The sequence below is a fragment of the Heterodontus francisci genome, chromosome 21, assembly GCF_036365525.1.
Source record: "Heterodontus francisci isolate sHetFra1 chromosome 21, sHetFra1.hap1, whole genome shotgun sequence".
NCBI lineage: Eukaryota > Metazoa > Chordata > Chondrichthyes > Heterodontiformes > Heterodontidae > Heterodontus > Heterodontus francisci.
Genome location: NC_090391.1, coordinates 60366610 through 60438698, shown reverse-complemented (window position 1 = coordinate 60438698; position 72089 = coordinate 60366610). Strand labels below are relative to the sequence as shown.

Genomic DNA, 72089 nt, shown 5'->3' with positions numbered 1-72089 from the left:
GGCAGCGAAGATGGAATGAATTGAGACGTCGTTCTTGGCTGACGTACGTTGTCCAGGCCTCGCTGCCATCGGGCAAGGTACTGAGGACACAGGCTTGAAACATTCGGACATTTGTGTTCTGTGTCATTGCGACATTTTCCCACCCTCTCTTGGCCAGTCTGGACATAGCAGTGGAAGCCTTTCCCATGCGCTTGTTGATTTATGCATCTAGAGACAGGTTACTGGTGATAGTTGAGCCGAGGTAGGTGAACTCCTGAACCACTTCCAGAGCGTGGTCGCCAATATTGATGGATGGAGCATTTCTGACGTCCTGTCCCATGATGTTCGTTTTCTTGAGGCTGATGGTTAGGCCTAAATTCGTTGCAGGCAGCCACAAACCTGTCGATGAGTCTCTGCAGACACTCTACAGTGTGAGATGATAATGCAGCATCTTCAGCAAAGAGGAGTTCCCTGATGAGGACCTTACGTACTTTGCTCTTCAATCTAAGACGGGCAAAGTTGAACAACCTGAACTTATGTTGACTTGAACGCACATGAGTGCCGCAATGAGAAGAAGACCCCAAACAGTGTAGGTGCGAGTACACAGCCCTGTTTCATGCCACTCAGGATAGGAAAGGGGTCTGATGAAGCACCACAATGCTGAATTGTGCCTTTCATATTGTTATGGAATGAGGTGATGATACTTATTAGCTTTGGTGGACATCTGATCTTTGCTAGTAGTCTGAAGAGACCACGTCTACATTCGAGGTCAAAGGTTTTGGTGAGATCAATGAAAGCAACGTCCAGGGGCATCTGTTGTTCACGTCATTTCTCCTGTAGCTGGCGAATGGTGGATCTCTCTACTCGAAAGCGGCACTGTACCTCAGGGTCCACATGCTCCGCCAGCTTCTGGAGTCTGTTTAAAACGACTCGAGCGAAGGCTTTCCCCACTATGCTGAGCAGGGAGATTCCATGGTATTTGTTGCAGTCACCGCTGTCATCCTTGTTCTTATAGAGGGTAATGATAATGGCATCGTGCATGTCCTGTGATACTGCTCCCTCATCCCAGCACAGGCAAAGCAGTTCATAGAGTGCTGAGTGTATAGCAGGCTTGGCACTCTTGATTTATTTCAGGGTCAATGCCGTCACTTCGGGGGCTTTACCACTGCCTATACAATCAATGGCATCACAGAGTTCCGATTTTGTTGGCTGTTCGTCCAGTTCATCCATGACTGACGGAGACTGGGCTGCATTGAGGGCGGTATCAGTGACAAAATTTTCCCTGGAGTACAGTTCCAGGTAATGCGACAATAAATGTGATTCTATCAATTAATATGCTTCTGAATCCACAAGATCTCGCTTAATTGTGAAATTAATTCAAATTAGACCTAAAATAATTTTAGATAATATTATTAAATTAAGTAATATAATGAAATGCAATAATCTGCCATGAGAAGCATGTACTTATAAACTCTCCGTATTGACTGCATTTTAAAATCCCTAAACTACGCCTGTCGTGGTTTTGTAAATCATTCAAAAGGTTAAATTCTGGGCTTTGAATGTTCCACATTTGTCCCGTTTCAGTTCACCTCCTTGGAGTGTATTGTGATTTATAATTAATATTTCCATATTACTGTTTGTGGTACTGCGGTACAATAGTAAGTTAAGTGGAGTATAAAATGAGAAATTAACTTGATAAATGTATTTATCTAAACATCAGGAAAGTAACTTTGTGATGGTACACCAAGAAATGCATTCAAAATGTTTCGTGAACAGCAATGAGAGCAGTTAGAATCTGTGAAGAAGGATACGAGGGAAAATAGAGGGATCTGCAGATATGAGGAGTAGGGTAGATAAATGGGAAAATAGTAATGATTGAGAAAGGGGAACGACTGAACATTTATCTGAGACAGTAAGAGATAAATTCGATGAACAGGCAAGCATTGGAGTGTCGGTTACAGATTGTTTCGATTCATTTTCGGGATATGAGCTCACTGGCCAGGCAGAATTTACTGAACAACCCTACTTAGCCAGAGAGAATGGCGGGGTGTTTTCTTCAACCACTGTCGTCATTTGGCGATATTGTTCTGCACCCATTTATTGCCCATCCCTAGTTTTCCTAAGAAGGTATTGGTGGGCTTTCTCCTTGACCCATTGGATTATATGGGGGCGGGGGGGGGGTGGTGGGGGGAGATGGTGGTGGAGGTGCGGGAAGGAAAAAGGCGTGACCTGGGTGGTTACAGGCTAAAATGATAAATGCATGAAGAGTACGGGAAATGACTGAGTGGATTGATGAAGATTCACGGACTCTACTGAAGCGCTGAGGTTGGAACCATTTTTCAGTAAATACAGAAAGATTATTCCAAGTCGTCTGTCATTTGGTCACTGGAAAAGGGGAATTTGCGGGAGTTGACTATTATCCAGGGATGTTGGTAGGAACGCTGAGGCTCCAGGACTGGGCAGAAGACACACACTATTTACATTGTGGAACTATCTGCATAAAGAGACCAGTGAGATTATAGTTGGGAAACTGTAATGCATTTAAGTTTACTCGGTAAGCACAGCTGAGGACAGGAATCGATTCCCCGTTGTCGATAGTATATCAGTAGAGTATACAAAGAGACAACGATGCATGGGACACATATCAACACCAGGGGGATTGGGAACAGGTCAACCTACTGACTGCATTCTTAAAAATGAAGAAACGCTTAACCAGTAAACCGGAGACCGATAGTTTGAACATCATTAGTGGGTAAAAGAATAGGGCAAGTCGGCGAGTATAGGTTACCAGATAATGACAACAGCAGGAACGTAGTAATACTCAGTCAGCACGGAGTTAGGACGCTGACAGACCGTTCATCTTGTTTTGTTTGCTGAAGTTATAAATTAACTAAATGGTGGAAAAACCAAAATACACCTTTACAGAAATTTGAAAGTTCCACTGGGAAGAATTTTCAGTTAACTAAAAGGCATCGAGATCGATTTAATTTAACTTATGTTCCCATCCCGGCACGAACATTGGACCAGAAAGCTGAATTCACTGAGACTGCCATCACAAGCGGGTTTAAAAGCGGATCCATCGCTAGTCTCTTCTCAGGGCACCGACACACGGGTCATCAATGGTCAGAGCATCATCAGCACAAATTTACAGGGCAATGGGGAAAGGGAGTGGGACTAATTGGACAGGTCTCACAAAGAGACAGCATAGACAACATGGGCCGAATGGCGTCTTTCTATGCTGCTTCATTGGAAGATTCTATAAGGGAGAGGACCATCACCACCGCCTTCTCAGACTAGTAATACTTTAACACTGTCAATACATGGGGCCCACCCACCGTCAGACAAGGAGTGAGAGAGGGTGTCAGTGTGTGTTTATGTGAAAACAAATCTCGATTTTTTTTGGCCCATTACCAATATTAATTTGTTGCAGAAATTGTATTTTCGGTTTTCAGGAATGAAAACAGATCCCGGTATAACTTCTTTCGTAAAGTGACCCTGTCATTAGTTGCATTTGAGTGTTTTTTTCTGACAGTTTCATTCATTTTGTGCCCCAGTGAACATTAATTCTCAACTTCTCATTTCAGGCAGACCTGGGAACAGTCAGCCTGACCCGTCAGGTAATCGGTCTTTAATTTCATACTCTCTGCTATCGCTCTGCTTCTATAAAACCCAAAAATATTTAGCCTAAGTGACAATCTCAGCGTCTTTTTGATCACGGATTAACCCGCTGCCCAGTTGCCAGTCAGACAGGGAGAGTGTCCCTCATAGTCTTAATAAAGACCTTTCATTCCAGCTGAGAGATTGCTGCTGCGTTCATGCGGTGGGACAATAACTGAGGATCAGTGAAGAGCAGAGTGTGAAGGATCAGCTCCACTCACACTGTTACCTGGCTGAGAGCCGGCTGCTGCCTTCATGTGGAGGTCCAATAACTGAGGGTCTCTGAAGAGCAGAGTGTGAAGGATCAGCTCTACTCACACTGTTACCTAGCTGACAGCTGGCTGGTGCCTTCATGCGGAGGGACAATAACTGAGGGTCTCTGAAGAGCAGAGTGTGAAGGATAAGCTCCACTCACAATGTTCCCCAGTAGAGTGCGGCTGCTGCCTTCATGTGGAGGTACAATAACAGAGGGTGTCTGAAGAGCAGAGTGTGAATGATCAGCTCCACTGGCACTCTTGATGCTCCCATAGGCCCACCTCATCAATCAGCGGTGACATCGACATCACATGACCATCCAGCCGGGTTTTATTGGCTGTGGTGGGTGAGTTTGCAAATTCTTCTTATCTTTCCAAGTGCTGGGATCTCATTGTGTTCGGACAATCAGTAAAGAGCACGGTAAACATGTGACCATTGCAGCGACGCCGATATGCCCGCTTCTACCGGTTAAATATATTCTGAACTGATTGCCAAGCGGATCATATTGGAGCCACTGTGTTGGTGGGAATTTACGGCTGTCTCCCGGTTCCCTGCTCGTTTACACCGTTTATTAGAATTTGCCTCTTCTTTGTGCAATTTTTAATATTTGCTCCCTATTTTATTCGAGTTCTGGACACAGTCTGACACTGATTCCGCTCTGGCCTGGTGAATGAGGAGGGTCGATGTGCTGGGAACCTGTGGGTTTAATAGACTGTTACCGCATGATGATATTTCTGATATTTTACAGAGACGGTGAAGCTGAGACTGGTGAATGGGGGCAATCGGTGTGCTGGGAGAGTAGAGATTCACTACAGAGGACAGTGGGGAACGGTGTATCATGATCTGTGGGACAAGCCGGACGCCGCTGTGGTGTGTCAGGAGCTGGGCTGCGGGTTTGCGGTCATGGCACTGGGCTGGGCTCTCTTTGGGGAAGGCTCCGGACCCGTTGTGACGACTAGTGTAGAGTGCAGCGGGACCGAGTCCGCTCTGTGAGATTGCAAGTCATATCAATGGGATCACTATTCTGAATCACACTCCAATGATGCCGGCGTCATCTGCTCAGGTAAAAATCTTTCTCAGTCTCTCAACTCCTGCCGCAGCTGATACAATCCATGAAGAAGCAGAAGTAAATTAATCTGGGACTGTCAGTACCCGGAAAATCAGATGATAATTCCAGTAATCTCCGGTTAAAAAATTATGTTATTTAAAATATTAGGATCGCTGTTTGTTAAAAATATATCATTGGTATTATATTTAATACACATTCTCCACCAGGGGCAGAATATACCTGATACTCAGCATATTTACAACACAGACAGAGCAGTTGCCATTGAGATTTTCCTTAAAGCCGTACTGAATGAGCGGAACCGCTGGAAAAGGTCACAATCTCAATCCAACCCTCCATTCATCAACCCGGAAGGCGCTACCGAGCATGCGCTGTCAGCCCGGCTGTGCGCCTGCACTGCTCGCTTGGTCTCAGATCTCATATCTTCAACATGTTGTGAAGCTATGACTGGGGAGCAGGGTAGGGAGGGAGGGAGGTTTCGCAGCATCGCGGGAGCTGGAGCATTGGGTCAGTGGTTACTGTGTATCACGGGAGAAAATTGCACAGTAAGATCCCACCGCTACGGAATGTCAATATGGAAACAACAAAGAACATAGAACATTACAGCGCAGTACAGGCCCTTCGGCCCTCGATGTTGCGCCGACCTGTGAAACCATCTGACCTACACTATTCCATTTTCATCCATATGTCTATCCAATGACCTCTTAAATGCCCTTAATGTTGGCGAGTCTACTACTGTTGCAGGCAGGGCGTTCCACGCCCCTACTACTCTCTGAGTAAAGAAACTACCTCTGACATCTGTCCTATATCTATCACCCCTCAAGTTAAAGCTATGTCCCCTCGTGTTTGCCATCACCATCCGAGGGAAAAAACTCTCACTATCCACCCTATCTGACCCTATGATTCAGTGACAGAATCTCAGGCTGGAAGTATCTGTAAATAGTTCTAATCAATTAAGAGAATCCTTTGGAACTGGTCGAGAAGGAACAAATCTGACCCATAGTTCTCGTCTGGTCACTATCAAAGCACATTAATTGGCTTTTACACAATTTGCTGGTTGTGTGATATTGTTCCAGGCAAAATGGCTATCCGTGAAAAATGCCCGTATTTAGTAATGTGAATTGACATTAATATCCCTGTTGACTATTTTAGAACAATTCTCCTTCCAAGTAGGTACCGGATGTACAGGTCCGGAAAATATCTGGGGATCTGCTGTTCTTGGATAACTCATTATCTCTATCCTAATTTCTTCATATCGCCATTGAATTTTCAGAATCTGATTACTTCGCAACTCATGGTTCAGTCTGAGTCATCTCATTCTTTGATATGCTGGAGACTGGTCTGTGTGTGTGAGCTAAACACCTAACCTGTCCACAAGAAATAGACGTGTCCTCTCGCTTGTGTCGTTTTGATTCAAATTCATCAACAGTTGACATTCTCGTTGCCGATTATGTTGTAGTACCTAAACTCAATTTTCAAATGAAAACCAGAAAATGGGCGAGATTATCTTTAAAAACAATTTACAATTTACATTGCCACGCGCTAAAAATTGATAACATAAGAACTTTCCCTCACATGTGACATGTGGGTACAATATCATCACAATGTTTCGGGCTCCTTTAGCTGTCTATAAATAAACAGTGAAATCTGATTATTGATCAGATTACGGAAACTCCAACCAGCTTTTAATATCAAGCACCTTAAAAAGCTCACTGCTAACATCTAGTTCCCAGGAAATGTCAAGCTCAGACCGGTGAATTGACGCAGCCCCTCATACAGGCATAGTGTTATACAGCACAGGAACAGGCCCTTCGGCCCATCGTGTCTGTTCTGGCCATCGAACACCTAACTATTCCAGTCTCATTTTCCAGCACTTGGCCCGTCGCCTTGTATGCTATGGCGTTTCAAGTGCTCATCGAAATACTTCTTAAATGTAGTTAGAGTTCCTGCCTTTACCAGCACTTCAGGCAGCGTATTCCAGATTCCAACCACCGTCTGGGTGAAAATTATTTTCCTCAAATCCCCTCTAATCCTCCTGCCCCTTACCTTAAATCTATGCCCCCTCGTTATAGACCCCTCTACTAACCTCTCAATGCCCCTCATAATTTTGTATACCTCAGTCATATCCTCGCTCATCCTTCTCTGTTCTAAGGAAAACAAGCCTAGGCTTTTCAGTCTCTGTGCAAAGAAGAAATGCTCCTGCCCAGGCAACGTCCTGGTGAAGCTCTTCTGCACCCTCGCCCACATCCTTCCTATAGTGTGGTGCACATAACTGTACTCAGTACTCCAGCTGTGGCCTAACCAGCGTTTTGTACAGCTCCATCATAACCTCCCTGCTGTTGACTTCAGTGATCTGACAGGTACACCAAGGTTCCTCTGACCATCTGTACTTCCAAGGGTCCTACCATCCATTGTATATTCCGTTGCGTTGTTAGTCCTCCCAAAATGCATCACCTCACACTTCTCAGGATTAAATTCCATTTGCCACTGCTACACATCTCACCAATCTATCTGTATCGTCCTGGAATCTAAGGCTTTCCTCCTCACTATTTATGACACAACCTATGTTCGTGTCATCTGCGAACTTACTTATCATACCTCCTATATTCACGTATAAATGATTAATATATACTACAAACAGCACCCAGTCCCAGCACCGATCCCTGCGGTACACCACTGGTCACAAGCTTCCACTGGCAAACACAACCCTCCACCATCACCCTCTGCCTCCTGTCACTAAGCCAAATTTGGATCCAATTTGCAAAATTGCCCTGGATCCCATGGGCTCTTACCTTCTTAATCAATCTCCCATGTGGGACCTTATCAAAAAGCTTTCCTGAAGTCCATGTCATATACATCAACTGTTTTACCGTCATCTACACATCTCGTCACCTCCCCGAAAAAATCAATCATGTTAGTTAGACACGATCTCCCCCTGACAAAGCCCTGTTGACTACCGCTGATTAATCCCTGCCTCTCCAAGTGGAGATTAATCCTGCCCCTCAGAATTTTTTCCAGTAGTTTCTCAACCACTGCTGTGAGACTTACCGGCCTGTAATTAAGTGGACCATCCTTGCTACCCTTTGTGAATAATGGTACCTGATTCGCCGTCCTCCAGTCCTGTGCGGGCAGACTGGAGATTTACTGGAACGGAACCTGGAGCACAGTTAGCGGTGATATGTCCTGGTGGTTACCGAATGCGGAAGCTGTCTGTGAGGAGCTCGGTTGTGGCTCTGGAGCAGCAGCACCGCTTGATGCTCACTTTAGGGAAAGGTTATCGGTCCACCTGGCTGCGCCCAGAGGGACGTTGGCGTATTCTGTTCACGTGCAGACTCCGATAGTAATGGGAATAAAGTGGTTCCCTACAAATATTGTGCGGCCGCCTCTGACAGACAGTGACAGGTTAGAAACATTCCCATCTTGATAAAGGGGAGGCTTTTAAACAGCGTTCCATGTTACATGTCTTCACTTTCACGGTGAATGGGCTGAATGTTCGGCTCAAAACTAACAAATGCGTGAGGACGACGTGGTATTTATTCAAAGGAGATAAAGAGAATATTGTGAGTGCTGACTGTCTTTGTGATGTATTTGGTTCACTAAACCCTTGGGAATTGCCAGATATCTGTGAGGCACAGTGACCTGCCTCGGATAGATTGGAATCGGAAATTGTCAGGTCAAACATCACGTTTGCAATTGGCATGTAAGAAAGAAAATGCGAAGTGAAATAGGAACTAATCTGGATACAGACTAGACACATTCCCACTCTGGGGAAAGGAAGGCCATCCAAAGCCAGATATTTCCGGATGACTAAAGAAATAGCGTTTAAAATGAAGCAGAAACAGGAAGCTTATCAGAAAGGTCACGTTCGGAATTCAGTGCAAATTCAATCTGAATACAAAAACTACAGGGAGAACTGAATTGAAAGTACAAGGGTCAAAAAGAGTTTGGAAGAATACATTAGTGTACAACATAAAAGGGAACCCACATTTCTTTTAATAAAAATGTAAACCGGAGAATAGGTACTCAAAAGAAGTAAGAGATGAGGGGTGCACCCAGCAACTACAGGGCGGTGAGTCCAACGAAACTGATGGAGAATAGTTTAGACAGAATAAACAGGCTGAAAAATACTTGTCATTTGGAAGAATATGCGTTATTAAATTAAAGTCTGTATTGATCAGTTAAAGGAAAATTGTTTTTAATAAACTTGATTGTGTTCTTTGAAGTACCGAAGAGGTCTGTTGAGAGTTTTGCAGTTGCTATTATGTATATGGACTTTCAAAAGGCGTTGGATAAAATATAACGCAATGAGTAGATTTATTAGCAATATTAAAAAAAACATTCGCATTAAAAGTTGAGTGCTTGTGTGGTACGAAATTGTCCAAGGGAATTAAAAGAGAATTTAATTGAGAATGACGTTTTTGGAGAATGGAGGGAAGTGCGTTGCGGTGTCACACTGGGTCGAAATTAGGACGGCTGTTCCTTTTTATATATACTAATGACCTGAATTTTGTTACACAATGCATTATTTCAAAGTCTGAAGATGACACGGAAGTGGGAAATGCAGTAAACACTGACGAGAATAGGAACGCTTTTCAAGACAGGGACAGACACGTAACATTGGCAGATACCTCACAGATCTAACTTTCCACAGAATAGAGTGAAGTGATTCATTTTAGTGGGCAGAATGAGGAAAGTCAATGTAAATGAAATGATAAAAATGTCCAGGTGTTGCAGGAACATCGAGAACAGAGGGTGTACAAAGAACAAAGAACAAAAAACATAGAACAGTACAGCACAGGAACAGGCCAGCAGGCCCTCCAAGCCTGCGCCAATCTTGATGCCTGCCTAAACTAACACCTTCTGCATTTCCGGGGCCCATATCCCTCTATTCCCATCCTATTCATGTATTTGCCAAGATGTGTCTTAAACGTCGCTATCGTATCTGCTTCCACCACCTCCCCTGTCACCAAGTTCCAGGCACTAACCTCCCTCTGTGCAAAAAACTTGCTTCGCACATCATCTCTAAATTTGCCCCTCGCACCTCAAACCTATGTCCCCTAGTAACTGACTCTTCCACCCGGCGAATAAGCTTCTGACTATCCACTCTGTCCATGCCGCTCATAAGTTTGTAAACCTCGATCAGGTCGACCCTCCACCTCCGTCGTTCCAGTGAAAACAATCCGAGTTTATCCAACCTCTCCTCATAGCTAATGCCCTCCAGACATGGCAAAATCCTGGAAAACCTCCTCTGTACCCTCTCCAAAGCCTCCACGTCCTTCTGGTAGTGTGGCAAACAGAATTGCACGCAATATTCTAAGTGCGGCCGAACGAAGGTTCTGTAAAGCTGCAACATGACTTGCCAATTTTTACACTCTTTGCCCTGACCGATGAAGGCAAGCATGCTGTATGACTTCTTGACTATCTTATCCACCTGCGTTGCCACTTTCAGTGACCTGTGGATCTACACGCCCAGATCTCTCTGCCTGTCAATACTCCGAAGGGTTCTGCCTTTTATTGTATATCTCCCACCTGCATCAGACCTTCCAAAATGCATTACGTCACATTTGTCCGGATTAAACTCCATCTGCCATTTCTCCACCCAAGTCTCCAACCGATCTATATCCTGCTGTATCCTTCGGCAATCCTCATCATTATCCGCAACTCCACCAACCTTTGTGTCGTCCGCAAACTTACTAATCAGACCAGCTACATTTTCCTCCAAATCATTTATATATACTACAAAGAGCAAAGGTCCCAGCACTGATCCCTGCAGAACACCACTGGTCACATTCCTCCATTCAGTAAAACACCTATTCACTGATACACTCTGTCTTCCATGACTGAGCCAGTTCTGTATCCATCTTGCCAGCTCACCTCTGATCCCGTGTGACTTCATCTTTTGTACCAGTCGGGCATGATGGACCTCCTCAAAGGCTTTACTGAAGTCCATATAAATAACATCCACTGCCCGTCCTTCATGAATCATCTTCGTCACTTCCTCACAAAACTCAATCAAATTAGTAAGACACGACCGATCCTTTACAAAACTATGCTGTCTCTCGCTAGAAAGTTCGTTTGCTTCCAAATGGGAATAAATAATGTCCCGAATAATCCTCTGCAAGAGTTTCCCTACCACTGACGGAAGGCTCACCAGTCTATAATTTCCTGGATTATCCTTGCCACCCTTCTTAAACAAAGGAACAACACTGGCTATTCTCCAGTCCTCTGGGACATCACCTGTAGCCAATGAGGATGCAAAGAATTTCATCAAGGCCCCTTCAATTTCCTCCCTCGCCTCCCTCACTATTCTCGGGTAGATCCCATCAGGCCCTGGGGACGTATCTACCTTAATGCTTTGCCAGACACCCAACACCTCCTCGTTTTTGATAATGAGATGACTGAGACTATCTGCACTCCCTTCTCTAGGCTCATCATCCACCATGTCCTCCGCTTTGGTGAATACTGATGCAAAGTACACATTTAGCACCTCGCCCATTTCCTCTGGCTCCACACATAGATTCCCATCTCTGTCCTTGAGTGAGCCAACCCTTTGCCTGGCTGCCCTCTTGCTCTTTACATATGTATAAAAAGCCTTGGGACTTTCCTCAATCCTGTTTGCCAATGACCTTTCATGATCCCTTTTAGCCCTCCTAACTCCTTGCTTAAGTTCCTTCATACTGTCTTTATATTCCTCTAGTGCTTTGTCTGTTCCTAGCCTTCCATGCCTTACAAATGCTTATTTTTTCTTTTTGACTGGGCTCACAATATCCCGCGTTATCCAAGCTTCCCGAAACTTGCCAAACTTGTCTTTCTTCCTCACAGGAATATGCTGGTATTGGATTCTAATCAGCTGACGTTTGAAAGACTCCCACATGTCAGATGTTAGTTTACCCTCAAAGAGCCGCCCCCAATCTAAATTCTTCAGTTCCTGCCTGATATTGTTATTATTAGCCTTCCCCCAATTTAGCACCTTCACCCGAGTACTACTCTTATCCTTATCCACAGGTACCTGAAAACCTATTCAATTATGTTCGCTGCACCCGAAATGCACCCCCATTGAAACGTCGACCACATGGCCGGGCACATTCCATAATACCAGGTCCAGAATGGCCCCATCTCCAGTTGGACTATCTGCATATTGTTTCAAGAAGCCCTCCTGGATGCTCCTCACCTATTCTGCCCCATTCAAACCCCTAGCACTAAGTGTGTCCCAGTCAATATAGGGGAAGTAAAAATCACCCACCACCACAAACCTGATACATTTACATCTTTCCAAAATCTGTCTACGTATCTGCTCCTCTACCTCCTGCTGGCTGTTGGGAGGCCTGTAGTAAACCCCCAACATCGCGACTGCACCCTTCCTATTCCTGAGCTCCACCCATATTGCCTCGCTGCATGACCCCTCCGAGGTGTCCTCCCGCAGTACAGCTGTGATATTCTCCTTAACCAGTAATGCAACACCCCCACCCCTTTTACATCCCTCCCTGTCCCGCCTGAACTTCGAAATCCTGGAACATTTAGCTGCCAATCCTGCCCTTCCCTCAACCAAGTCTCTGTAATAGCAACAACATCATATTTCCAAGTACTAATCCAAGCTCTAAGTTCATCTGCCTTTTCTGTTATACTTCTCGCTTTGAAACAAATGCACTTCAGACCACCAGTCCCGCTGTGCTCAGCAACAGCTCACTGTCTGCTCTTCCTCTTTGTCCTACTGGCCTTATTGACTATGTGCTCCTCATTTATTTCACTAGCTGTCCTACTGCTCTGATTCCCACCCTCCTGCCACGCTAGCTTAAACCCTCCCGGGTGACGCTAGCAAACCTTGCAGGCAGAATATTAGTGCCCCTCTAGTTTAGATGCAACCCGTCCTTCTTGTACAGGTCTCATCTGTCCCTGAAGAGATCCCAATGATCCAGATATCTGAACCCCTCCCTTCTACACCAGCTGCTCAGCCACGTGTTTAGCTGCACTATCTTCCTATTTCTAGCCTCACTGGCATGTGGCACAGGGAGTAATCCAGAGATTACAGCCTTAGATGTCCTGATTTTTAACGTACTACCTGACTCCCTAAACTCCCCCTGCAGGGCCTCATCACTCTTCCTGCCTATGTCATTGGTACCGATGTGTACCACAACATCTGGCAGTTCACCGTCCCCCATCAGAATATCCCCTGTACGTTCAGAGACATCCTTGACCCTGTCAACAAGGAGGCAACATATCATACATACGTGCACTTTTTTGACTGTGGCAAAAATAGAATGTTTTTAAAAGGCATAGCAGTTACTCGACTTTATAAAAAGAGGAATAGAGTTTAAAAGGGCAAGTTATGTTGAACACTTATAAGAGAATGGTTAGGTCCAGCTGGAGCATTGTCTCAAAATTTCCAGGTGTTGCAGGAACATCGAGAACAGAGGGTGTACAAAGAACAAAGAACAAAAAACCAGGAACAGTACTGCACAGGAACAGGCCAGCATGCCCTCCAAGCCTACGCCGGTCTTGATGCCTGCCTAAACTAACACCTTCTGCATTTCCGGGGCCCATATCCCTCTATTCCCATCCTATTCATGTATTTGCCAAGATGTCTCCTAAACGTCGCTATCGTATCTGCTTCCACCACTTCCCCTGGCACCAAGTTCCAGGCACTAACCTCCCTCTGTGCAAAAAACTTGCCTCGCACATCACCTCGAAACTTGCCCCTCGCACCTCAAACCTATGTCCCCTAGTAACTGACTCTTCCACCCGGCGAATAAGCTTCTGAATATCCACTCTGTCCATGCCGCTCATAAGCTTGTAAACCTCGATCAGGTCGCCCCTCCCCCTCCGTCGTTCCAGTGAAAACAATCCGAGTTTATCCAACCTCTCCTCATAGCTAATGCCCTCCAGACATGGCAAAATCCTGGAAAACCTCCTCTGTACCCTCTCCAAAGCCTCCAGGTCCTTCTGGTAGTGTGGCAAACAGAATTGCACGCAATATTCTAAGTGTGGCCGAACGAAGGTTCTGTAAAGCTGCAACATGACTTGCCAATTTTTACACTCTTTGCCCCGACCGATGAAGGCAAGCATGCCGTATGACTTCTTGACTATCTTATCCATCTGCGTTGCCACTTTCAGTGACCTGTGGATCTACACGCCCAGATCTCTCTGCCTGTCAATACTCCGAAGGGTTCTGCCTTTTATTGTATATCTCCCACCTGCATCAGACCTTCCAAAATGCATTACGTCACATTTGTCCAGATTAAACTCCATCTGCCATTTCTCCACCCAAGTCTCCAACCGATCTATATCCTGCTGTATTCTTAGGCAATCCTCATCATTATCCGCAACTCCACCAACCTTTGTGTCGTCCGCAAACCTACTAATCAGACCAGCTACATTTTCCTCCAAATCATTTATATATACTACAAAGAGCAAAGGTCCCAGCACTGATCTCTGCAGAACACCACTGGTCACATTCCTCCATTCAGTAAAACACCCATTCACTGATACACTCTGTCTTCCATGACTGAGCCAGTTCTGTATCCATCTTGCCAGCTCACCTCTGATCCCGTGTGACTTCACCTTTTGTACCAGTCGGGCATGATGGACCTCCTCAAAGGCTTTACTGAAGTCCATATAAATAACATCCACTGCCCGTCCTTCATGAATCATCTTCGTCACTTCCTCAAAAAACTCAATCAAATTAGTAAGACACGACCGATCCTTTACAAAACTATGCTGTCTCTCGCTAGAAAGTTCGTTTGCTTCCAAATGGGAATAAATAATGTCCCGAATAATCCTCTGCAAGAGTTTCCCTACCACTGACGGAAGGCTCACCAGTCTATAATTTCCTGGATTATCCTTGCCACCCTTCTTAAACAAAGGAACAACACTGGCTATTCTCCAGTCCTCTGGGACATCACCTGTAGCCAATGAGGATGCAAAGATTTTCATCAAGGCCCCTGCAATTTCCTCCCTTGCCTCCCTCACTATTCTCGGGTAGATCCCATCAGGCCCTGGGGACTTATCTACCTTAATGCTTTGCCAGACACCCAACACCTCCTCGTTTTTGATAATGAGATGACTGAGCCTATCTGCACTCCCTTCTCCAGGCTCATCATCCACCATGTCCTCCGCTTTGGTGAATACTGATGCAAAGTACACATTTAGCACCTCGCCCATTTCCTCTGGCTCCACACATAGATTCCCATCTCTGTCCTTGAGTGAGCCAACCCTTTGCCTGGCTGCCCTCTTGCTCTTTACATATGTATAAAAAGCCTTGGGACTTTCCTCAATCCTGTTTGCCAATGACCTTTCATGATCCCTTTTAGCCCTCCTAACTCCTTGCTTAAGTTCCTTCCTACTGTCTTTATATTCCTCTAGTGCTTCGTCTGTTCCTAGCCTTCCATGCCTTACAAATGCTTATTTTTTCTTTTTGACTAGGCTCACAATAGCCCGCGTTATCCAAGCTTCCCGAAACTTGCCAAACTTGTCTTTCTTCCTCACAGGAATATGCTGGTATTGGATTCTAATCAGCTGACGTTTGAAAGACTCCCACATGTCAGATGTTAGTTTACCCTCAAAGAGCCGCCCCAATCTAAATTCTTCAGTTCCTGCCTAATATTGTTATTATTAGCCTTCCCCCAATTTAGCACCTTCACCCGAGTACTACTCTTATCCTTATCCACAGGTACCTTAAAACTTATTCAATTATGTTCGCTGCACCCGAAATGCTCCCCCATTGAAACTTCGACCACATGGCCGGGCACATTCCATAATACCAGGTCCAGAATGGCCCCATCCCTAGTTGGACTATCTGCATATTGTTTCAAGAAGCCCTCCTGGATGCTCCTCACCCATTCTGCCCCATTCGAGCCCCTAGCACTAAGTGAGTCCCAGTCAATATAGGGGAAGTAAAAATCACCCACCACCACAAACCTGATACATTTACATCTTTCCAAAATCTGTCTACGTATCTGCTCCTCTACCTCCTGCTGGCTGTTGGGAGGCCTGTAGTAAACCCCCAACATCGCGACTGCACCCTTCCTATTCCTGAGCTCCACCCATATTGCCTCGCTGCATGACCCCTCCGAGGTGTCCTCCCGCAGTACAGCTGTGATATTCTCCTTAACCAGTAATGCAACACCCCCTCCCCTTTTACATCCCCCCCTGTCCCGCCTGAAGCTTCTAAATCCTGGAACATTTAGCTGCCAATCCTGCCCTTCCCTCAACCAAGTCTCTGTAATAGCAACAACATCATATTTCCAAGTACTAATCCAAGCTCTAAGTTCATCTGCCTTTTCTGTCATACTTCTCGCTTTGAAACAAATGCACTTCAGACCACCAGTCCCGCTGTGCTCAGCAACAGCTCACTGTCTGCTCTTCCTCTTTGTCCTACTGGCCTTATTGACTATGTGCTCCTCATTTATTTCACTAGCTGTCCTACTGCTCTGATTCCCACCCTCCTGCCACGCTAGCTTAAACCCTCCCGGGTGACGCTAGCAAATCTTGCAGGCAGAATATTAGTGCCCCTCTAGTTTAGATGCAACCCGTCCTTCTTGTACAGGTCTCATCTGTCCCTGAAGAGATCCCAATGATCCAGATATCTGAACCCCTCCCTTCTACACCAGCTGCTCAGCCACGTGTTTAGCTGCACTATCTTCCTATTTCTAGCCTCACTGGCATGTGGCACAGGGAGTAATCCAGAGATTACAGCCTTAGATGTCCTGATTTTTAACGTACTACCTGACTCCCTAAACTCCCCCTGCAGGGCCTCATCACTCTTCCTGCCTATGTCATTGGTACCGATGTGTACCACAACATCTGGCGGTTCACCCTCCCCATCAGAATGTCCCCTGTACGTTCAGAGACATCCTTGACCCTGTCAACAAGGAGGCAACATATCATACATACGTGCACTTTTTTGACTGTGGCAAAAATACAATGTTTTTAAAAGGCATACCAGTTACTCGACTTTATAAAAAGAGGAATAGAGTTTAAAAGGGCAAGTTATGTTGAACACTTATAAGAGAATGGTTAGGTCCAGCTGGAGCATTGTCTCAAAATTTCCAGGTGTTGCAGGAACATCGAGAACAGAGGGTGTACAAAGAACAAAGAACAAAAAACCAGGAACAGTACTGCACAGGAACAGGCCAGCATGCCCTCCAAGCCTGCGCCGGTCTTGATGCCTGCCTAAACTAACACCTTCTGCATTTCCGGGGCCCATATCCCTCTATTCCCATCCTATTCATGTATTTGCCAAGATGTCTCCTAAACGTCGCTATCGTATCTGCTTCCACCACTTCCCCTGGCACCAAGTTCCAGGCACTAACCTCCCTCTGTGCAAAAAACTTGCCTCGCACATCACCTCGAAACTTGCCCCTCGCACCTCAAACCTATGTCCCCTAGTAACTGACTCTTCCACCCGGCGAATAAGCTTCTGACTATCCACTCTGTCCATGCCGCTCATAAGCTTGTAAACCTCGATCAGGTCGCCCCTCCCCCTCCGTCGTTCCAGTGAAAACAATCCGAGTTTATCCAACCTCTCCTCATAGCTAATGCCCTCCAGACATGGCAAAATCCTGGAAAACCTCCTCTGTACCCTCTCCAAAGCCTCCAGGTCCTTCTGGTAGTGTGGCAAACAGAATTGCACGCAATATTCTAAGTGTGGCCGAACGAAGGTTCTGTAAAGCTGCAACATGACTTGCCAATTTTTACACTCTTTGCCCCGACCGATGAAGGCAAGCATACCGTATGACTTCTTGACTATCTTATCCATCTGCGTTGCCACTTTCAGTGACCTGTGGATCTACACGCCCAGATCTCTCTGCCTGTCAATACTCCGAAGGGTTCTGCCTTTTATTGTATATCTCCCACCTGCATCAGACCTTCCAAAATGCATTACGTCACATTTGTCCAGATTAAACTCCATCTGCCATTTCTCCACCCAAGTCTCCAACCGATCTATATCCTGCTGTATTCTTAGGCAATCCTCATCATTATCCGCAACTCCACCAACCTTTGTGTCGTCCGCAAACCTACTAATCAGACCAGCTACATTTTCCTCCAAATCATTTATATATACTACAAAGAGCAAAGGTCCCAGCACTGATCTCTGCAGAACACCACTGGTCACATTCCTCCATTCAGTAAAACACCCATTCACTGATACACTCTGTCTTCCATGACTGAGCTAGTTCTGTATCCATCTTGCCAGCTCACCTCTGATCCCGTGTGACTTCACCTTTTGTACCAGTCGGGCATGATGGACCTCCTCAAAGGCTTTACTGAAGTCCATATAAATAACATCCACTGCCCGTCCTTCATGAATCATCTTCGTCACTTCCTCAAAAAACTCAATCAAATTAGTAAGACACGACCGATCCTTTACAAAACTATGCTGTCTCTCGCTAGAAAGTTCGTTTGCTTCCAAATGGGAATAAATAATGTCCCGAATAATCCTCTGCAAGAGTTTCCCTACCACTGACGGAAGGCTCACCAGTCTATAATTTCCTGGATTATCCTTGCCACCCTTCTTAAACAAAGGAACAACACTGGCTATTCTCCAGTCCTCTGGGACATCACCTGTAGCCAATGAGGATGCAAAGATTTTCATCAAGGCCCCTGCAATTTCCTCCCTTGCCTCCCTCACTATTCTCGGGTAGATCCCATCAGGCCCTGGGGACTTATCTACCTTAATGCTTTGCCAGACACCCAACACCTCCTCGTTTTTGATAATGAGATGACTGAGACTATCTGCACTCCCTTCTCTAGGCTCATCATCCACCATGTGTCCTCCGCTTTGGTGAATACTGATGCAAAGTACACATTTAGCACCTCGCCCATTTCCTCTGGCTCCACACATAGATTCCCATCTCTGTCCTTGAGTGAGCCAACCCTTTGCCTAGCTGCCCTCTTGCTCTTTACATATGTATAAAAAGCCTTGGGACTTTCCTCAATCCTGTTTGCCAATGACCTTTCATGATCCCTTTTAGCCCTCCTAACTCCTTGCTTAAGTTCCTTCCTACTGTCTTTATATTCCTCTAGTGCTTCGTCTGTTCCTAGCCTTCCATGCCTTACAAATGCTTATTTTTTCTTTTTGACTAGGCTCACAATAGCCCGCGTTATCCAAGCTTCCCGAAACTTGCCAAACTTGTCTTTCTTCCTCACAGGAATATGCTGGTATTGGATTCTAATCAGCTGACGTTTGAAAGACTCCCACATGTCAGATGTTAGTTTACCCTCAAAGAGCCGCCCCCAATCTAAATTCTTCAGTTCCTGCCTAATATTGTTATTATTAGCCTTCCCCCAATTTAGCACCTTCACCCGAGTACTACTCTTATCCTTATCCACAGGTACCTTAAAACTTATTCAATTATGTTCGCTGCACCCGAAATGCTCCCCCATTGAAACGTCGACCACATGGCCGGGCACATTCCATAATACCAGGTCCAGAATGGCCCCATCTCCAGTTGGACTATCTGCATATTGTTTCAAGAAGCCCTCCTGGATGCTCCTCACCCATTCTGCCCCATTCGAGCCCCTAGCACTAAGTGAGTCCCAGTCAATATAGGGGAAGTAAAAATCACCCACCACCACAAACCTGATACATTTACATCTTTCCAAAATCTGTCTACGTATCTGCTCCTCTACCTCCTGCTGGCTGTTGGGAGGCCTGTACTAAACCCCCAACATCGCGACTGCACCCTTCCTATTCCTGAGCTCCACCCATATTGCCTCGCTGCATGACCCCTCCGAGGTGTCCTCCCGCAGTACAGCTGTGATATTCTCCTTAACCAGTAATGCAACACCCCCTCCCCTTTTACATCCCCGGCTGTCCCGCCTGAAGCTTCTAAATCCTGGAACATTTAGCTGCCAATCCTGCCCTTCCCTCAACCAAGTATCTGTAATAGCAACAACATCATATTTCCAAGTACTAATCCAAGCTCTAAGTTCATCTGCCTTTTCTGTTATACTTCTCGCTTTGAAACAAATGCACTTCAGACCACCAGTCCCGCTGCGCCCAGCAACAGCTCACTGTCTGCTCTTCCTCTTTGTCCTACTGGCCTTATTGACTATGTGCTCCTCATTTATTTCACTAGCTGTCCTACTGCTCTGATTCCCACCCTCCTGCCACGCTAGCTTAAACCCTCCCGGGTGACGCTAGCAAACCTTGCAGGCAGAATATTAGTGCCCCTCTAGTTTAGATGCAACCCGTCCTTCTTGTACAGGTCTCATCTGTCCCTGAAGAGATCCCAATGATCCAGATATCTGAACCCCTCCCTTCTACACCAGCTGCTCAGCCACGTGTTTAGCTGCACTATCTTCCTATTTCTAGCCTCACTGGCATGTGGCACAGGGAGTAATCCAGAGATTACAGCCTTAGATGTCCTGATTTTTAACGTACTACCTGACTCCCTAAACTCCCCCTGCAGGGCCTCATCACTCTTCCTGCCTATGTCATTGGTACCGATGTGTACCACAACATCTGGCGGTTCACCCTCCCCCATCAGAATGTCCCCTGTACGTTCAGAGACATCCTTGACCCTGTCAACAAGGAGGCAACATATCATACATACGTGCACTTTTTTGACTGTGGCAAAAATACAATGTTTTTAAAAGGCATACCAGTTACTCGACTTTATAAAAAGAGGAATAGAGTTTAAAAGGGCAAGTTATGTTGAACACTTATAAGAGAATGGTTAGGTCCAGCTGGAGCATTGTCTCAAAATTTCCAGGTGTTGCAGGAACATCGAGAACAGAGGGTGTACAAAGAACAAAGAACAAAAAACCAGGAACAGTACTACACAGGAACAGGCCAGCATGCCCTCCAAGCCTGCGCCGGTCTTGATGCCTGCCTAAACTAACACCTTCTGCATTTCCGGGGCCCATATCCCTCTATTCCCATCCTATTCATGTATTTGCCAAGATGTCTCCTAAACGTCGCTATCGTATCTGCTTCCACCACTTCCCCTGGCACCAAGTTCCAGGCACTAACCTCCCTCTGTGCAAAAAACTTGCCTCGCACATCACCTCGAAATTTGCCCCTCGCACCTCAAACCTATGTCCCCTAGTAACTGACTCTTCCACCCGGCGAATAAGCTTCTGACTATCCACTCTGTCCATGCCGCTCATAAGTTTGTAAACCTCGATCAGGTCGCCCCTCCCCCTCCGTCGTTCCAGTGAAAACAATCCGAGTTTATCCAACCTCTCCTCATAGCTAATGCCCTCCAGACATGGCAAAATCCTGGAAAACCTCCTCTGTACCCTCTCCAAAGCCTCCAGGTCCTTCTGGTAGTGTGGCAAACAGAATTGCACGCAATATTCTAAGTGTGGCCGAACGAAGGTTCTGTAAAGCTGCAACATGACTTGCCAATTTTTACACTCTTTGCCCCGACCGATGAAGGCAAGCATGCCGTATGACTTCTTGACTATCTTATCCATCTGCGTTGCCACTTTCAGTGACCTGTGGATCTACACGCCCAGATCTCTCTGCCTGTCAATACTCCGAAGGGTTCTGCCTTTTATTGTATATCTCCCACCTGCATCAGACCTTCCAAAATGCATTACATCACATTTGTCCAGATTAAACTCCATCTGCCATTTCTCCACCCAGTCTCCAACCGATCTATATCCTGCTGTATTCTTAGGCAATCCTCATCATTATCCGCAACTCCACCAACCTTTGTGTCGTCCGCAAACCTACTAATCAGACCAGCTACATTTTCCTCCAAATCATTTATATATACTACAAAGACCAAAGGTCCCAGCACTGATCCCTGCAGAACACCACTGGTCACATTCCTCCATTCAGTAAAACACCCATTCACTGATACACTCTGTCTTCCATGACTGAGCCAGTTCTGTATCCATCTTGCCAGCTCACCTCTGATCCCGTGTGACTTCACCTTTTGTACCAGTCGGGCATGATGGACCTCCTCAAAGGCTTTACTGAAGTCCATATAAATAACATCCACTGCCCGTCCTTCATGAATCATCTTCGTCACTTCCTCAAAAAACTCAATCAAATTAGTAAGACACGACCGATCCTTTACAAAACTATGCTGTCTCTCGCTAGAAAGTTCGTTTGCTTCCAAATGGGAATAAATAATGTCCCGAATAATCCTCTGCAAGAGTTTCCCTACCACTGACGGAAGGCTCACCAGTCTATAATTTCCTGGATTATCCTTGCCACCCTTCTTAAACAAAGGAACAACACTGGCTATTCTCCAGTCCTCTGGGACATCACCTGTAGCCAATGAGGATGCAAAGATTTTCATCAAGGCCCCTGCAATTTCCTCCCTTGCCTCCCTCACTATTCTCGGGTAGATCCAAATCAGGCCCTGGGGACTTATCTACCTTAATGCTTTGCCAGACACCCAACACCTCCTCGTTTTTGATAATGAGATGACTGAGACTATCTGCACTCCCTTCTCTAGGCTCATCATCCACCATGTCCTCCGCTTTGGTGAATACTGATGCAAAGTACACATTTAGCACCTCGCCCATTTCCTCTGGCTCCACACATAGATTCCCATCTCTGTCCTTGAGTGAGCCAACCCTTTGCCTGGCTGCCGTCTTGCTCTTTACATATGTATAAAAAGCCTTGGGACTTTCCTCAATCCTGTTTGCCAATGACCTTTCATGATCCCTTTTAGCCCTCCTAACTCCTTGCTTAAGTTCCTTCCTACTGTCTTTATATTCCTCTAGTGCTTCGTCTGTTCCTAGCCTTCCATGCCTTACAAATGCTTATTTTTTCTTTTTGACTAGGCTCACAATATCCCGCGTTATCCAAGCTTCCCGAAACTTGCCAAACTTGTCTTTCTTCCTCACAGGAATATGCTGGTATTGGATTCTAATCAGCTGACGTTTGAAAGACTCCCACATGTCAGATGTTAGTTTACCCTCAAAGAGCCGCCCCCAATCTAAATTCTTCAGTTCCTGCCTAATATTGTTATTATTAACCTTCCCCCAATTTAGCACCTTCACCCGAGTACTACTCTTATCCTTATCCACAGGTACCTTAAAACTTATTCAATTATGTTCGCTGCACCCGAAATGCTCCCCCATTGAAACTTCGACCACATGGCCGGGCACATTCCATAATACCAGGTCCAGAATGGCCCCATCCCTAGTTGGACTATCTGCATATTGTTTCAAGAAGCCCTCCTGGATGCTCCTCACCCATTCTGCCCCATTCGAGCCCCTAGCACTAAGTGAGTCCCAGTCAATATAGGGGAAGTAAAAATCACCCACCACCACAAACCTGATACATTTACATCTTTCCAAAATCTGTCTACGTATCTGCTCCTCTACCTCCTGCTGGCTGTTGGGAGGCCTGTAGTAAACCCCCAACATCGCGACTGCACCCTTCCTATTCCTGAGCTCCACCCATATTGCCTCGCTGCATGACCCCTCCGAGGTGTCCTCCCGCAGTACAGCTGTGATATTCTCCTTAACCAGTAATGCAACACCCCCTCCCCTTTTACATCCCCCCCTGTCCCGCCTGAAGCTTCTAAATCCTGGAACATTTAGCTGCCAATCCTGCCCTTCCCTCAACCAAGTCTCTGTAATAGCAACAACATCATATTTCCAAGTACTAATCCAAGCTCTAAGTTCATCTGCCTTTTCTGTCATACTTCTCGCTTTGAAACAAATGCACTTCAGACCACCAGTCCCGCTGTGCTCAGCAACAGCTCACTGTCTGCTCTTCCTCTTTGTCCTACTGGCCTTATTGACTATGTGCTCCTCATTTATTTCACTAGCTGTCCTACTGCTCTGATTCCCACCCTCCTGCCACGCTAGCTTAAACCCTCCCGGGTGACGCTAGCAAACCTTGCAGGCAGAATATTAGTGCCCCTCTAGTTTAGATGCAACCCGTCCTTCTTGTACAGGTCTCATCTGTCCCTGAAGAGATCCCAATGATCCAGATATCTGAACCCCTCCCTTCTACACCAGCTGCTCAGCCACGTGTTTAGCTGCACTATCTTCCTATTTCTAGCCTCACTGGCATGTGGCACAGGGAGTAATCCAGAGATTACAGCCTTAGATGTCCTGATTTTTAACGTACTACCTGACTCCCTAAACTCCCCCTGCAGGGCCTCATCACTCTTCCTGCCTATGTCATTGGTACCGATGTGTACCACAATATCTGGCGGTTCACCCTCCCCCATCAGAATGTCCCCTGTACGTTCAGAGACATCCTTGACCCTGTCAACAAGGAGGCAACATATCATACATACGTGCACTTTTTTGACTGTGGCAAAAATAGAATGTTTTTAAAAGGCATAGCAGTTACTCGACTTTATAAAAAGAGGAATAGAGTTTAAAAGGGCAAGTTATGTTGAACACTTATAAGAGAATGGTTAGGTCCAGCTGGAGCATTGTCTCAAAATTTCCAGGTGTTGCAGGAACATCGAGAACAGAGGGTGTACAAAGAACAAAGAACAAAAAACCAGGAACAGTACTGCACAGGAACAGGCCAGCATGCCCTCCAAGCCTGCGCCGGTCTTGATGCCTGCCTAAACTAACACCTTCTGCATTTCCGGGGCCCATATCCCTCTATTCCCATCCTATTCATGTATTTGCCAAGATGTCTCCTAAACGTCGCTATCGTATCTGCTTCCACCACTTCCCCTGGCACCAAGTTCCAGGCAATAACCTCCCTCTGTGCAAAAAACTTGCCTCGCACATCACCTCGAAACTTGCCCCTCGCACCTCAAACCTATGTCCCCTAGTAACTGACTCTTCCACCCGGCGAATAAGCTTCTGACTATCCACTCTGTCCATGCCGCTCATAAGTTTGTAAACCTCGATCAGGTCGCCCCTCCCCCTCCGTCGTTCCAGTGAAAACAATCCGAGTTTATCCAACCTCTCCTCATAGCTAATGCCCTCCAGACATGGCAAAATCCTGGAAAACCTCCTCTGTACCCTCTCCAAAGCCTCCAGGTCCTTCTGGTAGTGTGGCAAACAGAATTGCACGCAATATTCTAAGTGTGGCCGAACGAAGGTTCTGTAAAGCTGCAACATGACTTGCCAATTTTTACACTCTTTGCCCCGACCGATGAAGGCAAGCATGCCGTATGACTTCTTGACTATCTTATCCATCTGCGTTGCCACTTTCAGTGACCTGTGGATCTACACGCCCAGATCTCTCTGCCTGTCAATACTCCGAAGGGTTCTGCCTTTTATTGCATATCTCCCACCTGCATCAGACCTTCCAAAATGCATTACGTCACATTTGTCCAGATTAAACTCCATCTGCCATTTCTCCACCCAAGTCTCCAACCGATCTATATCCTGCTGTATTCTTAGGCAATCCTCATCATTATCCGCAACTCCACCAACCTTTGTGTCGTCCGCAAACCTACTAATCAGACCAGCTACATTTTCCTCCAAATCATTTATATATACTACAAAGACCAAAGGTCCCAGCACTGATCCCTGCAGAACACCACTGGTCACATTCCTCCATTCAGTAAAACACCCATTCACTGATACACTCTGTCTTCCATGACTGAGCCAGTTCTGTATCCATCTTGCCAGCTCACCTCTGATCCCGTGTGACTTCACCTTTTGTACCAGTCGGGCATGATGGACCTCCTCAAAGGCTTTACTGAAGTCCATATAAATAACATCCACTGCCCGTCCTTCATGAATCATCTTCGTCACTTCCTCAAAAAACTCAATCAAATTAGTAAGACACGACCGATCCTTTACCAAACTATGCTGTCTCTCGCTAGAACTTCGTTTGCTTCAAAATGGGAATAAATAATGTCCCGAATAATCCTCTGCAAGAGTTTCCCTACCACTGACGGAAGGCTCACCAGTCTATAATTTCCTGGATTATCCTTGCCACCCTTCTTAAACAAAGGAACAACACTGGCTATTCTCCAGTCCTCTGGGACATCACCTGTAGCCAATGAGGATGCAAAGATTTTCATCAAGGCCCCTGCAATTTCCTCCCTTGCCTCCCTCACTATTCTCGGGTAGATCCCATCAGGCCCTGGGGACTTATCTACCTTAATGCTTTGCCAGACACCCAACACCTCCTCGTTTTTGATAATGAGATGACTGAGACTATCTGCACTCCCTTCTCTAGGCTCATCATCCACCATGTCCTCCGCTTTGGTGAATACTGATGCAAAGTACACATTTAGCACCTCGCCCATTTCCTCTGGCTCCACACATAGATTCCCATCTCTGTCCTTGAGTGAGCCAACCCTTTGCCTGGCTGCCCTCTTGCTCTTTACATATGTATAAAAAGCCTTGGGACTTTCCTCAATCCTGTTTGCCAATGACCTTTCATGATCCCTTTTAGCCCTCCTAACTCCTTGCTTAAGTTCCTTCCTACTGTCTTTATATTCCTCTAGTGCTTCGTCTGTTCCTAGCCTTCCATGCCTTACAAATGCTTATTTTTTCTTTTTGACTAGGCTCACAATATCCCGCGTTATCCAAGCTTCCCGAAACTTGCCAAACTTGTCTTTCTTCCTCACAGGAATATGCTGGTATTGGATTCTAATCAGCTGACGTTTGAAAGACTCCCACATGTCAGATGTTAGTTTACCCTCAAAGAGCCGCCCCCAATCTAAATTCTTCAGTTCCTGCCTAATATTGTTATTATTAGCCTTCCCCCAATTTAGCACCTTCACCCGAGTACTACTCTTATCCTTATCCACAGGTACCTTAAAACTTATTCAATTATGTTCGCTGCACCCGAAATGCTCCCCCATTGAAACTTCGACCACATGGCCGGGCACATTCCATAATACCAGGTCCAGAATGGCCCCATCCCTAGTTGGACTATCTGCATATTGTTTCAAGAAGCCCTCCTGGATGCTCCTCACCCATTCTGCCCCATTCGAGCCCCTAGCACTAAGTGAGTCCCAGTCAATATAGGGGAAGTAAAAATCACCCACCACCACAAACCTGATACATTTACATCTTTCCAAAATCTGTCTACGTATCTGCTCCTCTACCTCCTACTGGCTGTTGGGAGGCCTGTAGTAAACCCCCAACATCGCGACTGCACCCTTCCTATTCCTGAGCTCCACCCATATTGCCTCGCTGCATGACCCCTCCGAGGTGTCCTCCCGCAGTACAGCTGTGATATTCTCCTTAACCAGTAATGCAACACCCCCTCCCCTTTTACATCCCCCCCTGTCCCGCCTGAAGCTTCTAAATCCTGGAACATTTAGCTGCCAATCCTGCCCTTCCCTCAACCAAGTCCCTGTAATAGCAACAACATCATATTTCCAAGTACTAATCCAAGCTCTAAGTTCATCTGCCTTTTCTGTTATACTTCTCGCTTTGAAACAAATGCACTTCAGACCACCAGTCCCGCTGTGCTCAGCAACAGCTCACTGTCTGCTCTTCCTCTTTGTCCTACTGGCCTTATTGACTATGTCCTCCTCATTTATTTCACTAGCTGTCCTACTGCTCTGATTCCCACCCTCCTGCCACGCTAGCTTAAACCCTCCCGGGTGACGCTAGCAAACCTTGCAGGCAGAATATTAGTGCCCCTCTAATTTAGATGCAACCCGTCCTTCTTGTACAGGTCTCATCTGTCCCTGAAGAGATCCCAATGATCCAGATATCCGAACCCCTCCCTTCTACACCAGCTGCTCAGCCACGTGTTTAGCTGCACTATCTTCCTATTTCTAGCCTCACTGGCATGTGGCACAGGGAGTAATCCAGAGATTACAGCCTTAGAGGTCCTGATTTTTAACGTACTACCGAACTCCCTAAACTCCCCCTGCAGGGCCTCATCACTCTTCGTGCCTATGTCATTGGTACCGATGTGTACCACAACATCTGGCGGTTCACCCTCCCCCATCAGAATGTCCCCTGTACGTTCAGAGACATCCTTGACCCTGTCACCAAGGAGGCAACATATCATACATACGTGCACTTTTTTGACTGTGGCAAAAATAGAATGTTTTTAAAAGGCATAGCAGTTACTCGACTTTATAAAAAGAGGAATAGAGTTTAAAAGGGCAAGTTATGTTGAACACTTATAAGAGAATGGTTAGGTCCAGCTGGAGCATTGTCTCAAAATTTCGGCAGACCATTTTTGGAAGTACGTCAAGTCCGAGGAGCGTGCAGAGGCGAATTTCCAAAGTATTATGTTTGGACGGGGATTGCAGTTCTATCGAAAGACAAGAGCAACTGGAGTTGTTATCATTAGAGCAGAAAATGGTATAAGTGAAGATTGATATCGTTCAGCATCATATAGAGTTTGTTCGAGTAACTAACATTGTATTGTTCCAATGAACAAAGGATTGGTAATGAGCAGATACATATTTTATGTGATTGACTAAAGAACCTGAAGGGACATCAGGGAAAAAAATATGCAGCGAGCTGTTCTGATCTGGATTACACTGCTGGAAATAGTCGTGGAAGCAGATTCAAAAATACCTGTAAAATTCCAAAGCCAATTGGATAAATAGTTGAAGTGGAAAATGTCAGCACTATGAAGAGCAAGAGAGTGGGACCATTTGATTTGAGTTAAGTCTTTTATTTAGATTTTACTATTCCTTCTCGAACATTGGCCCGGAAAGCTGAATTCACTGACAGTGCCATCAGAAGCGGGTTTCCCACCCTCTTCTCATGGCACCCACACACGGGTCATCAATGATTAGAGCACCACCAGCATAAATTTACAGGGCGATGGAGAAAGGGAGTGGGGGTAATTAGACAGCTCTTGCAAAGAGGCAGCAGAGACCCCATGGGCCGAATGGCATCTTTCTATGCTGCTTCATTGGAAGATTCTATCAGGGGGAGGACGATCACCACCACCTTCTCAGGGTACTATCACACTGGTAATACATGGGACCCACCTATCATCACCATAAGGAGAGACTGTTTCGGGTGTCGGTGTGTGTATATGTGGAAACAATTATGGATACATTTTGGCCCATTACCAATATTAATTCGCTGCAGAAATTGTATTTTTTGGTTTAAGGATTGACAAACAGATGAAATCACAGATCCCGGTATAATTTCTTCCATGATGGGAATAATGACCCTGCAGTTAGTTGTATTTGTGTCTTTTCCTTCTGACAGTTTCATTCATTTCGTGCCCCAGTTAATTCTAATTGTCAACTTCTCATTTCTGGCAGACCTGGGGACAGTCAGCCTGACCCATCAGGTAATCGCCGTTTATTTTCACACTGTTTGCTATTGCTCTGCTCTAATTAATCTCATTAAATATTAAGCTTGGGCGACAACCTCAGCGTCCTTTTGATCATGGATTAACCCAAGGCCCGGTTGCTGGTCAGAAAGGGTGTGTGTCCCTCACAGTGTTCCTAAAGATCTTTAATTCTAGCTGAGAAATGGCTGCCGACTTCATGCGGAGGGACAACAACTGAGGGTTTCTGAAGAGCAGAGTGAATGATCAGCTCCACTCACGCTCTTGCTGCTCCCAAAGGCCCACCTCACCAATCAGCTCTGACACGGACGTCACATGACCATCTAGCCGGTTGTTTATTGGCTGTGGTGGGTGAGTTTGCAATTTTTCTGATTTTTCCTGGAGCTGGGATCTCACTGTGTTCGGCCAATCAGTACAGAGCACGATACACATGTGAGCAATGCAGCCACGCCCATCTGCCCACTTTCAAGAAGTTAAATATATTCTGAGCCTATCGCTAACCGGATCCCATTGGAGCCACTGTGTTGGTGGGAATTTGCGTCTGTCTCCCGGTTCCCTGCTCGTTTACACCGTTTATTATAATTTCCCTCTCCTTTTTGCCATGTGTAGTATTTACTCCATATTTTATTCGGATTCCGGACACAGTCTGACACTGATTCCCCACTGGCCTGTTGAATCGGGAGGATCCATGTGCTGGGAACCTGTGGGTTTAAAAGACTGTAACGGCTTGATGATTTTTCTAATATTTTACAGAGACAGTGAAGCTGAGACTGGTGAATGGGGGCAGTCGGTGTGCTGGCAGAGTGGAGATTCATTACAGAGGACAGTGGGGAACTGTGGAACATAGTCTCTGGGGCCTGCCAGACGCCGCTGTTGTGTGTCGGGAGCTGGGCTGCGGGATCGCGGTCTCTGCACCGGGCGGAGCTCACTTTGGGGAAGGCTCCGGACCCGTTGTGACGGCGAATGTAGAGTGCCGCGGGACCGAGGCCGCTCTGCGAGACTGTAAGACATTTCACTGGGGCCACAATCCCCTGCTACACTCCTATGATGCCGGCGTCATCTGCTCAGGTAAAAATCTTTCTCAGTCTCTCATCTCCCGCCGCGGCTGATGGATTCCGGGAAAAAGCAGAAGTGAAATAATCCGGGATGATCCGTTCCCAGAAAGTCAAATGATAATCATTCCAGTATTCTCTGGTTAGAATTAATATTATTTAAAATATTGGAATCACTATTTGTTAAAATTATACCATTAGTATTATGTTTAATCAAAATTCTCCAACGGGAGCAGTAAATACTTAGTACATTTACAATACAGACAGAGCAGTTTCCATTGTGATTTACCCAGTGAATGAGCGGAACCGCTGGAAATGTCACAATCTCAATCCAATTCTCCATTCATCAACCCAGCAGCCGCTTTCGGGCATGCGCTGTCAGCCCGGCTGTGCGCCTGCGCTGCTCGCTTGGCTCCAGATTGGATATCGTAAACATGTTGTGAAGCAGAGACTGAGGAGCAGCGGAGGTTTTTTCGCATCGGGGAGCAGCGGAGGTTTTTCAGCATCGGGGAGCTGGAGTAATGGATCAGCGGGTACTGTGTATCACGGGAGGAAACTGCACAGTAAGATCCCATCGCTACTGTATGTCCCATTCTTTTGATCACTGTTGAAACAACCGTGACAGAATCTCAGGCTTGAAGAACTGCAAATAGTTCTAATAAATAAGGAGAATCCTATGGAACTGCTCGAGAAGGAGCGGAGAATTAATTCTCCCGCAATTCTGACCCATAGTTCTCGCCCAGTCACTATCAATGCCTATTAATTGCTTTCTTAAATGTTTGCTGGTTGTGGGATATTGCCCCAGGCAAAATGGCTATCCGTGAAAAATGCCCTTATTTAGTAATGTGAATTGACATTAATATCCCTGGTGACTATTTTAGAACAATTCTCCTTCCAAGTAAGTACCCAGATGTACAGGACCAGAAACGGTCTGGGAACATGCTGTTCCTGGATAACTCATTGTCTCCATCCGAATTTCTTCAGGTCTTTATCCATATCGCCATTGAATTTTCAGAATCTGATTACTTCGTAACTCACGATTCAGTCCAAGACTTCTCATTATTTGGTATGCTGGAGATTGGTCTGTGTGCGTGAGTTAAACAGATAACCTGTCCACAATAAATAGACGTGTCCTCTCGCTTGCGTCATTTCGATTTAAATTCATCAATCTTTGACATTCTAGGTGACCATTATGTTGTAGTACCTGAACACAATTTTCAAATGAAAACCAGAAAATGGGCGAAATTATCTTTAAAAATAATTTACAATTTACATTGCCACGCGATAGAAATTGATGACGTAAGTACTTTCCCTCACATGCGACATGTGGATACAATATGGTCACAATGTTTAGGGCTCTTTCAGCTGACGAGAAATAAACAGAGAAATCGTATATTGATAAGATGACGGAAACTCCAACCAACTTTTAATATCAATCGCCTTAAAATGCTCACTGTTAACTGTCAAATGTCAAGCCGAGACTGATAAATGGAAACAGTCCCTGTGCGGGCAGACTGGAGATTTACTGGAATGGAACCTGGGGCACAGTTTGTGGTAATGGGTCCTGGTCGTTACCGAATGCGGAAGTTGTCTGCAAAGAGCTCGGTTGTGGCTCTGGAGTAGAAGCACCGCTTGATGCTCACTTTGGCGAAGGGTCAGGGCCTGTTATTGGTCCGCCTGGCTGCGGACACCAGAGGGACGTTGGCGTAATCTGTTCAGGTACAAACTTGATAGTAATGGAAACAAAGTCGTTACCTACAAATATTGTGCTTCCATCTCTGATAGACAGTGACAGGTTAGAAACATGCCCAGTTTAATAAATGGGAAGTTTGTTAAAACAGCGTATCATGTTACATTTCTTCAATTTCGTGGTGAACGTGCTGAATGTTCGGCTCAAAACTAACAAGTACACGAGGACTAGATGGCATTTATTCAGAGGGGATAAAGAGGATATTGGGACTGCTGCCTGTCCTTGTGACGGTTTTGGTTCACTAAACACCTGGGAATTGCTAGATATCTGTGAGGCACAGTGAATTGGCTGAGATAGATTGGAATCGGAAATTGACAGGTCAAACATTACATTCGTAATAGGCAGGTAAGACAGTAAATGTGAATTCAAATAGGAAATAGTTTGGATTCAGACTTGACACATTCCCACTCGGGGCAAAGGAAGGCAGTCCGAAACCAGAGATTCCCGGATGACTAAAGAGATGGAGTTTAAAATGAAGCAGAAACAGGAAGCGTATCATAAAGGTCACGTTCGGAGTTCAGTGGCAATTCAATCGGAATACAAATACTACAGGGCGAACTGAATAGGGAAGTAAAAGGTTCATACAGAGTTTGGAAGAATAGATTAGTGTACAACATAAAAATGAACCCACATGTATTTTTATAAACATGTAAACAGTAGAAAAGGTAGCCAACAGAAGTAAGAGATGAGGGGTGCACCCTGCAACTACAGGTCACTGAGTCTAACGACACTAAAGGAGAAAATTGCAGAGACTAATCCGGCTGAAAAATCATTGTCATTTGGAAGAATATGTGTTATTAAATTAAAGTCTGTATTGATCAGTTAAATGTAAATTGCTTTTAATTCACTTGATTTTCGTGGGCAGAATGAGGAGAGTTAATGTAAATGAAATTATAAAAATTTGCAGGTATTGCAGAAACATCGAGAGCAGAGGGTGTACGTGCATTTCTCTTTGACTGTGGAAAAAACGGGAATGTTGTTAAAAGGCATAGGAGTTCCTGGACATTATTAATAGAGTCAAAAAAGTGAAGTCATGGTGAACACTTATAAAAGAATGATAAGTCCAGCAGGAGCATTGTCTCAAATTTTAGAGAGAACATTTTAGGAATTACATCAAGTCCGAGGAGCGTGCAGAGGCGATTTTCCAGAGTATTATGTTTAGGCGGGGATTGCAGTTCTGTGGGGAGAGAAGAGAATCTGGACCTCTTCCCCTCAGAGCAGAAAATGTTAAGGGAAGATTTGGTATAGTTGTTCAGCATCATAAAGAGTTTGTTAGAGTAACGAACATTGTATTGTTCCAGTGAACAAAGGATCAGTAATGAGCAAACACAGATTTAAGGTGATTCACTACAGATCCTGAAGGGACATCAGGGAATAAAAGTTGCAGCGAGCTGTTCTGATCTGGATTACACTGCTGGAAATGGTTGTGGAAACAAATTCAAAAATAACTATCACATTCAAAAGGAAATTGAATAAATAGTTGAATTTGAATCATTTCAGCGCTATGAAGAGCAAGGAAGTGGGACTATTTGCATTTCTCTTTCAAAGAGCCAGCACAGACATAATAGGCCGAATGGCCTCCTCCTGTGCTGTATAATTCTCTGATTCTATTAAAGCATAAAATGTGCCATTGAATTTTTTAAGGAATTTCCTAACAAGGAGGATAAGTGAGTGTCTTCTGATGTCCATGTGGACTTCCAAGAGGCAATTGATAAGGTTCCACCGAAAGGATATTTCAGTGATTCGCCTCTGCACGCTCCTCGGACTTGATGTAATTCCTAAAATGTTCTCTCTAAAATTTGAGACAATGCTCCTGCTGGACTTATCATTCTTTTATAAGTGTTCACCATGACTTCACTTTTTTGACTCTATTAATAATGTCCAGGAACTCCTATGCCTTTTAACAACATTCCCGTTTTTTCCACAGTCAAAGAGAAATGCACGTACACCCTCAGTGGGCAGAAATATATATAGTGCACGGGATTAAAGGTGACCTTGTTACATGGGTTGGTAATTTGTTAAAAGGTAAAACACATGGATTACGGATAAAGTGAATAACTGATTGGAAGGGTGAGACAAGTAATGTTCTTCAGGAATCTGTATGCGGGCTCAGCTTTTCATCATATTAACTGAAGATTGAATGGATACAGAGTCAGGTGACCAGGTTCACCCATATAAATAAGTTCGGAAGCACAATATGTTGTGTAGATGCAATTATGAAGTTACAATGGGGCACAGACAGATCAAATGAGTGGTCGAGTCTGCGGCAGGCCGAGGTCAATGCGAGAAGTGTGAAGGCATACATTATGGATCAAAAAGAAATCACTGAAATATTTTCCAAATGCTGTGAGTCCAGTAACTATAGAGGAGCAAATGGGTTTGGGTGTTCAGGGATAAAAGGGTTGAATTGTGAGGGCAAGTTTGAAACATGGAGATTGTTTACCCCTGAATTTCGAAAGTTGATGGTTATGCAATTGGAAAGATAAAGCGATAATATAATTCGATGAGTAGATACCAAGAAACTATTTCCTGTGGTTTCAGAATCCAGAACATGGAGAACAATCTTCAATCGGAGCCAGGCCATTCAGAAGTGAAATTAGGAAGCACATTTACCTTAAAAAAAGAAATAGCGGAGGTCATGCATTTCCTTCCCCAAAAGGCAGCTGTACATTTTGAGGCTGAGATTATTTGGTTCTTATTAGGAAAAGGTATCAACAGATATCGAGTAAAGGCAGGGAAATGGAGCTGAGATACTGTTCAGTCATGACCTAATTGTTTGGAGGGACAGCTTCAAGGCACAATTATTGTTTTCTGTAACTTTGTTCCAAGTAGTAGTGATAGGAGTAATGGTAACTGTAATAGTAACAGTAATGGTAACAGCAATAGTTGCAGTAATAGCAGTACCAGTAATTCTGGAGCTAACAGGAGTAGAAGCAGCAATAGTATTAACAGCAGTAATAGAAGGCGTGTGATCGCAATAGTAGCAGTAGTAAAATAATAAAACATATTAGCAGTGATACAGGTAATAGTAGAAGTTGTGATTTTGCGAGTAGTAGCTGTAGAAGTAGTAATAGTCACAGTACTGGTAGTAATAGCTATTGCTCCAATTCAGCTGTAACCAGATAAAATGTGAATCCACCTAAAATTATTTTCAGTGTAACTAGGCTAATTGCGGCATTATTGTTATTTGTTAATATAATTATTGTTATTATTATAATTATTATTAATTAGATCACAAAGAACTCAGACTTGTATCTGAAGTTGCCCGATGCTCCGGCCGGGTGGAAGTGCTATACAGAGAGCAGTGGGGGACGCTGTGTGCTGATTATTTTGGTTTAGAAGACGCCAACGTGGTCTGTCAGCACCTTCAGTGCGGCACAGCAACCGCAACCCCCGGAAGAGCTCACTTTGGGAAAGGAGCCGGTCCAGTGTGGAAGGAGAACTACAGGTGCCAGGGGAATGAGACCCACTTCTGGGATTGGCCTGTTTCGTCCTGGGGTCAGTTTAGCTGCTCACATGAAAATGACGCCAGTGTTATCTGTTCAGGTGAGTCATCTCAGACTATTGAACTGAAACGAAACTGGACTGAGTTGTTTTGTCAGCCGATTTATTTTCATGTCAATTAGCACTAAAGTAAGAGGTATCAATGCACCACTTGTTTAACAAATGAATGTCTCTTGTATCTCTATTCTCATAATTCAGAGCTTTATTCAGAGTTCGCTAGACGAGCAGTTGGCAGAAACGCTCAAACAGTAAAACGGGGACCATGATATACAATGGGAATGCTACACCTCTATTTCTTTTTTTATTTGTTCATTCACGGGATATGGGTGATGTTGGCAGGACTAACTATATTCCCTATCCATAATTACCCTTGAAAAGGTGCTGGTCAGCTGTCTTCTTGAACGGCTGCTGTCTGTCTAGTGCTCCTCCAGGGCTGCACAGAAGGGAGCTCTGGTATTTTCACCCTGCCACAATGAACATGAGAACATAGGAAATAGCAGCAGCAGTAGGCCATTCGGCCGCTCGCACCTGTTCTGTCATTCAATAAGATGCCCATCAGCTGCTTGGCATATCGCAGTGTCTACAAATCAAAAGTACTTCATTACTGTGAACTGCACTGGGACGTCATGGGAAATGTTCTGTCAATTCAAACCTGTCTGTTTCTCCCCGGATTGGATAAGATGATCTGTGAACAATAAGAATCCATTTGAAAGCCCTGCTCCTGTCTTCCATCACAGCACATTCAGAGCAGTCTGGGCCATTCGCCCGCAGTTCACTTTAAGTTGTTTCCCCAGAATAGCCTGCAGAAGTTGCTCAGTATCTCTCTAAAATCGATTCACTTAGAAAAGGTAATGGTAAAGAGCAACTGTCTACATAACAGAAACTTTAATTATTAAAATTATTAATAACTAACCGAGTGTGAGGCAGTATATGATGGGACAGTTTGGCTTCAGTTTAACCCGTTCTCAATGTATTTCATGTTGTAGATGAACATTGGTCACTAAGACTGACTAACGGGGGAAGCCGCTGTGATGGGCGAGTGGAGATTTACTACAAGGGCAGCTGGGGGAGACTGCAGGACAGACTCTGGAACCTGAATGATGCTAACGTGGTCTGTACACAGCTGGGCTGTGGTGAAGCGACAGCTGTTTATAACTATTCAAAGTACGGAAAGAGTGAAGGGCCCGTTTGGGTGAATGATGTTGGATGTGAAGGAAACGAATCGCAGCTCCAGAACTGCAGCTTATTCACATTGAATTCGTCTCTGACTGATAGTATGGATGTCGGGGTCCTGTGCTCAGGTGAACTAATAGCTCACTACTTTTACAGAGCCAATCAAGTGGAATTTGTATTCTGCTGACAAAGTGATAATATAGGTCACTCTCCAAGGCATCTCTTAAACAAATCATTATACTGAGAGGATGAGTGCAGAGAAAAATGACACAGCCAGAACTGAACAGCAATGAGGATTTTCATTTTTATAGCGCCTATAACAAACATCAAAATGTAAAGGCACTTTACAGGAATGCAACAGATGGAAAATGTACATAGAACCAAACAAGAAGACAGTAAAACGAGTGACTGAAACTGGGTCACAGGCGTAGATTTCAGGAGGGCGACTTCGAAGTGGAAAAACAGAGATGTTTAGGGATGGATTTCCGATCTTAGGTCCAAAACAACTAAAGGAACGGATGCCAATTGTGGGTGGGGATAGTGAATGATGTACAAACAGCCAGAATGGAGTAAAGTAGAGGCCATGGAATGTTTAGAGCGGGAGGCGGTTATGGTGATAGGATGAGGGGTGAGAGATCCTAGAGGTATTTAAACATGATGATGATATTGTGGAGGGGAAACCAAGTAGATCAGGAACATAGGATCAGGAATATGCTATTTAGCCCTTTGAGCCTCCTCCACCATTCTATTTCATGGCTGATCGTCTACCTCAAAGCCATATTCCCACACTATCCCCATATCTTTTGATGTCATTAGCAACTAGAAATCTATTGATCTCTGGTTTGAGCTTATCAGTGACTGAGCTTCCAACTCCCTCTCAATAGAGAATTCCAAAGATTCAATACCCTCTGAGAGAAGAAGTTCCTCCTCATCTCAGTACTAAAAGAGCTGCTCTTTGTTCTGAGATTGTGTCCCCTGGTTCTAGACCCCGCATCCTTTCTGCATCAACCGTGTCTATCCCTTTAAGAATTTTGTAAGTTTCTGTGAGATCGCCTCTCATTCTTCTAAACTCCAGCGAGTAAAGGCCCAGTCTCCTCAATTTTTCCTCATTGGACTGTCCCACCATCCCAGGAATCAGTCTGGTGAGCCTTCGCTACACTCCCTCTATGGCAAGTATATCCTTCCTCAGACAAGGGGACCAGAACTGCACACAATATCCTAGGTGATGCCCCACTAATGCTCTACATAATTGAAGCAAGACTTGTGTGCTCCTGTATTCAAATTCACTTGCAATAAAGTCTAACAGTCTGTTTGCCTTGCTGAATGCTTATTGTACCAGCATGTTAGCTCTCAGTGACTTATGAACAAGGATACACAGGTCCCTTTGTACATCAACACTTTCCAATCTCTTACCATTTAAGAAATACTCTGCCCCTCCATTCCTCCTTTCAAAGTGGATAACCTCACACTTATCCACATTATATTCCATCTGCCATGTCCTTGCCCATTGACTAAGCATGTCCAAATCCCCTTGAAGCCTCTTTTCATCCTCCTCACAACTCACATTCACACCAAGTTTTGTGTCATCTGCAAATTTCGAAATATTACAATTTGTCCCCAAGTCCAAATCATTGATATAGACTGTGAACAGCTGGGGCTCAAGCACTGATCCTTGTAGTAACCCACTGGTTACCGACTGCCGATCTGAGAATTACCCATTTATTCGTGCGCTCTGTTTACTGCCTGTTACTCAATTCTCAATCAATGCTCGTACATTACGCCCAATCCCATGTGCTTTTCTTTTGCTTGGTCACGTCCTATGCGGGACTTTACCAAAAGCCTTCTGACAGTTCAAATTCATTGGTTCTCCCTCATCCACTCTGCCAGCAGCATCCTCAAAACACTCCAACAAGTTTGTCAAACATGCTTTGCCCGTCACAAATCCTTGTTGACACTGCCCAATCAGAACATTATTTTCGAAGTGCCCAGTAATCACATCCTTTGCAATAGATTCTAGTATTTTCCCTCCGGCCGACGTCAGGCAAACAGGTCTGTAGTTCCCCGTGTTCTCTCTGCTTTCTTAAACAACGACCAACGATTTGCTGGTGAGTGGGACCTTCTGCTGTTATGGCAAAGAGATTTAGGTGAATTGAAGTTTCTGGAGGGTGTAGGATGTGAGGCCAGCCAGCAGAGCATTGGAACAATCCATTCTGGAGGGAACAATGGCACAGATGAGCCTTTCAAAAGTAAATGGGCTGAACTAATGGCGAAATCGAACAATGATACGGAGGTGGAAGTCTTTCTGACGGATGCCATATGGCATTGCAACTTCAGGGAGAAGGAACGGGAGAGAGAGTATGATGTCCCGAAGGAAATCGCTCTCTTGAAGAGCTAGTGCAATCAAATGGCCGTGCTGTAACTATTATTTGATTCTGTGATATAATGATGTAAGTACGCTAATACTCTGCACACTGGAACTTACATCAGAACTACCGCCAAAAGTCTGCCAGCACTTGCATGCTGCATACTGGAAGACAGATGTTGTGGGTTTGTAAGTGTGTACTTTGCATTGTGCAGTCTGCACATGAAGTGATAAGTAGGCTTGTGGATAAGTCTGCGAATTAGTAAAATGTGGAGGGGTCTGGTGAAATTAACGTAAGCCTGAAGATAAATTAAATGGGAGATGAAAGTAAATATCAAACAAAAGTAAAGAATATGGGTAAGTCAAACGACAAGGAACAAATCCCCTTCTGGAAATGATTCTAAAATGCCTGTATAGCGTGAGTGGAACGTTTAATAAGAACTAATTCATTTGGCGGTATAACAACGTGCACAGCATTCAGCACAAAATGGTGGGTGTGGAGGACATAGTTCGTCGGAGTCAGAAATATCTGAAACATTTCAAAGTTGTACATTCTTTGCAATAGCTACGTGTAGAACAGATTGGATACTTTCTTATACCTAGCAGATTAAGAAAACATGATTTTAATTTAGCTGGAGAATAAACAATGAGTTGGATAGTGATGTGATGATGTGTATTGAAAATATAATCCTCCTGTATTGTCGTCCATCAGCCCACATAGAGTTAAGGTTGTCTGACGGTGGAAGCCTGTGTGCTGGCCGAGTGGCAATTTATTACAATGGGACATGGGGCTCTGTTTGTGATGATTCCTGGGATCTGGCGGACGCTGACGTAGTTTGTAAGCAGCTGGATTGTGGGAATGCAGTGGACCTGGCACTTCCTGCTTCTTGTGGACCAGGTTCAGGGCCAGTTTGGTTGGATGAGCTGAATTGTTCCGGTAACGAATCATTTCTCTGGGAATGTCACTCAGCATCGTGGGGTAATCACGACTGTTCTCATAAAGAGGATGTGAAGATCATGTGTTCAGGTAAGGATACGCACAATGTACTCATTTTCTGCAGTGTTGTACATCTGACTTCACACGGAAGATATTACATAGAATTGCAAACAATTTACAGCAATAATTTGGCCATTCAGCTCAAAGCTCTATGTGGGGTTTATGCTGCACACGAGTATCACCCCACATTACTGCATCTACCACGATCTGTGCATGCTCCTATTTCTTCCTCCCTCATGTACTGATCGAGCTTCACCTTAAAGGCAGCTGTGATATTCGTCTCAACTATTGCTTCTGGTCCAAAGACTGCCTGGGTAAAAACAGAAGATTTTTCTGAATTTCCTATTGGATTTATGAATGACTATCTTACATTTATGTTCCTTAGCTTTGGTCTCTGACACTTTATATGTGATTAGTGTCTCTATAGCCAATAATCTCTTTGCTCCGATACATCATTTGCGCTCTTAATTGCCTTTTTATTCTTCCTAGCAACTTCCACTACCTTCAACTTCTCTGTATTAAAGTTAATTTTCCAATTGCACGCCCATTCTGTTTTCTTGTATTCTGCCACACTCTTCATTAGTATTAACTATGCTCCGCATCACCTGTACATTTTGAAATCGCACTTTCAATTCCTAAATCCAAATCATTGATGTAAATGTTGATCAGCAGTGACACCAGAACCAATCCCTGTGGAACAGCACTTCCGACCTTTGCCATTCTGGATAACTGCCTTTAACCCTGACGATATGTTTTGTAGCCTGTTTTCAATCCATTCTTCTACTGATCCTGTGACCTCCGTCATGATTCCACTCTGTAGTACCTTTTCGAAGGCCTTTTGAAAATCCACGCACTTTAAAAAAATTGCATCATTCCTGTCTATTCTTTCTGTAACTTCTTCATAGAATTCAATATGGTTGATCAAGCGTGACCTTTCCTTTTGTAATTCATGTCGAATATTCTTAATTACAAATTTGAATTGCAGATGTTTTCTATTAGCTTTCTGAAACAATTACCGGCAATCAGTAAAGACAACTGGTGCAGCATGTGTTGAGCTGTGCAGTATGAAGATACAACGAATTATCAGTCTAACCATCTGGATATTTCTTGTGTCATTGACAGAGCACAAAGAGCTGCGGCTGGTGAATGGGAAGCATCGCTGTGAGGGGAGAGTGGAAGTGTTCTACAATAGCACCTGGGGAACAGTGTGCTTGGATAAACTTGATCCACTTGATGCAGAAGTGATCTGTAAACAGTTACAGTGTGGTCTCTTAAAATCTATCGATTATGAGACAAAGTCATTTGGAGAAGGTTCCGGACCCATTTGGCTCATTGAAATTGAGTGTATGTCACACGAGTCGACCCTTTGGCAGTGCCAATCAGACCCGTGGGGTGAAAACAAATGTGAACACAGGGATGATGCTGGTGTTGTTTGTACAGGTAACACAACAAACCTCTCAATGTGAGAGTGTCATTTCAAACATTGATATCTTATACAGTCAGCATGTTTCTCTTCTCAACAGAAGCAAAAATAACTAAGGAGCAGCCCCAAAGATCAAAGGACTGCATGCGAGAATCAGGTGTGTGCTCCTCTTCATTATGCAAACTATCTAACTTGTCTTACACTACATCAATAATAGTCATTGATTCTCTTTGACAGATTCGGCACAATGGTTGCGACTGTTTGGAGGTAACAACAACTGCTCCGGGAGAGTGGAGATATTGTGCAATAACATATGGGGCACGGTGTGTGATGACTCCTGGGATTTAACCGATGCCAATGTTGTCTGCAGACAGCTGGGTTGTGGCCCCGCTTTATTGGCCCCAGGAGGGGCTACCTTTTCCCAGGGTGACGGTGTTATCTGGCTGGATAAGGTGAAGTGCACTGGAAGCGAGTCTTCCCTGTCTGACTGTCCTTCCTCATCGCCTGCTCAATCTGACTGTGACCACAAGGAAGATGCCAGTGTGATTTGTTCTGGTGAGGGTGCCAGGGTTCAGCGAGTGGGTTTAGGGTTCCTTATTCTGTTAAATTGACTCGTCGGTTCAGGAAATTAAGAACAGTATTTATCGTTTTAATGTAAAGTGCTGAAATTTCATCTTCCTGAACTTTTTGTACAATATATTCCACAGGGGTCGATGTGTTGCCAATTGCTTTCCGGGACATATCTGCAGGTACTTACTATTATTAGTATTCGAGCTAGCGTCAGTGTTTGCATTAGTGGAATGGTATTGTTGCCATTTTCTGAAGGTAATATGAGCGCTTTCGCACTGACTGGAACATGTTTTATTTTCTTTACCTTATATTTCAAAGCGTTGTTTGAAATTCCTTTAATACAAGTTTCTGGTTGTACCTGAACTGTCCTGTACTCATCAGAAACATGGGGGCACTGTCTCTGCAATTTAGACTGACTCACACTTTCCTCTGGAGCAATGTGCACCACACAGACTGGGAAATGTTCGGCTGAGTCATTACTCGGAAGCAGTGGATATAATTATTAATTACTTATTGTAACTATTTTCTCATGCAAGACGGACTGTGTTGAACCTTTCTGTATTGTTGTCATTAAGAACAGGGATATAAAACTACTTCCATCCTAGTCGCGGTCTGCTTCGGTGTCCTGCTAATCTGTGTGTTGATTGCACTGATGGCAGTTATACAGAAAAAGTCAACCAGAAGAGGTGAGGCTCATATCTTACCACAGAACCAACACTAGATCCCTGATATTGTATCATATCCCTTGCAAGACTCGAGTTCATTGTTAGAAATACATTGTCATATTTTTTGCTGATTATCTACATTCAATGCACTCCGGAATTTGTAAACTGTGACATTTAAAATGGAGAGTTGTTTGACGTGTTCACATTCACGGTGAGAGTTCATCACTTAGTATATGAAGAATATTGAAAGAATTTACTTGTTGCAACAATGGATCAGGAAGTTTAATTGAACATTTTGGTTCCTGCATTCAGCTATTTATCTGACTGTTAATCTTCCTTCATCCATTGTTCATCAATTCCAGCCTTTTATATTCTGGCTCTGGCCATCCAATCTCGATCTGTATAACCGTGTTCTGTCCGTTATCTTGAGAGCTGTTACTTGTATAGGACCAGAGGTGATTCTACATTACAAAACAATGCTTCCACTCATATTTCACCCATCCAACTCACTCCAGGTTTATTGTAAGAAATGGGACTTTTAATAAATGAAATTTCTCATAATAATATTGTGTTCTTATAGAAATAGCTCTCTCTCTCTCTTATTAAGATAGTTTCTACAGCTAGGATACCACAGGCCTGTTATCTATGCCAAGGCACGACCAGCACAGAAAAAAGATTCCTAAAGATAATAAGATGGAGGCTTTTACCCTCTCTAGACAAGTGCCTGGTAGAAATCTGCAAAATATACCAAGCACCAGATAAGGTGAAAGGTGCCTTTGGGGATCAGAGTGTTGGAAAAGGGGGAGGTGACCACCCGACATCCCAGGTACATCTCCTGTATTCATTGGTTAGAAGCTTTGGAATAACTGATTGACATAGGGTGATCTACCAGACCCCCAAGGTAAAATATATCGATGGATGCTCAGAAGAGCAGATACAGCATCCCCCTTCTGGCAGACGATAGACAGTTTCGTGGCAGCTCGGCTAAATGGAAGTGCTGAAAACAGAGAGAAAGAGAGAGAGAGAGAGACTGACTACCCTTGCAGCTGCAGAGAGTGGCAACAAAATTATCTGCCATGGATAGTATACTTCTTCTGTCTATTTAGCTTATGTATCGGATCGAAACTGTAGCTTCTTCATAAGCTTGATATTTCAAAATTACTTTTTGTTTCTGGACCACGTTTGTTGGGTAAACTGTGAATGCCGAACCTAAATCTTACACTATGTACATAAGTCTTTTCTCACAGTGACGGAACATACCACAGGGCGGCACAGTGGTGCAGTGGTTAGCACCGCTCCAGGGACCCGGGTTCGATTCTGGGTACTGCCTGTGTGGAGTTTGCAAGTTCTCCCTGTGTCTGCGTGGGTTTTCTCCAGGTGCTCCGGTTTCCTCCCACAAGCCAAAAGATTGGCCATTATAAATTGTCACTAGTATAGGTAGGTGGTAGGGAAATATAGGGACAGGTGGGGATGTTTGGTAGGAATATGGGATTAGTGTAGGATTAGTATAAATGGGTGGTTGATGGTCGGCACAGACTCGGTGGGCCGAAGGGCCTGTTTCAGTGCTGTATCTCTAATCTAATCTAATCTAATCTAATCTAATACCAAAGAACAATAGGTTCCTTGCTCATACTTACAACTGATACTGTCACAGAATGAGACAACTTAATCCAGCTTCTCTTCAGCTGAATTCCACTTGCGGGCCCAGAACCCAGTAATCAGTTGGAATTTGTTTTGCCTGATACCTGGCGTTTTCCTCTTTCCCTCATTAATCCCCAGTCCGTGGCAGGTGAATATATGAGTATGCAGAAATACAGACACATAGACATACACGAACAAACCTATTCCTTATTCACAATACCTGGCTTTGTCTCCGACTGTCTCCATCTCTGTGATGTGGATGTGTTTGCAGATAATTTACTGTTAAACGCTCCTCGGTTGGACCAAAACGGTAATCTACCCACCCTCCTTCCGACAGGTTGTGTCAGGAGTGGCAAGGGTTCACGGGCTGGTTTGTACCAAGCAATTTATGAAGAGATTGTGAATATTCCACCTGGCAAGGATTCCTCTCAGATCCGGCGTTCAGGTCTGTGTTTTATATTTCATGCCGAATTTTCACTGGACAAATGTCACTTCCCTTTACATACCCCATTTTAAGAGTCAGTTTACTGACTGACCGCTGTCAGAAATTCGCTCACTATCTATCTCCATGTGAAGGAGTCCGATCACAGTGCGAGAGTCTTTATATCTGTGTGTATAGTAAGACGAGCTATGGGTTTGGGAAGATTCCCAACGGTTGGTATTGCTTTAAGAACGTGTAACTAGCAACGAAAATCGTTGTTTCATTTTCCCTTCCGGCTGCACACGGACTGCCTCAGATACCTGAACCCCTGAATAATAAACACATCGGTTCTTCATATTATTTTTTATGTTATAGTGTCTCAAAGAGCAACGGAATGTCATAAATCGACTAAAACTCTCTTCAATCTTTCATTTATCGTCACATCCTTGATAGCATTTTCTGTGTCTGCTGCCGTTGCAGTCTCTGTCACTATCATTTCATTATATTCTCTTTAAACTAGACCATAAATAATCACTGCTCCCATGAGGAGAGAGTCACATTCTCTCAGATTTTATTTCTCTAGGGGACTGGATTTCTGGATCAGAACACGTTCCCATCAGGAACACTTTACCTGAAATCTGTGGCTTCCACAAAAACTTATTCTAACAGTTTCTATTCTGAGTTGAACATTAATCTACAAATTCTGCTTCACCATACTGGAGCAACAACACTACCGAATCGATAAAAGTTTTGTCTTGCGCTAAATTTGGGAAGCGATTTAACCATTGAGATAAATTTCTCGGTTTAAAGCAAAACGCATCCCGAAGAATAAATCCTTGCTCTCCTTTCTGGCCCTTTTAGAGTCACCGGCGGCCGTTTGAGACTCTGAAAGGAAGACAGACAGGGACAGGGTGGACAGATACTGGATTACGAATCTATGCTAACCGCCTATGCTTTGCAATATTATCTCTGCTCTGATGTCTGAAATCTGACTCACCAGCTGTATTGAGTATTGTTCGGACTGCTCGCTGGCTGATCCAACATTTATGGTCCATCCCCAGTTGCTCTTGAACCACTGCAGTCCCTGTGATGAATGAAGTTCCACATTCGTGTCTGATACAAAGTCCCAGGACATTGTCACCAGATGATGACAATATTATGTTATCTACTCGAACGTCCTAATTCATTTCTCCAATAACCATCCATGTTTGTGTTTAACAGTTACTGATTCCATTGAGTCCCTCAATCAGATTGAATATTACACCAGCCACAGTTTGGGTGACACGGATCCTGGATCAGAAAATCCTGACGGGAACTCCTCCAGTATTCAGGGTGGGTACAGTTTTACTTGTTACCATCACGCTGTCTGCTTTCCAAAATCAACAGCTAACTACATCAGAACTTATATGCCACAAAATGATGATGCCGAAGACGCGTAGATTTGCCTACTAATCTCAATGAAAAAAATTGAGAAATAATTTGGACTTTTACAACATAATACCTATTGCCCCCATCAGTATAATGGAATGAAACATTCAATTCATTATGTTTTCTGACACTGTTGTCTGGGTGGCCAAATGTAGAAATTGTGCACATGTTGGATGGGTGATTCAAAGGGATATATGTGACTTTAAAACGGAGGGCAGAATTTTGTCACAGCAATGGCGAAAGACTGGGAGGCAAACTTCCGGTTGATAACGGTGCAAAGGAAGCCCGACGTCTTTACAACACTAGTTGATATTCCCGGAGTCGGCCAAGCTGGTGGGTGCAGGCCGCACTCAAAGGCGCCGGGCAGGTAACTGAGCATTTAGAAGAGGAAAATCATGGCAAATTTCCAAGCTATTCACAGCTTTGTGAACGGTGCTTGAGAACAATGGAGTTTCAGAGACTCGCCACCAATAAGGAGGCGGAACAGACGACCATTAGACATACGAATTAAAAACAGGAGTAGGCCACTCGGCCCTTCGAATTTTCTCTGCCATTTAATAAGTTCATGGCGAAACTGATTATTCCACATCTACCTACCTGCCTAACATTTCACCCCCTTGCTTATAAAGAAACTATTTACCTCTGCCTTAAAAATACTCAAAGACTCTACTTGCAGCACGTTTTGAGGAAGATAATTCCAAATACTCACGACCCTCTGAGAGAAAGATATTCTCCTCATCACTGTCTTAAATCGGCAGCCCCTTATTTTTAAACAGTGACCCCTAGTTCTAGATTCTCCCACAAGGGTAAACATCCTTTCCATATCCACCCTGTCAAGACCACTCAGGATCGTGTATGTTTCAATCAAGTTGGCACTTCCTCTTCTAAATTCCAGTGGATAAAAGCCTAGCCTGTCCAGTCTTTCCTCCTAATATAGTCCACCCTTTCCAGGTATCGGTCTAATAAATATTAACCGTACTGCGTCCAAACGCATTGACAACCTTCAATGAATAAGGAGATCTTTTCTATACACAGTACTCCAGATGTGGTCTCACCAATGCTATGTATAACTGTAGCACAACCTCCCTACTTTTGTATTCAATTCCCCTAGTGATAAGCAATAACATTCTATTATCTTTCCTAATTACGTGCTGAACCTGCATACGAACCTTTTGTGATTCAAGCATTAGGACACCCATATCTCTCTGCATCTCAGAGCGCTGCAATCTCTCACCATTTAGACAATATGCTTCTTTTTTATTATTGCCGCCAAAGTGGACAATTGCTCACTTTCCCACATTATACTCCATTTGCCAGGTCTTTTCCCAATCACCGAACCTATCGATATATATTTATACCCCCAATGTGTCCCATTCGTAAGTTACTTTCCTACCTATCTATGTGTCATCAGAAAATTTAGCAACCATACCTTCTGTCCCTTCATCTAATTCATTTCTATAAATTGCAAAAGTTGAGCCCCCAGTATTGATCCCTTTGGCACACCTTTCGTTACATCTTGCCAATCAGAAAATTAGCCATTTATACCTACTCTGTTTCCTGTTACCTAGCCCATTTTCTATCCATGCTACTATGTTACCCCCTATACCACGAGCTTTTATTTTAAGCTATACACTTTTATGTGGCACCTTGTCAAATGCCTTCGGGAAAACTAAGTACATTACATCCACCAGTTTCCCTTTATCCACAGTAACTCCCTCAAAGAATGCCAATAAATTGGTTAAACACGATTCCCTTTTTACAAAACCATCTTAACTCTGCCTCATTACCTTGATTTTTTCTAATTGCCCTGCTATAATGGCTTTAATAAAAGCTGCAAACATTTTCTCGATGATAGTTGTTAAGCTAACTGGCCTGTAGTTTCCCGTTTTCTGTCTCCCTCCCTTTTTGAACAAAGCAGTTACATTCACTTGTACTTCTTTCAATGTAGTATACTGTATTCGCTGCTCACAGTGTGGTCTCCTCTACATTGGGGAGACCAAGCGCAGACTGGGTGACCGCTTTGCGGAACATTTCCGCTCAGTCCGCAAGCAGGACACTGAGCTTCCGGTTGCTTGCCATTTCAACACTCCCCCCTGCTCTCATGCTCACATCTCTGTCCTGGGATTGCTGCAGTGTTCCAGTGAACATCAACGCAAGCTCGAGGAACAGCATCTCATCTACCGATTAGGTACACTACAGCCTGCCGGACTGAACATTGAGTTCAATAATTTCAGAGCATGACAGCCCCCCATTTTACTTTCAATTTTAGTTATTTTTTCTTCCTTTTTTTTTTACATTCTTTGTTACATTTTTTACAATCTTTTTTTGCATTTATTTCATTTCATCTTCGTTTGTTCAGTTTGCTTACCCACTGTTTTTTTCAGGTTGTTTTTCTTCAGGTTTGCACTTGCTGCTGTTCAATATTCAGTTTATTTACACCTAATCTGTACTGATGCTTTGTCTTTCAACACACCATTAACATATTGTTTGCCTTTGCTCCGTGACCTTTTGGTCAGCTATGTGGCCTGGTCCAATCTGCACCTTCTCCTTTGTTATCTCTTGCCCTACCCCCACCTCACTTGCTTATAATCTGTGACTTTTCTAATATTTGTCAGTTCCGAAGAAGGGTCACTGACCCGAAACGTTAACTCTGCTTCTCTTTCCACAGATGCTGCCAGACCTGCTGAGTGACCCAGCATTTCTTGTTTCAGCGACATTCACTATTTTACAATCTAATGGAACCTTCCCTGAAACTAGGCAATTTTGGAAAATTAAAACTAACTCATCAACTATCTCAGTAGCCACTTCTTTCAACATCCCAGGATGAAGTCCACCAGGACCCGGGGACTTGTCATCCCGCAGCTCCAACAATTTGTTGAGTACCACTTCCCTGGTGATTGTAATTTTCTTGAGTTCCTTCCTCCCCTCCATTTCCTGACTTGCAGCTAATACTGGGATGTTACTTGCTTCCTTAATAGTGAAAACGATGCAAAATATCTGTCCAATTTATTTGCCATCTCCTTCGTGTCCATTATTAATTCCCCAGGCTCACTTTCTATAGGACCAACGCTCTCTTTGTTTACTCTTTTCTTGTTTAAATATCTATACAAACTCTTACGAACTGACTTTATATTTCTGGACAGCGTTCTCTCTTACTCTAACATTCTCTTCATTATTAATATTTAAGTCATTCTTTGCTGTTTTTTATCTTCTGTCTAATCCTCTGCCCTACTTCCCATCTTTGCACAATTATAAGCTTGATCTTTATGTTTGATACTCTCTTTAACTGTTTTAGTTAACCACAGAATTTTTATTTCTCGTTGAAATGTATCTAATCTGTGTATTCTGAAATATCCCCTTAAATATATGCCAGTGCATCTCTATTGACCTATCCCTTAACCTATTTTGCCAGTTCCACTTTAGTTGGCTCTGCTTCCATGCCATCCTTTAAGTTTAAAATACTAGTCTTGGGCTTACATGTCTGTCCCTCAAATTGAATGTAAAATTCAGTCGTATTATGATCGCTGCTACCTCTCTCAGTGAAAGGTCAGTTCTGGCTGCAATCAGCATCGTGGCAGTGTAGTGATGGTATAGAGACATACTGAACCATAGTATGGACCATCTGGAGACTGACCAAACAAGGCAAACACATCGGAGGTATTCAGGTTGAGTGCCCACTCTGACTTGCAACTGATGTATAAAGAGTAAAAAGGATGGAGTCCTTAAGAAATGAGTGCATCAATTTACAATAGGTCTCATACACTCCGGTTTTGAGGCCTCCCATTGTGGAGGAGCATCAAAGTTGGAGAGAACTGCAGTCTCTGGCAGTTGGGCTGCAGCACCCAGAGAGGGACAAGGATCATGAGGCTGGAAGAGAGTGTGGATGACTAGGACACACAGTAGCACCAGAGAGGGACAAGGATCATGAGGCTGGAAGAGAATGTAGATGAGCAGGGCGTTCAGAGGCACCCAGAGAGCGACACGGAACATGAGGCTGGAAGAGAGTGTGGATGACCAGGGCGCACAGTCGCACCAGAGAGGGACAAGGATCATGAGATCTCAAGAGACTGTGGATGAACAAGGCGCACAGTAGCATGCAACATGTTTCTTCAGTGCAGAACATGTTACCCAGTAGAGAGGAGTTACCATCAGAGGCTCTACTTCCTGCAAATGTCGGAGCAGCAGTGTCACTGAAGATTGTGCCTCTCAAGGGCGGAGGTCACTGAGCTGTGCATTATGATGGAGAAGGATCTGAATCCAATGAATGGTGGAACCTCTTCTCCAATTTTATTTTCATCCTTTGTGACATTTAATGCTGCGCGTTTAATGTTAGGCCCTGCACTCACCTTGCCATATTGCATCAGGGAATTGATCCGGGTTCTGCACTGCACTCACCTTGCCATACTACATCAAGGCATTGATCCGTGTCCTACACTGCACTCACCTTGCCATACTACATCAGGACATTGATGCGGGTCCTACACAGCACTCACCTTGCCATACTACATCAGGACATTGATCCTGTTTTTGCACCGTACTCACCTTGCCATACTACATCAGGGCATTGATTCTGTTCTTGCACTGCACTCACCTTGCCATACTCCATCAGGACATTTATTCCTGTTCTTGCACCGTACTCACCTTGCCGTACTACATCAGGGCATTGATCCTGTTCTTGCACTGCACTCACCTTGCCATGCTATTTCAGGCCATTGAAATCCTGTTCCTGCACTGCAGCCTCTTACATGGGACCACCTCAAGGCTGTTCACCTCCTCCTCAATCTCCTGCCATGCCCTCTTTGCCTACTTAGCCAGCCTCCTACACCCAACACGAGGGAAATGCACTTCTCTTATTGCCCTTGCTGCCTGGAGGGGGACTTCCAGGTAGGCATGAGAAAACCTGGGCGCCACCCTTGCTCTGGCTGCTGCCATCTGCTAAACGCACCAGTTGTCAGTCCTACCACCCAATGCCTTTTAGTGATCCTGTCTTTCAATCCATTGCAGGCTGTCTTTTTAAGTATGGTACGGGCCTAGGAAGTCTCATCTACCGCGCCAACACATGGTCCTACTATTCCCCAGTCTCTAATCTCACTACACCTGAAGATCACTGTGTACCTTGGCCGGATCGGGTAGATTGATTTCTAATAATATAATTCTAAGCATTCAGTGTTACCTTCTGATTCGAGTGAAAATCATTATTTCCACTCAGGTCTTGTTCCGGGTGATTATGATGATGTTGAGACTGGAGCCATTGACGCTCAGACTGATCACTTGTTGCTGGACAGTGGGCCTGATGATCTCTTCACACTGACAAGTTCCAGCGGTGATCTCTCCAATCTTGGTGAGTTCAACTCACAGTCACCAGCTCTCTGCCATTACTTTGAATTTCTTTCCAATCGGAGATGTCGTGGTTGACTTAAATTCATGTTGTGATTGAAGGAAATTAGTTTAAACGAAGTTTGATTTATTTGAGAAAAGGCGTCCTGATGTTATCCAGTGCGTGATATCTCTCTTGTTAACACTCCCACTGAAAATCATTCAAGTGTTCAATCTGAACATCCTGATTCAGGGACAGCTGATCCACTTCATCTGCTCTCATCCAGCAGTAAAACACAGCGTACAGAATGGAGCGGGAAAACATTCAGAGGTCAGGAAATTCCAGTCCCCTTTTACATTATTGAGACTTACATTGATGACTGCACTGAAATCCCTTCCAGTATAATCATTAATCCATAATCTTTCTTTCCACAGTAGATAGTTCTCAGACCCTCACTGAACCCGCCAAAAGTATAAACATTAATTTACAATCATTCTTTCCACAGGGTACAGCTCTCAGACCCGCACTGAATCCGCTTTCAGTCCAATCATTAATCCAGAATCTTTCAATGCACAGTGTACATCTCTCAGACACTTATTGATGCCGCTTTCAGTCCAACCATTAATTCATAGTTTGGAAACTTTTGGAGAAAATTCTGAAGGAGAGAATCTATCTCCACTTGGAGAGGCAACATTTGATTAGGAATAGTCAGCATGGCTTTGTCAGAGGGAGGCCCTGCCTAACAAATTTAATTGAATTTTTTGAGCATGTGACCAGGTCTGTAGATGAGGGTAGGGCAGTTGATGTAGTTTACATGGATTTCAGCAAAGCCTTTGACAACGTCCCACATGAGAAACGCAGCAAAAACGGAAATGCACATGGGATACAGGGTAACTTGATAAGGTGGATTCAAAATCGGCTGAGCTGCAGGAGACAGAGCGTGATGACAGATGACTGTTTTCGTGACTGCAAACCAGTGTCCAGTGGCGTACCACAGGGTTCTGTGCTGGGTCCCCTATTGTTTGTCATTTATATTAACGACATAGGTGACTATGTGGGGGGTAGGATCGCGAAGTTCGTGGATGACAGAAAGATTGGCCGAGTGGTTAACAGTCAGGTTGAGTGTCTTGGGTTACAGGAAGATATAGATGGGATGGTCAAATGGGCAGAAAAGCGGCAGATGGAATTTAACGCTGAAAATTGTGAGGTGATACACTTTGGAAGGAGTAATGTGACACGGAAGTATTCAATGAATTGCCCAACACTGGGAAGTTCCGATGAACAAAGGGACCTGGGCGTGTTTGTCTATAGATCTCTGAAGGCAGAAGGGCAGGTTAATAGGGTGGTGAAAAAGGCATATGGGACACTTGCCTTTATCAATCGAGACATAGATTACAAATGCAGGCAGGTCACGTTGGAGTTGTATAGAACTTTGGCAAGGCTACAGCTGGAATACTGTGTGCAATTCTGGTCGCCACATTATAGGAAGGATATGATTGCATTGGAGGGGGTGCAGAGGCGATTCAACAGGATGTTGCCTGGGATGGAACATTTAAGCTATGAAGAGAGGTTGATCGTCTTGGGTTGTTTTCGCTGGAGCAGAGAAGACTGAGGGGTGACCTGATCGAGGTGTTCAGGATTATGAGGGGCATGGACAGGGTGTATTGGGAGCAGCTGTTCCCCTTCGTTGAAGAGTCAGTGACGAGGGAACACAAGTTTGAGGTGAGGGGCATTCTTTCCACAGGGTACAGCTCTCAGACCTGCACTGAACCCGCTTTCAGTCCAACCATTAATCCATAATCTTTCTGTCCGCAGTATACATCACTCAGACCCGCACTGACCCCGGTTTGCCGGGTCCCTCCATTCCTGAAAAGAATGAGGATGTTCACTGTGACACGTTCACAATGCCAGACATTCCGCCGCCGATGGGCAGTGACTGCATGGTTCAACATGTCACGTCTACTTCAACCCGGTAAGACCAATGCTTTATTATTTGTTCCATTAAATTATGCTGGCAGTGTGCAGTCCCGGCTGGTTCTGATGGGAATATGATAATGAGTGGTGTTTTCAACTGTCAGTGACGACAAAGTATCAGAGAGAACATTCTGTGTATTTACTATTGAAATAGAAGGCTTATTGAAGCGGGAATATTCTGATAGAAAACATATACTGTATTTGATTTGTTTGTTTTGGTGGTGCGCATTGTTTCAACACTCTCAAGGTAGTTTTGTTTTCCTTTCAGGTAAAAATCAGCCTCAAATCCTGTGTATGATGTCTGTAGTCAGATCAGAGACTGGTGGAAAATATTCTGAGTTAGATCTGAGACTTTTCCAACAGTGTGAACATAGTGAATGTGCTTTGCTTCACCATATAAAGATTACTTTATTTTAATCAATCATCATATTACTGTGTGTTGAAATAGCTGGATTTGACTTTTCTCCATATTTTGTCTGAAAGTGTGTGTTTTCTGTTTAATTAAGTACAAAACAGAATTGATTTCGGATCATTTCTCTGTCTATGCTAATACTGAGATACATTGATCTGCATGGAATAACCAAGTCTTCTAGTGATTAAAAGCATTGTTTATTAATAAAGAGTTTATATAAAGTTGGCTGTGTAATATGCTTCACTTTTCCATATCCTGCTAAAGAAAATGTCTGGCAACAAATATACGGTCTGTCTCTTTTATCTGCATTTATTGTAACTGCTTCCTCCACTGCTATATGCTCGATGTGGAAAAATTACTGCAGTTTGTAATGTAAATGTTAATGGACAATGGAAATAACGTTAAAATAATAATAAAGAATTTATTCAATGTTTTAGTTGGAATTTGTGCCTTTGTCTATATTAATGCCTATATTATGGTTCAAGTACTAAACATACACTAATTCCTAGATACAATACAATGTTGTTTCACTGCGCTACATTATCCCTGAGGATTCCGGTGTCTGGCGGGGGAGCAAGAGAATCGGATCAGAAATCAATGTGTTTTTTGCAATTTAATTCGAAATATTTCAGTTAGTCTTCAGCAGAGCGCAATTGTCACTCTGTCGGGGAAACGACTACACCGTGCATTATTCACCAGCAAATTGTGATTTTTCTTCCATTCCAACGCGAACTGAAACACCAATATCCACCAGCGGAGGGCGACCATTATTAGAATTGAAAACAGATAACGCTCGAAACACTTATCAGTTCAGGTATCATCTGTGGAGAGAGAAACCGAACTAGCTTTGCACGTTAATACGATTTGTTCAGAAATATATAATGTTAGAGATTAACTACTTTTAGCAAATACAGAGCCAGGAAAAAGGAGGCATGGAGAGAATAAAATAGTTAAGGTTTGTGTTAAGATGGAAGCAGGTGGGATTAAATGAACCCCGCCCCCGATTACTCTCTCTGATCTATGTCCCTGTGATCTGCAGCACATCATTCTCTCAACCCTGACATTGTCATTAAATCTGATGACAATGCAGTCGCTGTCATTGTTTGCTGAAAGGAACCATGAGAAGCCTAAACCCTAACTCTCTGACATATCTTCCCACCTCCCCGACGCCATGACCCCACCACCGAACATCAAGTCATCCTTTCTTATACTATCATTGAAGTAATCTCTTCTTGAGTTCTTCACTCCACAGTCTGTAATCGCACAGTCTACCAACCTCACATAACCCCTTCTAAATCTTTCCAAACATCCACAAACAAGGATACCTCGAAAGACTTCGCATTTCAACGTGTTCCTTTCTGATGGATCTTAATTCTTCCTTTTGCAGCACTACTTTCTCCAGTTGTCTTCTTCTCTCACCATCCACGGTTTTAGCTATTCCGGGTTCCCAGCCTGAACAGTCTCCTTTTCGTCATGGCCATCCAGTGTACCACGGCAAACAGGACACTTAGACTGATACACCTCGATCCCTCAACAGGGCGTCCGATTACTCTACATTTTCATCTCTCACCAAGATGTCCATTCCCTCTGAACCTCTCTGTCTCTCCAGAGAGTGTAATTCAGTCAAAACTCTATCTCTCACCAGGACGACTAATCCCTGTAAAACTCAATCCATTCAAGAAATTCGTTTGCTTACAACTCAATCCCACATCAGGACTGCCATTCCCTTGACATTTCCATCTTTACCAGGCGTCCAGACTGTCCAGAAATTACCTCGTTTAAAAACATTCAGGTCGCTACTTCTCCATCCATTACCGGGATGTCCAGTCGCTTTACACTATATCTGTCAACAGGATGTATCTTCCATCTACATCTTCATCTCTTACCAGGACGGGCAGCCTCTCTGCATCCCTATCCCTCGCCTATACAACCAGTCCCTTGACACCTTTATCCCCAGCCAGACATGGCATCTTTTTCTGGTCCATTGATAACTTTTTCAGTGCGGTTTCCTTATCTCATTCTCAACTGAAAAAAAAAACGTTGCTTCTAGCTGCCACCCCTATCTTACCTTTACACGACCCATCACCAATTCGATACCTTGAATTCCTATCTACATTTCTGGGGATAGGTAGTAGCTCGCAATGCCTATATGTCACCAGCAACTCAGAAACCATCAAGCACTGAACTATTCTCGTCCCATTTCCAGCACTTGGCTCATTGTCTTGTATTGCAATGGCGTTTCAAGTGCGCATCTAAATACATAAATGTTGAGAGGGTTCCTGCCTCTACAATCTCTTCATGCAGTGCATTCCAGATTGCACCCACCCTCTGCGTGAAAACGTTTTTCTTCAAATCTCCTCTAAACCTCCTGCCCCTTACCTTAAATCTATGCCCCTTGTTACTGACCCCCTCTGCTAAGGAAAAAAACAATCTTCCCATCTAACCTATCAATGCCCCCCATAAGTTTGTATCCCTCAATCATGTCCCACCTCAGACTTCTCTGCTCGAAGGAAAACAACTCCAGCCTTGTCGGCCTCTCTTCATAGCTGAAATGCTCCAGCCCAGCCAACATCCTGGTGAATCTGCTCTTCACCCTCTCCAGTGCAATCACATCCTTCCTATAGTTTGGTGCTCGGAACTGTACACAGTTTTGTTTTTGGGCAGTTTGGGAGTGAGTCAATGAGAATGGCTGCTGCGGAGGGGCGGATGAGGATGATGATGATAGGAGGAGGAGAAAGATGCAGATTAAGAGAGAGAGAGAGAGAAGCATCGTCTGTGGACCAACAACACAGAAAGTGCAGAGTTGGGGCAGAGAGAGAGGCATAGACAGAGAGACAAACACAAACACAGAGCACAGAATTGTATGCCCCCCGAGGGAGTGGGCTAGCACAGGGGGTTGGGAGGGGGAAAAAATTGCGCATGAGGCTGGGGTGCCGTTTCCGTCACCTTCCCACCTCCGCTACAATTTTATGAGCGGCGGGAAGGTGACAAACGGCCTGCCAGCCCCAGGGCAATGGATGTTCTTAAGTGGCCAATTAATTGCCACTTAAGGGGCTTCTTCCACCGCTGCTGGTATATTAACACCGGCGGGTGGGCACTTTGTCAGCTCGAAATTGCCCAGCGATACCAGGTAGCTACCTTGTAGGCCCGAGGGAGTGGCACTCCTGATCGAGCACCCTTATCCCCACGGAAAGCTGGTCCTGCTTTCTCTTCCCGTATACCTCCCACTACCCTCCTGATTGACCCCAACCTCCCCCCTCACAAGGGCCCAGCTGATTATCCCCGGTAAAGCTTAAAACCCCACTTTCCATTTCAGCACCAGCGTCCATGATCCTCCTGAAGGTGGGTGCAATTCCAGCAGTGGCCACTGCTCCCTGTGGCGCTGCTGGGTCTGCAGATTGGCTGGCAGCTCCTGCAGGCGGGACTTCCTGCCTCAGAAAGGCAGAATCCATGCCTAAGGCAAATTGAGGGCCTGGACCACATAACATTTCTGCATGGTTCCCAGGCCCGGCAAAGGTGGGCTCGGCCCCGACTTTTAAGCCAGATAGCAGGGCCTCTGCCCCAAAATAAAGTTTCGACCAGAGAGGCAGTCAGAGAAAAAGGATAGAGGGGGAAGAGTGCAATCAGTATCACTCCTGACAGATGGACATCTATCCAGAATATTGCATCGTTACATCTAGAGTTCAGCCAAATATTATCAACATGTGCAAGCAAAAAACAATGATAGTTATCTCTCTAAATCTGTGTTCACGATTGTGACGTGAAAGTAACTTAATAAATTAGTTTTCTGATTTCAAGATTCTTCACAAAATATTTTACCATTAATCAAAATGGCAAAAGAAAAAAATCTAATGCCTTCATCTTTCTGAAATTTTCTCACTGCCTACCCCCGGCTCCGCCCCCATGTATGACAAAAAATGTAATGTGGCTCCTCACGCAAAAAGTTTAGACACTTCTGGCCTAAAGGGAGTAATCTAGCGAGTGTTTTATGGTGATTGAAAGGCTTTACAAAAGGTGATAAATGGTAATCATGGAATTAAAGACCAGTGAGTCTAACGTTTATTGTTGAGAAATTACTGGAGTCTATAATTAAGGATACAGTAGCTGAACATCTTGTAATGTTTCAGTTAATCAGAGTCAGACAGCATGGCTTTGTACAGGATATGTCAAGCCTGACAAACCTGATTGACTTTTTTGAAGCGGTGACTAAAATAATGGATGCTGGACAAACCTGAAGCATTAACTCTGTTTCTCTCTTCACAGATGCTGCCAGACCTGCTAAACATGAATGATATTTATATGGATTGCACAAGACATTAAGTGTGTGTAGTTGGGTGGCTCTTATGACTCCATGGCATGGGCACTATGGGCCAAGCAGTCTCCTTCTGTGTAATAATTATTCCCTGATTTCTGAGTCCCTCACAACTTGAAGATCATGGAATTGGAGGCAAATTGTTCACCTGGTTTTGAACGTGTCTGAGCAGCAGGAGCCAGAGGGTAGGGATAATGTACAACTGCTATAATTGGCAGAATATAAGCAGTTTTCTCACACACTGGGAGTCAGTTATACACAGTATTCATTGACAACTTAGATGTTGGGACAGACAGTTACATATCCAAATTGATCAATGACACAGGATAGCATTGCAAGCAGTGTAGATGGAAGAATAAAACTATAAAATGATATTGATACATTACGTGAACTGGCAAAACTGTTGCAAAAGGATTTCAATTAATTATGATCCCCTACCTCCCCTGTCCTGCTTCCTGTCAGGTCTCTACTGCCTTCTCCAGGTATCTACGTCTCTGTCATAGCAGTTCCCACGATGCCACCTTCCATATATCGTTTCTGAATTGGCTTCTGTTTTTATTCGGCTGAAGTGTTCCCTTCTTTCGGCTCGTTACCTGCAATTCCGTCCTCATCCCTCCTCGTCGCCACCAGAGCCATGATCAAGTTCGCCTTGTCCACACTTTCCAGAGCAACACCTTCACATTCAACGATTTTCTGCAATTTCTGCCACCTACAGAGCCATGTGACCACCAAAGGCATCATTCCCTCCCCGCCCTTACAACAATTCAAAGGGACCGTTCACTTTGTGACGCCCCAGTTGACTCCTCCATCAATCCCAGAATCACTCCTCTTCCCACAAAGAACATCTCATGCAATTGTCAGATGATGCAACACCTGTTCTTTCCCCTCCTCGCTTTTCATGAAGAGTGTCCCAAACATTGCTTCTGGCTGAATCAGGCATATAATTGTACTTATTCCAACTTAGTATATGGTATTGGCTACTCCCAATGCAGTCTGCTCTGCAGAGAGCAAACAGAAATTGGATAATGCTTCGATGAACATGTCAACTTTCTATGGACTCTTTTCAGCCTTAAAAGCTCCCCTGTGTTTTTGAATAGTGGGTATTGGTAATGGACAAGCATGTTGAATTGAAGGAAGTGTGGGTTCCTGCTCCGTGAGGGGATCCCCTATCGAGACAGGAAAGTAACATTTACCCTGAGATCAACCTTCCTCTTTCCTACCACATTGGCGGATGGCAAGAGCCTTCTCCTCTTTGACAGATTTTCCATATGTCCCTCCCACTGCACTGTGTCAGAAGCCAGACCTGGAGCCCGGACTGATGCATAGCTCTGTCGTGCCAGTCAATGCACTGTGTCACCAGCCAGAACGGGAGCCCACACTGAGAGATGGCTCTGATGTGCCAGTCACTGCCGTGTGACATTTGAGGCAGAATTGGAGAGCACACCGAAAGCTGACCGTGTGTGCCTGACATTGCATTGTGAAGCAGCTTGTAACAGGAGAAGTCGAAGAACAATTGATTAAACATTGGTTGTTTTGAAGTTCTGCCCACACCCCTCCCTCCTCCCACTGCACCCAGGGATCCACGAAATAAAGCCTCACTCGGGGATGAATTTTAAACCCGACCTGGGCCCGACTCAACAAAAGGCAACCCAAACCCGACCCGGATCCGAGTCCTTTAATTTATGTTCATGCCCAACCTGACCCTAAAATATCAAACATGTTATTGAAACAGACAAAAAATGTTGCTGAAAAAATAAAACAATACCACCAGCTGATGGGAACGGCAGGTATTAGTGCAATTGAGAAATTTCTATCAGTAATACTGTGTCAGAGTGTTCCCAAGCTCTGCTGGGGTGCCTGAGGTAGACATGATAAGTCATCAAGTGTGAAGATGAGCCACCCACATTATTCTTGCATAAGCAGCCAGTTCAGGAACCGAGACACGGTGCTGTCAGAAAGCATAACCAACTTGTGTCTGCTTTACATCCTCTGCGACTTGATTCTTTGTCTGCAACATTGAGGAAGGAAGTACTTACGTCATTTGTTGCATTAAGGTCTCTGTGCAATCTGAGGAGACGTAGAGGGAAATTTCTAGCTTATGAACTTCTGAAAATGACGCAGGAAGAGTAGCTGGCGCATCAAGACTGCCCCACATCAAGATAGCTGGGCCATCATGGCTAAACGATTCTACCCTTTCCCTAATTCGCATCTGAATCCACTAGGAGTGGCAAAAACATAAAAACCCTGGGACAATGTGGGGAAAATACTTAGTAACTTTCTTCTCCAATGACCTGCTACCCTGACACTCAAACACTTTTCCAGGAGATTACATCGATCACGTGCTACCTATAACCAAACGTACCTTCTGTATGACACAATCTTTCTGACAGTCAGGAACTGATGGAGCTCCCTCTTGAAGCCGCTGAGAAAGTCAGTACCGACGACACCAGCTGACAATGTATTCCAGAGGCTCTACATTCTCTGGGAAAAAAACCACCTAACAACCTGTTTATTCCTACATGTACATGGTTGGATATACATTTATTTTAGATAAGCTCATAGATGGTTTTCTCTCCGCAATATTACTTGTCTGTGACTGTGAAACAATCAGTTGTCAATAATGGGGCAAAGTCTTGCTTTTGAAAATCAATCAACATTACTTGTACAGCCATTATAACTTCTTCGAAATTATTTATATTTGATGGGAAAATATTGCATTAATAATGCTACACTGTTTAATGTCTTCAAAATGGTTTTGACATGAACCAAAGTTTCTAGAGATAGCTAACTCTCTATTCACTCCCATGGAACAGAACACCAGCACTTTTGGATCAGAGGAATACTTCATTCAAGGAACACAAGCTGTTAAGTTGACTAATATAGACTGGAACAGCAGATTAATATGCAAGGGTATTTTAATTCATTACTGTGGAAAAATAAAATTTATAGTTGGATAGCCAGTGGGGATTATTCAACCCCCACCCTCCATATATGAAAATAAACAGGGGCAGAATGCCAATTAACGTCTCGAGTAGATCCAATAAATATTGATTCTAAGCATTTTTATTTTTAATATTTGCATTTGAAGCACTGGATTATCAAAACTAAGATAACTTGTGTATAAGTTAGTCTCTCACCAACTCAGTAATGAGAATTAAGTAAATTCGATCCTGTGTTTTGCCTTATCTCATAATTCCTAATCGATTCTTTCCACAAGATCCATTGATGTGGTCAATGGCACTCGCTTTCAACCATAATGTAGCAGCTTTCCAAATGTAAATCACACAACAGCTTCAACATCACTTTTTACATAAACAATCCCATCATGGAATTTCGTGGTAGAATAATTGTTTTTGTCCTCTTTCAATAATTGGCTAGATCAAATTCCTGATTTTAAAAAAAGTTAAGGCAAATCATCAATATGCTTACAACCGGAGTCGTCTGGGCAGGGCATGACAGCTATTTCTCCAAGTCTGCAATTGCAATGTTGTAACAAAAGTTCATCCTGTGGGGTGCAGTGTGCTCAGAATAATACCCTGAATTGTCCCAAGGAGGGGAGCGTTTGTGATATCCCTGTGGACTTCAGTGTGCTCAGTATCAGACCATGTACTGTCCCAGGGAGGGGACATTTCTGGATGTCCCTCTCGGGTGCAGTGTGTTCAGTGTCTGACACGGAGCTATCCCAAGGAGGTGACGTTTTGTGATGTCCCTCTCCGGTGCAGTGTGTTCAGCGTCTGACCCTGAGCTATGGGAGGGGACATTTTGCGATGTCCATGTGGTGCACAGTGTGTTCAGTATCTGACCCTGAGCAGTCCCAGGGAGGTGGGAGTTTGTGATGTCCCTGTGGGGTGCAGTCTGTTAAGTGTCTGACCCTGAGCTATCCCAGGGAAAATACATTTTGTGATTTCCCTGTGGGTAAAGTGTGTTCAGTATCTCACCGAGAGCTGACCAGGGGAAGGGACAAGTTGTGATGTCCCTGTGCGGTGCAGTGTGTACACTGTCTGAACCTGAGCTATCCCAGGGAGGGGCCACTTTGTGATTTCCTTGTGGGTACAGTGTGTTCAGTGTCTGACGCTGAGCTATTCCATGGAGGGAACATTTTGTGATGTATTTAAATGTTAATTAAATTCCTTTGAAATCCCTCGAGTATTTCCAACTCTTTCTTCCAAAGACATATATTAGAATAAGGGGTGACAAATAGGAATCTCTTGCTGATCCTCATGGTGTCCCTCCCCTTCACAATTCCATTCAGCTTCCTCCAGACAAAACAAAGAGAGTAGTATAGGCAGACTTCAAGGAATTCTTGACCTCCTTTTCAGAAGCCTTTTGTCTTCAGAGTTTGCAAGCGTTGAGTTGAGGCGGTGAATGATCCTTTAAACAGATGCTGCTTGGAAACTTGTAAAGATGACTGCCATTCACACACAGAGTGGCAGCCCCAGACAGAATGCTGTCTACATTGTCTTTTGAGAGCCACTGGCCATGAAACAGGATTTGCTTCACAGTGCATCACAGAAAGGACCTTGGGAATTCTCATTGAGCTGTGAGAAAACAGCTTATGTAACTTGTACATTTTAAATTATGGGGTCACCTATTTTATATATTTTGTCAATTCTCCATAATAATGATGCATTACATGGTCAATTAATCTCTGCATGTATGGTTTTTATATCCATATATATTTATTTGCACCCAGTAGTCACCACTGAGCTCCATTAAACTGTTCAACTTCAAAACAGGCTACCAGACTGTAGTACTGTCATTTCATCTGTAAGTATTCTCCACTAATGTTCAAAAGTATTTTATTACGTCTTTTAATCAGTACATTAAGTGTAATATAGTTTCACACTGAATAAGAAAAGGTATTTAAATGTTTATAAATTGCATTTTATATTGAGCATGTATGATTATGCACATTAAACTTTAAACATTTTAGACAGCTGAATGATAGTGCATTAGTTGTGTCAGTTGTTCACGGATGGCTGTTCCGTTAGAAGCCAATTTTGATTAATGCTATGGATTGCTTAAATGGCATCTCATTTTTTGATGGCATCTCATAATTTAATAAAACGGCTTTAAAATAACATCACCATGTTTCAAATAATGTTGAAGGCCTACGTACTCAATCATAGTGACTGAGATGCTCACTTGGAAAATTAGTTTTTGAGTCCCTGCACTGGTTGGAAACCAGATTTTTGTTCTATTGCAATAGAGTTGAGGTGAGACATCAGATATAGGAGATGGTCTGGGTTTTTTAAAAATCAGTTTTCAGTCGTGTAATATGCTGTGCTTTCCATCACATTGCACACTGCCAGATGGCTAACCGTTTCAAATTAAGCAATTCACCTGCTTGAGATACCCTCACTCTCCACTGAACCACTTTCAATTGCTGACTGTGCTGGTGGTAGCACAGTTAACATGGCAGTAAATTTGCCTGTTCATTTCTACAAAGCCCTCCCCAGCAGCAGATCCTCCCTTCCTCATAAATCGGAAGATTGTTCTGGTATAATACGTTGGACAACATCATTCACTCAAATCGGTCTAATAAAGATCATGAGATGTTAGCTCTTTGCAAAAATTCTTCACAAAAATGCATTTATTTTAAATATAAGTCAAATATCAAAGCCATTTAAATAAATAAGTGAGAATATTATATCTCAAGACAAATGATCAATAAATGTATTAATTATGTTGCTGCCGAAGCCTTATGAAAAATCTGCACAACTATTCATCAAAATATCTAGAGCTAAAAGTTCGTGCATTTGCAGTTACAGGGTAAGGATTACTACTTGTAACAGGTCTATCTAGATCGATGATCTTATTGAAAAGGACTATGTTTCTAAGATCTCTGATACTCAGGTAAAGAGAAAACAATCATGTGTTATATTTGTTGTTTAAACGAGGGATAAATTGAACTCATCTGTGTGGCTATTTTTTACTGATCTGCAGATGAAACAAAAATTTGTAATATTTTAAATTAATTTATCAACAGTATTTTCAGTAAACTAAGTGTGTATAATAATCAGCCAATTCGATTCATTCCATGTGACATCAGGAAACGACAGGCATTGGATATTGCAAAGAATATGGGGCCTGACAACATTCCTGCAAATGTACAGAAGACCTGTGCTCCAGAACTTGCTCGTCGATAGCCAAGCTGTTCCAGTACAGCCACAGTACACTGGTATCTACCCAGCATTGTTGAAAATTGCCCAAGAATTGCCTGTGCACAAACAAAACAGGACAAATCCATCCTGGTCAATTACCTCTCAGTCCACTCTCGATCATCAATAAAGTGATGGAAGGTGTCATCGACAGTGCCATCAAGCGGCACTTGCTTAGCAATAACCTGCTCAGTGACGCTCCGTTTGGGTTCCACCAGAACCACACAGCTCCTGATCTCATTACAGCCTTGGTTCAAACATGGGCAAAAGAGCTGAACACAAGAGGTGAGGTGAGACTGACTGACCTTGACATCAAGGCTGCATTTGACCGAGTTGGCATCAAGGAGCCCTAGCAAAACTGGAGTCAATGGGAGATAGGCAGAACACTCTCTGCTGGTTGGACTCATGTCTAGCACTACAGAGGTTAGTTGTGGTTGTTGGAGGTCAATCATTTCAGTCACAGGAAATCACTGCAGGAGTCACTCAGGATCGTGTCTTAGGCACACAACGATCTTCAGCTGTTTCATCAATGAACATTCCTCCATTATAGGGTCAGAAGTAGGGATATTCCTTGATCATTGCGGTATGTTCAACACCATTCGTGACTCCTCAGTTACTGAAGCAGCTCATGTCCCGATGCAGCAAGAGCTGGGCAGCATCCAGGTTTTGGTTGATAAACAGCAAGTAACATTTGCGCCACACAAGTGCCAGGCAATGACTATTTCAATCAAGACAGAATCTAATCATCTGCTCTTGATGTTCAATGGTAGGATCAACGCTGAATCCCCCACTATCAACATCCTGGGGGTCACCATTGCCCAGAAAGGGAACTGGAGCAGCCATATAAATACTGTGACTGAAAAAGCAGGCCAGAGTCTGGGAATTCTGCGGCGAGTAACGCACCTCCTGACTCCCCAAAGCTAGTCCACCATCTAAAAGGCACAAGTCAGGAATGTGATGAAATACTCTCCACTTGCCTGGGTGGGTCCTGTTGCAACAGTGCTCAAAAAGCTTGGCACCATCCAGAACATGGAATCCCGCTAGACTGGGACCCCATCCACCACCTTCAACATTCACTCCCTTCACCACCGATGCACCGTGGAAGCAGTGTGGACCATCTAGAAGACGCACTGCAGCAACTCACCAAGGCTGCTTCGATAGCACTTTCCAATTCAGCGACCTCTACCACGTCGAAGGACAAGGGCAGCAGATGTTTGGGAACACCACCACCTGCAATTTCTCTTCCAAGTCACACACCATCCTGAATTGGAACTATTTCGCCGTTCTTTCACTGTCACTAGGTCACAATCCTGGAACTTCCTTCCCAACAATACTCTGGACGGCCTTTCACCCAACGAAGGGGAGCGGTTCCAGAAGGCAGCTCATCACAACCTTCTCAAGGGCAATCAACCATGCTATCCTCATCAACCACTCCATTGCTTCATTAACAAAACTCAATCAAGTTTATCTGATGTTATTTGACATTACTAAATCCATACTGCTTGTCATTTTCTGAGCCACACAATTTTTGCTGCAGATTATAGAATCTAAATTTTACAGCACGTTTCACCGAGATTAGATTGACGGACAAGTGATTGCAGGGTTTACCCCATCTCTCCTTTTTATGTAACATGTATAGCCCTCCAGCTCTCTGATACCACTCCTTTATCCCAGCAAGAATTAAAGATTCTGTCCAGTGCTTCCATTTCCACCTTTCCTTCCCTCAGCAACCCACATATATCCCATCTGGAATAATTGGTGTACTTTATTGAAGTACATAATGTTTTGGATTGAAAGGAGTTAACTGAACCTGTTTGTTCAGCGACTGTGATTAACGGTGGTCTCCATGAACACTAATTGTGTCATTGGAGGGTTTCAATTCTTATTAACAAGAGACTGCTTTCAATGTGCTGCTCATTATTAGATTAGAGATACAGCACTGAAACAGGCCCTTCGGCCCACCGAGTCTGTGCCGACCATCAACCACCCATTTATACTAATCCTACACTAATCCCATATTCCTACCAAACATCCCCACATGTCCCTATATTTCCCAACCACCGACCTATACGAGTGACAATTTATAATGGCCAATTCACCTATCAACCTGCAAGTCTTTTGGCTTGTGGGAGGAAACCGGAGCACCCGGAGAAAACCCACGCAGACACAGGGAGAACTTGCAAACTCCACACAGGCAGTACCCAGAATCGAACCCGGGTCCCTGGAGCTGTGAGGCTGCAGTGCTAACCACTGTGCCGCCGAGCATCACCATCCACCTGGCACTTATGTGGCGTGAATGTAACTTTCCACCTATCAGCCCAAGCCTGGGTATTGTCCAGATCTTGCTGCTTTTCTGCACCGACTCCTTCCGTATATGATTGAAGGAAGGTCCTACCAATACTGTCATGGACAGATGCATCTGCGACAGGTAGAGCGCAGAGGACGAGGTCACATCTGTTTTTCTCTCTGATTGGTTACCTCGCCACCTGCTGCATACCCAGTCTAGCTGCTATGACCTTTAGGACTCTGCCAGCTTAGTCAGTTGTGGTGCTACTGATGGACCCATGTTGATGGACGTTGACGTCCACCACGCAGAGTACATACTGCGCCTTTGCCATCCTCAGTACTTCCTCCAAGTGATGTTCAACATGGTGGAATACTGACTCATCAGCTGAGGGAGGGTGGTAGGTGGTAATCAGCAGGGGGTTTCCTTGCCCATTTTTGACCTGATGCCAGGAGACTTCATGGGGTCCGGAATCGATGTTGAGGACTCCCAGGGCAGCTCTCTTCGGACTGCATACCACTGTGGAGCCACCTCTTCCGGGTCTGCCCGACCAGGACAGGACATTCCCGGGGATGGTGATGGTGTTTCTGGGACATTGTCTGTAAGGTATGTTTCGGTGAGTATGACCATATCAGCCTGTTTCTTGACAGGTCTGTGGGACAGCTCTGCCAAATTTCGCACAAGTCCTAGATGTTAGTAAGGAGGACTTTGCAGTTTCGACAAGGCTGGGTTTGCCATTGACATTTCTGGTGCCCAGGTTGATGCTGGGTTGTCCATCTGATATCATTCCTTATTGCCTTTGTAGCAGTTGGATTGAAATCAGTGGCTTGCTAAGGTATTTAACAATCAACCACATTGCTGTGGGTCTGCAGTCACAAGTAGGGCAGTCCAGGTAAGAATAACAGATTTTCTTCCCTTAACGGAAGGGTGCCGATCTTTTACAACTACCTAATCCAGGAGCAGTGTGTGAGGCGACTCTAATGTAATAAGGAACTGGTCCGAGCGCTGAGCAACCTCCTGTACCATGACCTGGAGACTCGCATGTGAGGACGGAGCTGTCAGTGGCCGCCATGTTCACAGTTTCACTGAAAGGCATTGCATATGGTTCTTTCCATGCATGAACGAGATGTATATTCACTATTTCCCAATATCCTGTCTATCGATGTACCAGGTAGGTAACAGAGGTCATCAATATCGGGTAAGGTGAATACATTATTTCCTCCCTCAGCAGGGAGAAGCAGGATGAGAGATCCCGTGGCTTTGTCAGGATAGCGGGATTCCTGATAGTGTAAGTGGCTCTGCGGGGCCCCCATGTCAACGGGAGAGGTACAGGAACTGAAAGAACTCTCACCTCCACGAATGTACAGTTGGTGTGTGAGCATGCTCAGTACGTCATGTTGGAGAATGTCCACTATTCTGGCAGCAGCCACCATACCTTCATTCTGAAGCATTCAGCCGGTCCCAACACTTCGGGTATCCAACGAAAACCAAAATGTGACTCCTCAGAAACAAATGCTACCTCTTCGTTAAATGGCTCATAATTTTCCCCAAAACCCACACCCTGCTGCCAAGCAGCCACATGGAAATAACATGTTTAGAACAAGAACAGTAAAGTGACTCGGAGTGTCGAGAAATAGACCATCGGTGTGATGAATCACTGCTTCTGATGCCTGAACCGGTCGAGCAGAATACTCCAGTACACACTGGAGCAGGTGTCCAAGTTCGTGGTGTTCTACTGCACCATTAATATGATCACCATCTTGAGGACACAGCCATTGATACCAGGAATCCGGCGGCCACCTCAGGAGGAGGAGGAGGCAATAAAAAACACCAACAAAAACCTTTTAATTAACATCTTTATCAAACAACACATCCAATTATACAAACAAAGCTAAACTATTCTCCCTTGTGTAGTCCCTTAGCGCCTGTCTTGTGGGTTCCCTCGACTTGCCCAGTGCTCCTACACAGTGTTTCCCCAGTGGCTGCAGCATGGTTGGTGGAAGGCTGCTGACTGTCACTGGGGAGACTTAGATGGCCTTGCACGACGTCCTCGAGCGGCTCTGGGCCTTGAGAGCTCGGATTTTGACTGCACCACCTCGACATGGGCAGCAGCAGCCTGAGCCGGTTGATGGGTAACAGCAAGGACACTGGTGGAGTGGCAGTGAAGGGAGAACAAATACTATCATCTTGAGAACAGACAGCATGTTCATGCTCCACGGAGACACTGCCACTCCCCCAGGCCGACATCTCAGCAATCCTAGTAATCTACTGGATCACAGATTGCTGGACTGCTGTTACAGCCTGCAAATCCCTTTGAGCACTGAGATCAACTACCATGGTGGCAGCAGTCTGATACTGCATTGCGTCAAGCATGGATCTCATGACCGCAGTCTGAGCTTCCACTGCAGCACTGAGACGTTGGTTGTTTGCCGTCTGTGCTGCAGTGGAAGCTGAGACAATGTTACAGACACTGTATCACGGCTGGATCCGCAAGTGCTGTCATGGAGTTAGTGACCACATCCACAGGGGAAAGAATGATATTCAAGCTCTGTGCAATGTCCTGTGCCATGTTGGACCTGGAATCCCCCATGTACATGTCCATCAGCACTTTACTGTATGCTGCTCCAGCAATGTTCACATCTGAGTCCTGTGTATTATAACTCGTCTGTGACCTCGCCCTCTGGTGAGCTGACACATGAACTATCCTATCCCCCGGGCCTGGCTGCAGCGCACTCGTGTTCAGTGACTCACCAAGTGCAGATTAAGACTCGATACCAGCCTCTAAGGTACGCAGTGTAAATATTTGATCTTGAGGCTGTGAGGATCAGACCAAGTGATGGGGATTCACCATCAGTGCTGTGCTGCAGCTCCCTCTCTATCACCTAGAGCTGCTGTGACTGTGAAGCTGACAGCTTTGGGTTATCATTGGAAATTATAAAATCAGAAGGGGAGGTTGGGGTGAGGGATTGGGCGTGGGATGGAAAGCAGGAGGTTCATGTTCCCACCATCTGCAGCGTGTACATCATCCCAGACAGCAGGATGAAGAGGAGGTGGGAGTTAAGAAGGGACATAAGGCAGGAACATAGCATCAACCTGAATGCCCACGGTGATGACGGATGCTACGGGCTCTGTCACAGCCGATCCCATAATGTGAAGAACCATCTCCTCTCTCAGGCACAGGGGATGAACGTATGCCTGGCCCCCGCCAGTTCACCGCTGCTCCTTGTGATTATGCGTCACCTTGTCTTGCAAGAGAGAGAGCAGAATTTGAGTGAATGTGCGGCACTGTGTTTGGGTGATGTGCCTGTCATAGCTGAATAGCTGGAGGTATGTGGAGGCAGTGAAAGGTGGGTGTGAGGCTGTTATCAGTAGACTGTGTGTGAGGGTGAGGTGGAGTATGGGAATGTTAGGTGTGAGTCCTGAGTGTTAGGGACTGCTGATGGGTGAATGATTGTGGTCTGGTCCATTGAGCAGTGTGCGAGTTGGTGGTGATGGGGGTAGGAGATGCCATGTGGAGATGAATTCACGGACATTGAACACCCGTATAAACATCTTCTGGCTCTGCTGCCAGGTCCTTGGGGCCAGACTTCTTGCATTGACCTCCCTGGCCACCTGCTCCCATTCACTTCGGAAGGCGTTCCTTAAGGGTCTCCACCCCACCACATGGAAACATGGCCTCTGTCCTTCTGCCACCCTCCATGACTAAGGCCTCCAGCGCAACATCAGTGAACCGCAGAGCCCTCTCTCTGTCACAGTATTCCATTTACCTTGTCTCCAATTGCAGCATTCATAGTCAGCAGCAGCAGCCTCCCGTGATTCAGTGCAGCTTCCCTTTTTGAGGGAAAGACTGCCTTTAAGAGCTGAATGCTGGCTGAAAAACGTGCCTGTCTCTCACACAGTTAGGCCCCTGTTAATCGTGCAGACAGACAGCAGCGCGGGTCACCCTGAGCGACACGTAAAATACATGGAAATGAGGAGGCAGCAGAAAGTTTGTGTGTCACCTACCTCAACAGGCAGATTATGACCCCTCTGCCCACAAAGCGATTGAAACCCGATTTTCCCGCTCTTTCTATTTCGATTTCCCTCTCCTACACTCTCTCTCTGTCTCTCCCTCTTTCTCTATCAGTCTCTCCCTCGCTCGCTTCACTCTCTGTGTCTTATTCATAGAATGAGAGACATAATTCAGCATAAGCCGAGGCTATTTGGCCAATTCTGTCAGTGCTTTCTCTTTGAAAGAGCTATCAAAGAACAAAGAACAAAGAACAGTACAGCACAGGAACAGGCCATTCGGCCCTCCAAGGCTGCGTCGATCTTGATGCCTGCCTAAATTAACACCATCTGCACTTCCGGAGCCCATATCCCTCTCTTCCCTTCCTATTCATATATTTGTCAAGAAGTCTCTTAAATGTCGCTATCGTATCTAGTTCCAACACCCCCCCTGGCAGCAAGTTCCAGGCACCCACCGCCCTCTGTGTAAAAAACTTTTCTCGCACATCCCCTCTAAACTTTGCCACACGCACCGTAAACCTATGTCCCCGAGTAACTGACTCTTCCACCCTGGGAAAAAGCTTCTGTCGATCCAGTCTGTCCATGCCGCTCATAACTTTGTAAACCTCTATCATGCCGCCCCTTCACCTCCGTCATTCCAGTGAAAACAATCCGAGTTTTTCCAACCTCTCCTCATAGCTAATGCCCTCCAGACCAGGCACCATCTTGGTAAACCTCCTCTGTACCCTCTCCAAAGCCTCCATGTCCTTCTGGTAGTGTGGTGACCAGAACTGCACGCAATATTCTGAGTGTGGCCGAACTAAGGTTCTGTACAGCTGCAACATGATTTGCCATATTTTGTACTCTGTGCCCCGACCGATGAAGACAAGTATGCCGTATGCCTTCTTGACTATCTTATCCACCTGCGTTGCCACTTTCAGTGACCTGTGGACCTGTACGCCCAGATCTCTCTGCCTGTCAATACCCCTAAGGGTTCTGCCATTTACTGTATACCTCCCACCTGCATTAGACCTTCCAAAATGCATTACCTCACATTTGTCCGGATTAAACTCCATCTGCCATTTCTCCGTCCATGTCTCCATCCGATCTATATCCTGCTGTATCCTTTGACAATCCTCATCATTATCCGCAACTCCACCAACACTTGTGTCATCCGCAATCTGACTAATCAGACCAGCTACATTATTCTCCAAATCATTTATATATACTACAAACAGCAAAGGTCCCAGCACTGACCCCTGCGGAACTCCACTAGTCACATCCCTCCATTCAGAAAAACACCCATCCACTGATACCCTCTGTCTTCCAAGACCGAGCCTGTTCTGTCTCCATCTTGCCAGCTCACCTCTGATCCCGTGGTACCTTTTGTACCAGTCTGCCATGTGGGACATTGTCTAATTAGTTTCTCACCGCTCCTCTTTCCCCAGACTCCAGCTTCTTTTTTTTTCTATTCAAGTATTTGTTAATTCCCTTTTGAGAGATATTATTGAATCTGCTTCCACCATGTTTTCAGGCAGTGAATTCCAGATCCCAACAACCCGGTGTGGAAGAAAA

At 44.6% G+C, this 72089-nt stretch overlaps 2 protein-coding genes and 1 long non-coding RNA gene across 3 annotated transcripts; all 3 read left to right on the top strand.

Moving 5' to 3' along the window:
* Positions 1–35368: 35368 nt before the first annotated feature.
* LOC137381146 (scavenger receptor cysteine-rich type 1 protein M130-like) lies at positions 35369–36963 on the top strand (the record flags this gene model as incomplete). Its single annotated transcript, XM_068053533.1, has 2 exons — positions 35369–35429; positions 36374–36963. Coding segments are annotated over 2 exons (435 nt in total), but the record flags the coding sequence as incomplete, so codon positions are not given.
* A 4302-nt stretch (positions 36964–41265) lies between these two features.
* Positions 41266–43719, top strand: LOC137381145 (scavenger receptor cysteine-rich type 1 protein M130-like). The gene is made up of 8 exons (XM_068053532.1): positions 41266–41359; positions 41443–41499; positions 41580–41897; positions 42050–42091; positions 42488–42598; positions 42890–43099; positions 43294–43403; positions 43684–43719. Exons 1-8 carry the CDS (start codon positions 41266–41268, stop codon positions 43717–43719), a joined length of 978 nt encoding a protein of 325 aa, XP_067909633.1.
* Positions 43720–44580: 861 nt separating this feature from the next.
* On the top strand, positions 44581–53306 carry LOC137381215 (uncharacterized). Its single transcript, XR_010977117.1, has 4 exons — positions 44581–44663; positions 45861–45971; positions 51277–51408; positions 53200–53306. It is a non-coding gene; the product is annotated as an uncharacterized lncRNA (long non-coding RNA).
* Positions 53307–72089: the final 18783 nt, after the last annotated feature.

Coding starts and splice junctions, on each gene's coding strand:
- LOC137381145 (XM_068053532.1), top strand. CDS start 41,266: ATGTCACACGAGTCGACCCTTTGGCAGTGCCAATCAGACCCGTGGGGT. Junction 41,360..41,442: donor TGCTGGTGTTGTTTGTACAG/GTAACACAACAA, acceptor TCTTCTCAACAG/AAGCAAAAATAACTAAGGAG. Junction 42,092..42,487: donor TTTCCGGGACATATCTGCAG/GTACTTACTATT, acceptor GTTGTCATTAAG/AACAGGGATATAAAACTACT.